This window comes from Zonotrichia leucophrys, unplaced genomic scaffold (assembly GCF_028769735.1).
Source record: "Zonotrichia leucophrys gambelii isolate GWCS_2022_RI unplaced genomic scaffold, RI_Zleu_2.0 Scaffold_133_125366, whole genome shotgun sequence".
NCBI classification, from domain to species: Eukaryota; Metazoa; Chordata; class Aves; order Passeriformes; family Passerellidae; genus Zonotrichia; species Zonotrichia leucophrys.
The window spans coordinates 54755-124079 of record NW_026992338.1 but is presented as its reverse complement, the minus strand read 5'-3'; the positions used below and the strand labels follow the sequence as shown (position 1 = coordinate 124079).

At 52.4% G+C, this 69325-nt stretch overlaps 2 protein-coding genes across 3 annotated transcripts; both read left to right on the top strand.

The window, feature by feature from the left end:
• Positions 1-9279: 9279 nt before the first annotated feature.
• Positions 9280-50994, top strand: LOC135460946 (hydrocephalus-inducing protein-like). 2 transcript variants are annotated; one of them, XM_064737921.1, is made up of 14 exons: positions 9280-9510; positions 11045-11161; positions 12248-12367; positions 14344-14463; positions 16249-16383; positions 17821-18020; positions 38754-38821; positions 40978-41210; positions 45583-45683; positions 46980-47115; positions 47563-47727; positions 48583-48674; positions 49192-49294; positions 50635-50982. In XM_064737921.1, exons 2-14 carry the CDS (start codon positions 11090-11092, stop codon positions 50863-50865), a joined length of 1776 nt encoding a protein of 591 aa, XP_064593991.1. In that variant the 5' UTR covers positions 9280-9510; positions 11045-11089; the 3' UTR covers positions 50866-50982. The 2 variants fall into 2 exon arrangements, with proteins under 2 accessions (XP_064593991.1, XP_064593992.1); XM_064737922.1 differs by lacking the exons at positions 46980-47115; positions 47563-47727; positions 49192-49294 and having other exon boundaries at positions 50635-50994.
• A 7986-nt stretch (positions 50995-58980) lies between these two features.
• LOC135460945 (olfactory receptor 14J1-like) lies at positions 58981-59913 on the top strand. The gene has a single exon (XM_064737920.1). The coding sequence runs from the start codon at positions 58981-58983 to the stop codon at positions 59911-59913; it is 933 nt and encodes a 310-aa protein (XP_064593990.1).
• Positions 59914-69325: the final 9412 nt, after the last annotated feature.

The following is a 69325-nucleotide window of genomic DNA, read 5'->3' as shown; positions in this document are numbered from 1 at the left end:
TATCAAACTCCGAGCATCCATTGGTTTGACCACAGCCTCCCAGAATTCCCACTTCTTCCTGGTCAAACCACCACAGGGGGCCTTCTCACATGGGGGTTTGATGTCTCGGTCTCTTGATGAAGAGGCTTCTTACATCTTAGTCTGTGTGTCACGGTGGTTGCAAACGAGTGAGAGGGGTCTTCTGCAGGGTTCCACCACTCAGGAGAAGTCCAGCCAGACCGAGAGGTGGGGCAGTTTCCAAGGCTGTTGTTGCAAAAAGGGCACGGTGCCCCCTTCTTCTCACTGGGCTCAGTGTAGCATACAGCAAGCAACACACCTGTGGAAACAGTAGCTTAGCAATGCTCTCAGGTCTCAGGGCCTTGTGCTATATGACTTTCTCCTACAGAGGAGACGGGGGGGATCTTCTCTTCAGTGGTCCTCAAATGACGATTGTGAGGCAGATGAGGGAAAATTTGGACAGACTCTTACACCTGCTCAAGGGGAGGTCTCTGTCCCTGACACTCCCTTGATCTCCCCCCTTTTTCTCTTTCTTTCCATCTCTCTCTACCTCACATTTACTGTTCAATAAAATCCACTTTGGATTTGGTCTTGTTAGCACCTTAATTGGGGCTGAGGCATCTCTCTAACAATTTTCTGAACCAGATTGTGACATGATTTTGGCACAGTGAGTTCAGGGCACTGTTGTCTGTCCCCAAGTGCCTTTGACAACAGCATGGTTCCCGTCCTCTGAGGAGGTTTGTGGCTCTCGCTGGAGGAACTCTTGGAAACTTGGACACAGCTTCCTCTGAGCAACTTACGGGAGAGCTGATGAGGAAAATGGCTGTTGTGGGTGGCCAGTGAAAAGAAAATATTTTGTTGTCCTTCCTTGAAAAGTGTGTTAAAATCATTGGAGGAAAGGGAGCAAATGTTACCAGCGAGACTGACAAGGTTCATTCACCCCACGGTGAGGAACATAAGGCTGCTGAAAGTCCTACAAGAAGCCCAGCTCAAGTACCTAAATTCCTGAATATCTCCTGAATTCCCGGGCTTGGGTTCTTTGCAAATGTGAGAATCATTTTTCTCTTGATCCCTGTCACCTTTGTGATAGCTACACAGAGCTTCCCCTTCCTTTTAATAATCTGTATTGGGCCAAATTTTCTCTTTTCTTCTATCAGAACCTGCCAGCAGCTGAGCTGGAGCTGTGCAAGAACCAATGAAACTTGGAATTGCCACATCACTGCTTGGATTGTCGGTTTATTCATATTTGGGATTTGATTGCATTTCCATCATAAGTTACTTGTGGGAAGAGCAAATATTCTTCAAAGTGATTTATGCAGAGTTAAGTTTGAGTTCTGCTGAGTTTATTTTGTCCAGTGCCCAGGAGATGCTCAAGGGGTCTCTGTGCCTGGGGGATGTTTGGGAGGGGCTTGGGGGGTTGTCCCTGTCACCCCAGGCCATTCCCCAGGGGACAATAAAACCTCGCTGAAAGTGTAGCAAATTTTGCAAAAGTGGCAGTTAATGGAACAGTCAGTGCTACCTTGAGAGCTCAGTAACAAATCAAGGCGGCCCAAGGTAATTATGGGGCTCTGTGGACACCTAAAGTAGAACGTACAGTAAATGGCAGGTATTGAAGGGAAGAACTTGATTTGTCTTCCCCAAGAGTCTTGGGGACATTGGCAGGAGAAATTATGTCATTGTCTTCTTTATGGACTCTCAAGCTGACATAAAACCTGACTTGGAGGAAAATGTCCAAAGGCTTCACCCACAGAGACTTTTTGCCCAAACTCCTGAGAAGAAAGGATTCTGTGCCCCAACAACCCCATAGCTCAGCCAGGGGCTCATCCACGGCACCCCTGGCAAAGGCTGATCCTAATGGATGCTCCAAACCAGGCTGAGGGTTTGCAGCAGTGGGGGAACTGGCTCAGATGTGACGCACATCTTAAACTGATCAAAAGGAAAACAATGAGGCTGTACTCTCCTGGGAGAACTTTAAGCACTTTATGGGAATTAAAAGGACTGTAAAAGGGCTGGAGGTGGACTTTGTACAAGGGCTTGGCATGGAAATGGTGTCACAATGACAGAGGGGAGAGATAGGTGGGATATTGGGAAGAAATTCTTCCCTGTGAGCACGGTGATGCCTTAACAGAGCCTGCCCCATTCCTGGAAGTGTCCAAGACCAGCTTAGATGGGATCTTGCAGCAACCAGGTCTAGTGGAAAATGTTCCTTTACCTTTCCCTGACAGGGGGTGAAACGAGATGATCTTTTAGGTCCCTTCCAGCCCATGCCATTCCAAGACTCCATTAATCTATGACTTCATGGGACCCACTGGCTCCCAGGAGTGGAGTGGGATGCGTTGCCTGGCAACAGGAGTTGTGTTGAGGAGGGGCCTCAGTCCTGCAAGGGATTCGGAAGGAGAAGGAGCCTGATGGCTGCTCGTCCTTTTTATCATTGCCTTGCTCATTGCTTCTATCAACCCTTTTGTTCGCCCTGTTTGTCATCCATTTTGCTCATCCCTGACAGACCCAACTGGGCAGAAGGCTTGTGACAAATCAGGGACAGAGTGTGTGCAGACCCAACTGGGCAGAAGGCTTGTGACAAATCAGGGACAGAGTGTGTGCAGACAGGGGGAGAGGAGTGTGCTCCTACATCCTGGGGTGTGCCCCAACCTTGCTGTGGTGTCATGGGTTCCTTTCTGTGCTGAAAGATGCTGTCCCAGTCTCTGGAGAAGCTGCAGAAGGAGAAAGCAGATCAGCAGGACATGATGGCTGCAATGGACATGGTACAGTCTAAGGGGCCTCTGTGCCAGCCCAGGGCTTCCCGGGCAGGGTGACAAATGCTCCTTGTTCCTTGGGGGCTGGGTGGCAGAAATTGTCCCCTTGGGAGGGGGAATTTCCTGAGCTCATGGGGTCCCTCACCCTTCACATGGTGGGACCAAGCTCACCAGGGTGATGGGGCAAATGGGGCCACAGCAGCCTGAAAGGGGCATGATGGCCTGCAGGAAGCACTCCTCCCTCTGCCCCTCACACGCTGGCCCTGCCTGACATTTCTCATCCCTTTCCCCGCCGCTCTCCTGCCGTTCCCCTCTGCTAGAAGGTGGACAAAGCTGCCTTGGACAGCAAAGTCGATTGCAGCCAGTTTGAAGAGAACATGTAGGAGCTGGATGAGAGAATGCAGGAGTTGCAGAGCCAGATTTCAGGCCAGGAGCAGCACTGGAACAATATGCAGCAGCAGTTCAGCAATGCAATTGAAGACAAGGTGAGGGGTATTTCGTCCCCACCATGAGGAACTGGCACCTTTGGGACTTGACAGCCTGCGGCAGCATCCCTCTGAGGATCCCTATTGGAATATGGTTCCCAATATAACCAGTTAGATTGTGCCTGGGTCAGTGTGACCCTCACTGCTGAGCCAAAGGCGGCTTCTGTGGTGCTTTACCCCAGAGATACCTTGGCTGCTGGAGATTGCAGCAGGGCACTGGTGCAAGTCCAGGCTGGTCAGGAACTCCGTTTACCTCAGGAGAGAGAGTTTCTGGCGATGGTGAAGAGATAAAGGAGTGGATTCTGCTGGAGGGTTATATCCAGATGTTTATTCCATGGTTACAGAGGTCTGAACCGGGGCAACTCCTCCAACCAGAATGGAGGCCGCATGGTCTGATTAACCTTATAAGCTCGGGGACAGGGGAAGGGGAGGGGACAGGTGAGCTACCAACCAGGTGAAAGGGGCAGGGTCTCAAGGGACTAGGGACACCTATACGGGCCAATATCCCCCAGGCCTGAGGAGCATCCTTTGAAATCGACCAACCATACGACGCCTTGCTGGAATGTTAAACCTGATTGACAGGGCTCACTCAGCAAGGGGGCAAGGGGGCAGGGAGAGAGGCATAGGCACACCTGGGAAGGGACCCGGAAGTTTAAAACAGGACATTGCAACACACCGCAACAGATCCCCCTCCAGGCTTTTCCCTGGAGAGCTCCATGTCACATCCTGGAGCAGCTGGCTGAGGCTGTGCACCTGTTCACAGCTGGATTGCCTGGAGCTGAAGACTTTCCGTAAACACCTGGAGGACTCCCGGAACAGGAACATGGAGGAACTCGAGGATAGGCTGTTGCGTGAAAACGCCGCTGGGATTAAGAAGTGAGTGTGATGGAGATTCTGATGGCTTTGGGAATGGAGATGGGAACTGCTCCTCTCAGGCAGGGCTGTCACACACTATGCCCCTGAGCTGGGCCGTGCCCTGCCCTCCTGGCTGTGCACACGGGGGGACTTTGGTGCCAGAGAGGGGCTGAAAGCGCTGCAGGGGCTGCTTGAGATGGTGGCATGGGTGCCTGTGCCCTTCACCTGGCATCAGCCAGCACCTTAGGGATGGGGAGAAACAGGCTCAACAGCCCACGGTTCAGCCGGCAATGGCCGTGACCCTGTGCAGTGACCTGCCCAGCAGCTGGCTGCTGCAGGGAGCTGCTGCCTGTGTGCTGCAGGCCTGTGGCCCCAGGAGCTCAGCTGGCCCTCTTCCCTCACCCTTCTTAGGCACCTGCCAGTCCCTTTCACGTGCCTGTCCTGTGACCGCATGCTCAGCGTGCAGGTTCCTGGCCAGTGAGTAGCACCAGTGCATAGGGGGCAGCGGGGCTGGCATGGGGGGAGATGGGTGCCAGCAGTGACCCGCTGTGCTGGGCACAGGGGTGACAGTGTCTGCTTGGGAGGGTCTGATGTGGGGAGCCCCCTCTGCAGCCCTGCCCATCAGCAGGGCCTGTGGGGGCTCATCCCAAGGGCTACAGGCAGCGGGATGCCAGGGGCTACAATCCCATGGCTTTGGGGGTGCTGCCTCCAACAGGAACAGGTTCATTGTCCCCTGCCACACACCTGTGACTCCTGCCCTCCCCAGGTACCCCGAAAAACTCCCATATTTGCAGCCAATGCCCCCTAGCAAGGAGCCACCGCCCAGCCAAAGGTAAGGGCCCTGAGGACACATTCTCCGCGCCTGGGGTGCAGGGTAGCCCCGACACAGCAAGGAGGGCTCTGCACCTGGGCTCGGGCAGAGGAGCCTGGGGGGATGGGGCAGTGTAGGGGAGCAGAAGGCAGCTGTGGAGGGCCAGTGCTTGCCCCAGGGCTGGGGGCTTTTGCATTCCATGCCTTGCACTGCCCTGTCTGGCCTGCCTCTCTGTCCCACGGTTGCTGAAAGCACATCTGATGAGCTGTGTCTGTTTTCAGTCTGAGCTCAGGCTTGGTGGGGAGTTGTGTGCCTCCTGTGAAAGGAGTTCCCAAAACCAGTCCCTGCAGCTGGGACAGCGCAGCTCCTGCCAGCTGGTGTCCTGTGCACAGGGACCTGCCATGGCCATGGCCAGCACACCTTGCTGTGGAGACAGAGCCAGCAGATCAAGCCTAGTGGGATGGGCTTGGGGCTCCTGCGGAGGGTGGACAGGAGCTGGCAGGGACATGCCCCTGCAAGCAGCACTGCCAGTGCCCTCCCTGGCAGGGTGATGCCCTGCGTGCCACAGGGCTGGGCACTGAGCCTCCTCTGCCCCATCCCACAGGAGGCCGCTGATCTGTGCCAGTGTCCCCCGTATGCCTCAGATCTCTGGGGACCATCAAAGCAGCAGTTTCACGATGCAGAACATCAAGGCTTCCCCACATACAAGTGCACAGCTGCAGCGTCTCCTGGTACACCACAAGGTAGGTGTGGTGAAGGTAGAGACACAATGGTGACTGAGGCTTTAAGCATTGCTGACTATCCAGGGGGAATCTGTGCCTTCAGTCCCCAGGGAGACCTGGGTTGGGAGGATTATTGGGGGTGCTGGATTGGGTCCTGCATTGCAGCCAGTTGCCCTCTCCTCCTCAGTCCAGTGTGACCCTGCTGCACGGTGATGGACACATCTTGAGGGGCCATAATGACCAGCATCGCACGGCAATCAGGACACAGGATGGGTCAGATATGGCCCTGTCAGGGCGAGGGGGTCAGTGACGACAGGGGGCTGATTATCTGCAGGGTGCTGGCTGGGGGATGAGTAAGGCTCTGTGTACAGAGCTGGGTAATGTGGCATGGGTATTTTGTGTCTGGGGTAAGAAGGAAGGGGCAGAATGGAGCAGGAGGACTGGCACAAGGGGCAACTGAGCTTGGAGCTGGAGTAACGTGGGAGAATGGCCATGCCCAGTGTGGGACAAGACCTTGAGTCCTGGTGCGCTGGGGCCAGCACCTGTGGCGGCTCACCCTTGTCCTTCACCGCCCAGGCCCTGCCGCCTCATGAGAGCACCGGCCAGGCACAGCTCCTCGACAGGTCTCATGGGCCCCAGGGCTCGAGCAGCCTCTCCAGCCCCGCCAGACATCAACAGCCCCCGGCCAGCTGGAAAGGACTCGGCGCCCAGTGCTCGACCTGGGACATCTTGTCTGAAGCGAGAACACTGAGACAACTGTCATCAGGAACTTGAATTTTTACTTGTATATAGTTACTAAGTTAGTTGTATATAGTTATTAGGTTAATAAAAACTGTTAAAATTACGGGCAGAACCTTGTCTCACAGCCTGTCTCTCCCCAGGCTCCCTGCTGCTCCTTCAGCTCCTTCTCCCCTGCTGTGGCTCTGCCCCCGGGCTGAGCAGATCGAGCCCCGCGCCAGGCCCTGAGGCCGCTGCTGCTCCCGCGGCGCCTGCGGGGCAGCCCTGAGGCTCCGGGCCGGCTATGGGAGCAGGAGCCGCGCTGCAGAGCCCGCGGCCCTCACGGGCTGCGAAGGCACGGGCAGATGGCCATGGGGCCCGGCTGGCACTGCCGGCGTTGCTGCTCTCGGCTGCCGCCTGCAATCCTTACAGGCAGCCCTCATGCCGGCTCAGGAGCCGCTCGGAGCCGTGCCCGACGGCTGGCCCCGACCCGCGGCCCCCAACAGCACTTGTCCCTTCATCTCTGCACTGCCACATTCCGAGCTCATTTGTCAGCTCCCTCCTCCCCTTCCTTTCTGCGGGGCAGCGTTAGGGGCCGGCCCAGGGGCTTTCCTCCCGCACAGCCGGCAGCCCCTTGCCCACAGCTCCCTGGCGGGAGCCAGAGCTGCTTTCCAGCCGGGCAGCTCGGCCGTGTCCCGCAGCCCGGGCCGGCTCCTGCCCGCTGCCGGCGAGGCCCGGCGGCTGGGCCCGGCCATCCCGGGCCAGAGCAGCTCCTTGGCCGGGGGAACACAGCCGGACATGGGGGGACACACAGCAACACAAAGGGGACACACGGCAGGCACCGTTTCCCGTGTCCCCATTGCCGCAGAGCAGCGCCGTATGCGGGGCTGGCACAGACCCGGGCACAAAGGAATGTCTGTGCTGTCACCGGAGAAAGGACACGGCAGGGGTGCTGCTCACGGATGAAGGTGGTCGGGGCTGGGGGGGCTCTCTGACCTTCTCACACCTGCGGAGGTCGGGGCAGTCTCTGTCCCTCTCAGCCCTGCTGTGACCCCACCCAAACATCATCGGGGTCAGAGGGACAGAGACACCCGCAAACCCCCAGAAGGGCTGAACCTGGGATTTGGTTTGGGGCTGAGGATTTAGGAAGGGGCTGGAATTGGGGCTGGGCTTGGAGTTGGGGCTGAGATTTGGATTAGAGCTGGGATTGGGGTTAAGGCTAGACATGGGATTGGTTTTGGGCTGGGGTTGGGTCTGGGGCTAGACACGTTTGGAATTGGGATGTGATTAAATACAGAACTGTGAGTGTGTCTAAACATGGAGTGAGATTGAGACCAGGATCAGGGTCAGGTTTGGGACTGAGCTCACCCAGAGCGGGACAGAGGGGATGTCACTGCAGGATGTCCCTGGCATCATCCCAGCCCTCCTCAGGCACCTGGGGAAGCTGGGTGCTCCAAGATCCAGGTGTTCGCACACTGCCCCTCCATACCAGGTGAGCATTCCCTGAGGGCAGCCCTGACTGTGACCCTTGGGGCTCTGGGATCAGCCCCTCATATCCCTGTGGGAGAAGCGGCAGACAGGATGAGAGATTTCCCCCCCCACTTCCCTGTGGAAAGATGAAGCCCAGCTGCCCTTTCCTTCTGGTGCCTCCTCCTCTCCTCAGCTGAGGATGTCAAACTCCCAGGAGCAGGAAAATCCCCATTCCCTCTTTCCTTGTGGCTGCAGCTTGGAACACCCACCCAGAGTTAAGGATTTTCTGACAGCCCTGCTGAATGACACTGAGAAGAGATTTGTGAGAAAGGGAGGAAATTGTATTTCAATAGTAAATAAAAGGAGCAAAATTATTTCTTTCTGTCACATTTGTTTTCAGTCAGTTGCACTTCTGGCCCCAGGCCAGAGAAAAGGGTGGGGCTGGGGGCTGGGAGAGGCATGGGGCTGGGAAAAGGTTGCGTTTGGTGCTCGATGAAGAGATGCAGGGGGGTCTGGGTTCTCAGGAATGGGGGTGCCAGGGGGGTCTCAGGGTCATGAAAATGGGGGGGGGGCAGGGACGTGGAGAGGCAGAAGGGAGTTCCAGGGGGTCCTTGAGCCCAGGAAAGGGGAGTCCAGGGTTTCCCAAAAAGGGGGGACCAGAGTGGGGACACCCGGGATGTTCGGAAAGGGGGAGTTCAGGGTGTCTCTGGTTTTGCAGAAAGGTGGGGCTGGGAAAGGCAGGAATGGGAGACCAAGGCGTTCCAGGTTGTCCCAGAGTCAAGCCTACGCCAAGTCTGGAGGCTGGGAGCCATGGGATGCCCGGGAAAAGGGGAGCAGAGGGTCCTGATGTCCAGAACAGGGGGATTCAGGGGTTCCCAGTGCTGGCAGTGGCGGATCAGGGTCCCGGTGCCGGGGGTGCCACTCCCCCCTGGCCCCCCAGGAGCGCCCTCAGCCCCAGCGCTGGAGCCATCGCGCTGCTCCTCCTCACTGCCAGTGTGATCCCAGGATGATCCCAGTAGAACTCAGTCACCCAGGAGCTGCTCCCAGGATGATCCCAGTACAGCCCAGTCACTCCCAGTCCTGGCATCCCCCCAGGCCTCTCTGCCTTCCGACCTGTCCCGGCTCCATCCCCGCCCCTCCCGGGGGCTGCGAGGGCTGCGGGAGCGGAGGAGGAGGAGGAGGAGGGAGGGAGGAAGAGGCGGAGCGGGGGAGGAGAGGGGGAGCCACGCGGCTGCGGCGCTGTCTGAACTTGCCGCAGCCTCTCGTCCCCTCCTGTCAGGGAGTTGTGCAGAGCCAGAAGGTCCCCCCTGAGCCTCCTTTTCAATTTAACTTTTCATTAGTTCCAGAAAGACTCTTGGGAAGCCCCAAACTGCAGTCAGTCGCTGCAGTGCCAATCTCCTTTGCAAATCCCTGCGGCCCGGCCCGGCCCGGCCCGGCCCCGCCCTCGGCGCCGCGGTTGCCCGGTAACCGCGCCCGGGCCCTCAGCGTCTGTGACAGCGGCGCGGCCTCAGTTGCCTGAGAGCGCGGCCCTGGCTGGGTGTGCGCAGCCTGGGCTCCTGCAGGCGGCTGCACCGGGCCATTGGCCAGGGCAATTGTCGGCGTAGAGAATTGCTGAAGGTGCAGAGCATTGGCCTCTGCGAAAAGCTCCGCAGCGTGCAGAACACTGGTGTCTGCTAGGGAGTCCTGAATTTCATTTGAAGGTAAAGACCGACTAAAGTTGAACTTTTTGGTTTTGTTTCATCTGTGCTCTGAAAGAGAATGCCAAAGGGAAATAGAGGATGTGATCATGCCAGTCTTCTGGCGCAGTAGTTCAGTGACATGTACACCTGAGTGGATGAACAATAAATGGACTACTGATTGTGCTTTTTTTACTGAAGAAATGCAACATTTTCTAAAGATAGTAGTCTATACATTTTTTTCCTATAGTAACTGCTTAAGCTGCTTAAAGGTGAGCGAGTTCTGTTCAAGTTGCAGTGGGTTTTTATCATCTGGGTTTTAAAATTTTTAGGGAGATGCCTCTATATTGAGGTGCAAACGAGACCATATGCCAAAGTCAATGGTCTGGATTTGATGGAACAGTAAATGTGAGGGAGAAAGAGAGAGAAAGAAAAGAAAAAGTGGGAGGGGGATGGAGGTTGGGAAGGGGGGGAGGAGAAAGAGAGTGACAGAGAGAGATTTAGTAGAAAATATCACCATTCCATGGATCCCATTGGCCTACCATTAAATCCTCTTCTGGTCTTTTCTGTGGTGAGGTCTGGCAAAATGTAAGATTCCAATGGATTAATGCAGATTTGGGCAAGGTGATATCTTGCCCAGGTACCTCCCAGGAGTGGGGCAAGTTGGACTCTGTCTCTTGCTACTTTCAAACAATATAAAATCTTTAGCACCCGTATGTCCTCTGAGTCTGCCATGAGTTGGGTTCTGGATTTTCAGATTTGTTGTGTTACTTTGCATGCCCTGCAGTCGTCTGGTGAGAGGCCTCAGGAATGGGTCTGGAGGCACTCTGGAGGTCTTTGCTGGGAGGTCTGTGTGCAAACCTGGCCTCGGCAGAAGAGTCTGTGGCTATGACTTCCCCAGCCTGAACGGAGACAGAGCTGATTTTCAGGACAGCTGCTGGGTTTGGCTTTGTTGTGGATAGGTTTTTCTCCTCAGCCTTGTTTACTTCTCCCCAGACCTGAGCTAATGGGACAATAGTGTCACCTTGATCTTGTCTCAAGTTCCCTTAGGCAGCTTAATTCACAGTGCCAAGTTCCAGTCAGGAGGCATTTTCAGGGAAGGGTGGGCTTGGGTAGTCGCAGCTTCTTTATACAGTTTTGTCACAATGGGCAGAAAGTCCTTTAAATGATATTTAAGCCATTAGCCATAACATTCCAGTCTCTCATGAGTCTCAGCTGTGAGGAGCAGCTGAGAGAGCAAGGGTGCTCTAGCCTAAAGAAGAGGAGGCCCACTCTAGCTAGTTTTGAGTAATATTTAAGCTACAGCTTTTTCTGTTCAAAGTGTTATTAATGTTCAGATTTTTAGCTCCAGGTTTCAGTATGATCTAACTTTGAATTGCACAAGGTAGCCCTATAGTTCAAATATAGTCCAACCAGAAGCCTAACTATACTAGCTACTTACACCAAACGAGCACTTAGCTACTTTCAAGTAATGTAACATTTTTAGCACCAGAATATGCCTTGAATCTGCCATGAATTGGGTTGTGGATTTTCAGAGTTCCATTGTTGCTCCTTCCAGTTTTGTTGAGGCATTGTCGCTCACCTGCGACACCGTCCCTTGGAAATGGCGTCTGGATTGCCAAAGAAGACACCAACACCTCGTCTTTTGTCCAGGGAAGGGCTGAAGCCTAATGCTGTGAGTACCTAACACTGGGGCTGTGTTAGGGCTGGCACTGCCCTGGTGTCCCTGCTCTCCCTGCCCCTGCTGTCCAGCAGTGCTGTGAAGCTGCAGAGCCCCTCCCCAGCCCTTTGTGCCGTGCTGCTGTTGCTGGGGCTGTCCTGGTGCAATAGGGAACACTGTGGGATGCTTCAGCTGTGTCTTGCCTGGCTGTGCCAGCAGAGCCGAGTGAAACCAATGTACAGCTGAAGGCCTGAGCATGTGTTCCGTCCCTTTCCCTTTGCCACAGGAATTCCTTCTGTCAGGCTGGGCACTCACCTGTGCTGCTCTGACCATCCTGCCCTTGGGCACCTGGGCATGTGGGCGGGGGAAGCTCAAACTCTGCCCAAAGCCTTGAGAGCCATGGCTGGTCCCAGCTGGAAGAGCTCCCAAAGCAGCTGTTCTCTCCCAGCTCCGGTGTGGGCACAGATGCAGCCCTGCAGGCAGCGCTGGAGCCAGGGCCACAAAGGTCCCTTGCTGTCTGCAGTTCACTTGGCTGAAGATGCCCCACTGCTGAGGCTCTGTCAAGGAGATGCCTCTGATTTCTTCTGTGGAGGGCTCTGTCAGCCCAGACAGAGAAAACAATTAACAGGGAGAACTAAAACCTGGACACATTCCTGTGCACCTCACTCTTGGTACAGTGTTCCTTTCTTGCATCTCTTGGACTCATCCAGCAGCGATATCTCCTTGCTGTGAGTTCTGAGCGTTGTGCAGGGATGGAGTTCAGGCACTTCTGAGAGCTCCTCCCCATTCTCTGGAAAGGTCACTGCCTCAATCCAATGAAATGTGAGAGGAAACAAATGCCCAAAGAGCAGAAATCCCCAACCATGTCCCATCCAATCATGGAGAAGCCAATGGGACAGAGCCATATGGCTGGAGTATGTGTGTTCCACTCTGTATTATCAATTCACTGATGCTAAGTATTTCAGCAGGAAACTCCCAGGGCTTCTAGGACTGTCCTAGTGGCTGTGATCACAAGTTATTCACCAGTGCCACTTTTTCAAGAAAAGCCTTTCTGAACAAGCACAACTCTGAGGATGTAGCTGGTTTACTTTTGCCTTTCAGCTGCTTCCCTCTAAGTTCCAGAGGGAGAAGTTTCTCAGCAGGAAGAAGGAGGCCAGCACTGGGGGGAGTATTCTGCCCAGAATTGGCCCATTTCTAGACAGGAGTGAGACTCGCCCAAAGGTAGCCTTTTCCTGTTCTTTTCCTTTCTGTTTCACATGAAGTTTGAAGAGGGTGTGTGTTTGTGACAGGCTTGCCTCCAGCAAAATACCTCAGTGTCCAGGTCGTGCTGTCATTGCAAGGTGCTGGGAGTGGTGGGCTGGGAGTCCTGATGTGCACTAAGCCAACACAAATACCCTTTGCTGAAGCTGCTGGGTGTGCTGGAGTGCAGCTGCCATTGCTAAAACAATGGGAGGAAGGCTGGGGACACAGAGGCCCAAAATTGCCCTTTGCCATTCTCCTGCTGAAGGAGCCACCTCTTGCTTTGGTGTGGTCAACATCAAATGCTCGGGGCCACAGGATTCCCTGCAGAGTGGCAGCGTTGGCCTTTGAAGGCCAAGGATCTGCAGGAATTCCTTCAGATTGAACAAAACAAATTGCATTACTGCTTTGGGCTGGAACAATGTGTTGGACCCTGAGGGGGTGCTGGATTTTGCAGGCTGCCAGATGTCCAGGGGACTGGCCCTGGGCAGAGGGGAATGGATGTGCTTTATCTGGATCAGTGCCTACTCAGAGGTGTGTTTAAAGCGGCTTTTCTGGCAGGAGTAGCTCGGTATAAAGCACAGTCCAAAGGGGTAGGTGACTGAGGTGGGCTGTTGAGCAGGAAATTGGAAGCAACAGACATGGAACACAATCCAGGTAAAGGATTGTCCTGGAGAGGAGCCTTGGGAACACCTCAGGGAAGGGCACAGCTAAGGGACAGTGTGCTGCAGCCACTCCCTTCAGCAGAATGTGTCTGCTGTGAAGTCACAGAGGAGACCTGCTTGCGTCTCTGCAGTGACAGCAGTGTGGCTGGAGAAGGCAGACAAAGCAGGGCAGAATTTTCTCCAAGCAATGTCTCTGCTCCAGAAGCATTTGCTGTCGTGTCATTCCAGACATGCCTCTACAATGGCATGAAATAAGATCGCTGTAATGACACTTTTACCCAAGTTGCTGAGAAAATAACTGAAACTTATCCTCATTCAGCATTCACCTCACTTGTCTTTTTATTTTCAGCTCATTTGTCTTTTTATTTTTGCCTTTTCCTCTCTTTGGAACACACTAACTTTTAAGTACAATGAAAAGGAACAAAATCATCAAAGCAAAAGTGTTTCTTAGTAAGGATTCAGCTGAGCTGGGGATGTCTCCCTCCCTGAGAGCCAAGCACACACACACACACCCCCTCTGAGAAAATGGCAATCTTTGTATCCCCTTTGTACCCGGCTGGGGCGGTCCCTGTGCCCTTTGCCGTTGGATGGGTACTCAGGAGCTTCCATTCTCTACTGAGCACCAACTTTTCTGTGCCCTCCCTTCTCATCCTCCTTCCTTTTGGTCAGGTCTTCAACCCTGTCCCTCTCACTGTGACACTCAACAAACCAGCCTGAACAAATCCAAACCACAAACAACACAGAGAACCAACAAATTCCATTCTTTTGCTTCATAACCTTTTGGCTTCAGCCAAATGTCACCTCATCTCTCACACCTCTTCAGGTCCTGTGCTCTTCTTCGTGATGTCTAAGTTCTAGAGCAAAAAAGATATTTGCAGTTGTGTGGGCCTCGGTTTCCCTGTCTCAGAGTAAAAGACATCCCAAATCCTTTCCCATGGAGTCTACTGTAAATCCATGGGTTTTACTTACTCCATGAGTACTCAGTCACTGCCCCAGAGCTCTGTGACCACATGGGCACAGGGCTGTGTTTTAGGAAAGTGCTGCCTGGCATTCTGGAGAAAGAAACCTGGAGAAATCCATGCCAAAAGAGCAGCTTGGCTTGAGCCTGCTCTGTGTGGCCCAGCAGCTGTGGATCAGCTCAGAGCAGAGGTGGGGGAGCCACTGTTTGCCCAGTGTGGGCTGGGCAGACGTGCTCCCCCAGAGTCTGTACTTCACTGGGGATCAGTGGAAGGTTCTCCTGCATGAACCTTCCTCCCAGCAGCTGAAGCTCTCCCTGCTCTCTCTCCTCTCCAGCTGCCATCAGCTGCCCCGAAACAGAGCTGGTTTGGGGTTTCCCCACCAGAGCTGGTATTTCAGAACTTCGTCGCTCGGGAGGTCTCTGAAATGGTGCTGTCTCTCATGAATAAGGACAAGGTAAGTGCTGGCACCCAGAGCTTTGACACTGTGCTGGAAGAGGAGAGTGCTGTCATTCCCTCAGTGTACAGCAAAGCAAGTTATCTGCTGCAGCACATGCAGAAGAAAATGTCTCAGCACCTTCTTCTGCAAGATGGTGGAAATCTTCCTGTGCTGGGAATTGTCCCCAGATTTTAGCCAGGCATTGATGGTGTCTATGCCAAAGGAGTTTCCTTCTCTTGAAAGCTCTGGATTGACAGGAATGTTGAGGGCTGTACAGTTCTTTCCTGCTCTCAGTCTTTGCCTTGGTTCTATAGCACACCCTGTGTGTCCTTGGTTAATCTTGGCTCCTGGTAGGAATCTCTGCCTCTCTCAGCCAGTTTGGCTCCCTTTGTGCAGCTCACAGGCAAAGCTCAGGGGCTGAGCCTTCTGCACTTTATGCTGGAATCACTTCTCATTAATGGCATTGGCCCTGCAGGAGCCGTGTTCTGCAAGAGCCCTGCAATCAGAGTGATGGAGCAGAAGCAGTGAGAGGCCTTTAGGTGCCACTTGAGGCTCCTGCTCAGCTTCATCCAGCTCTGCTCAGCTTTTCCAAAAGCAACACGTGCTCTGCTTTCCCTTTGCAGAAGCACAGCACATCCAAAGCCATGTGCTCCAGGAGGTTTCAACCTTCACATGAAGAAACTGGGATTGTTTTGCAGTTTCCCAAGAGAGCTGAGAGGGAAAAAGTTGAAAAATGTCAGTTGTGTTCCACTGTAAAGAGGAAAACTTGAGACCATTTGAATTTCAGTCAGGGAAACATTTTCTCAAGTGAGGCTTGTGCCAAGAGTAGGCTGGTGGAAGGAGACAGGAGGGAGTCCAAATCATCTGGTTTAGACTTTTGGAGAGCATTTTGGTGCTCAGGGGTTGATGATATCAGTGTGTTAGAAAATGCATGTGTCCTGTGCATGAGTACCGCAGAGGGCAGAACCTGGCCTGCTGGCTGCAGGCAGGAATGCCCAGCAGCCCAGCTTGCCTGCACGGGCAGCAGGAAGCCCTGGAGAGCCAAGATTGGCTTTGCATACTGGAACCACACTGTCAGTCAGTGCTGGTCGTGTTTCTCCAGGCAGAAAATGCCTCTGAAGCCCCATGGTCAATAGACACCGCCTGTCTGTGTTTCTGTTACTTTTGGCAAGCTGGTTGTTCTCATGGTCTTATGATTCTTCCTTGCTGCTTTACTGCCCATTTAAATTCTCTTTGCCATCTCCTTGTTTTAGGGATTGTCTTGCTGTGTTCATTCCTTCTTTTGCTTTTCAGGTTTGCTTTTATTAAGACCACAATGTTTGGTCTCCTGTCTTGCTGCTCTGTCTGCCTGACTGTATCCCCAGAAGGTCCCTACCCAAACCTGATCTGCTAGAAGGGAGTTTCTTCCTTCCCCCACAGTAACTGGCTGGTTTGCTTTTAGGTAGCACATTCCCCCTTCTGGAACATGACAACTTCATGGCTGTGTGCAGGCAGAAGCCAGCAGGTTTTTTGGCCTTGTTGAATATGCAGGTGACTTGGTTCAGGTGCTCTGTCTCCATCCTGCTGGTGCTGACCTGCTCGGCCCTTCCTTCCCAGCAGGCGCTGCCCTACTGCCCCTGGCCAAAATGCTGGAGCCAGAGAGAAGGGATTCAAGTTCAGCCTTGTGAATGATGTGCCTGTGCCTGCACAGCTGAAAGTGCTTTGGAAAAGGGGCAGGGGAGGGATGTTAGCAGGGCATGGACAGGTCTCCTCTCGTCCTGTTTCCACAAGTGGCAAAATCATAATTTCATGTCTTTGCTGCAGTTTCTTCACGTGGTGAAGGTCTCCATGGAGAGCTCACCTTACTTCCAGCTGGTGAGCTCCAGCGATGCGTACCGTGCCGTGCCGCCGGGCGCCTCTGCCCCCGTGCGCATCCGCTTCACCCCCAGCAAGAACAAGGTGAGGCTGGAGGGGCCAAAGCACACAATGATCTCCACAGCCATTGTTTGCCCTGCACTCTGGCTCCAGCCCATTGCATGCTGTGAGCTGGGCTCCAGGCGTGGGCAGGCAGCCTGCAGCCAGTCACACCTTGGCACTGCTGGCAGGCACTGCAGCCAGGCCTGACAGGCTCTGCTTCCCCTCCCTGCACATTCCTGAGCATTGCCAAGGGAAGATGCACAGGAAACAGGATGAAAATGACAGAGGGCTGTTGATAGATGTTGGGCCATCTCTAGGTCCAGTGGAAGGGGTTTCATTCTGATGGAAAACACCAGAGGAACAAAGAGGTCAGAGAGCTTTCCTCCTTCCTGGACTGCCAACAGCTTCCCTGCCTGCCCCTGGGCTGGAGCAAAGCCGGTGCTTTTTCACCCCCTGTGTTGTGCAGCCTTGCAGCTGTGCTGTCCCAGAGCACAAGTGAGCATGGCACAGCTGCAGGGCCAGGGCAGAGGATGTGCTGTGCCCGTGAGCCTGGCCTGGCACAGGCACACTGGGCTCTGGGTGCCCTTGGTCAGCAGGAGGTTGCTGAGCTGCAGGGCACTTGGACACCTGCCTGAAGGAGCTGGTGCAGGGCAGGTACAAGCTGCAGGCAGAGCTGTGAGCCCAGAGCCCATGGCAGTGACACTGCTGGGGCTCTGTCTTCATGCCTATCCCTGTGCTTGCTCTGTCAGCTGGCACCCATTCCGTGCCAAAGGTGCTTTTGTGGGGAGGTTTGCACAGCAGTGCTGAGGCCCTGGCAAGTCTGATCTCAGTGCTGGGATCTGGAGGGTTCATGTTCTGATCTGGAGGCTTGTTCATACAGAAGGGTTGAGGGCATGGCATGGAAGGGAGGAAGCCTTGCAGGGAAACAAAGAGAGGCCCTTTCCAACAGCATCCTGCTACCTCTTAGCACTGCTCTTCTCCTGACTTGGTTGGACAGGCAAAGTTAGAGGGGAGTTGTGAGCCAACTGATGTTTCTGCACCAGGCCAGAGGTGCAGGATGTCTTTGGGTGCAGCTGTTTTCTCCTCTTCCTTTTGCTGCTTAGAGTCAGTGGAACACTGTCCTATTTACAGACAGTGAGAATATAGAAGCCTAAAGAGGAATGTCCTGAGTTCCCCAGCTCCATGTTGCTTAGAAGAGGCTTAGGAATTCTTTAACATCATTAAAGTTTAGAGTAGAAATGATGGTGGCCTAGGGCTGTTATCTGTATGACCCAAGTGACACAAGAGCTGAATGCCACTGAGACAGATTTTGCAAAGTGCACTGGTGCCTTTAAAATGTGACATAGTAGTAGAACTTAGTGTTCATTTGAGGGTGCAATAGGTAAATTGATGCCCTTGAAGGGGTATAGGAAATGGTTTTTCTTCTGCCATGGGGATGGCACTAAATGTCCTGTGCTGAGCCAGTTTCTTTTCCTGCAGGATTATTGCCACGAGCTGGTGTGCCTCACTGCCAGGGAAAGGATCGTTGTGCCAATTCGGGCCATTGGTGCCCGAGCTGTGCTGGACTTCCCTGCCCAGCTGGACTTCTCCAAGTGTCCGGTCAAGGTCAGCACCCAGCAGACTCTGCTGGTGCGCAATGTCGGTGCCCGGGCAGCTCGGTACCAGCTGAGCACCCAGAGGTGAGGCAGCTCATCTGTCCCTGTGCAAACACCTTTGGGTGAGAGCGGAGTTGGGAAAGAGCTACAGAAGGAACCAAGCATCGGATCTGCTGCCCTGCAGCCTGGCTGGGAGTGAGCAGGATGGAAGGCATCTGCTCTTGCTTTCAGTGGCCTTGCAGCTTTCTCTGTCCCAGATTTCCTGGAGGCTGCTGGAACATGTTGGGAGCTGGCTTGCACCCTGCTGAGCACAAGCAGCTTCTGAAATGCTTCCTCAGCACTGTCAGCCAAGCAGAGCCATTCTCTGGGAGGCCACAGGCACGTGGCTTTGCAGTGGTCCTGGAGGGGACCTGTGGAAATCATCTGAGCAAACACACTGCTCAAAGCAAGAGCAGTGTCTGGGGATTGCAAGGTGCCATTGGGAGACATGGACCTGTCTTTAGATGCCATACAAGGAAATAAACATGTCAATGGACCTAGTTATAAAAGCAGAAGAAAACAACCTTTTAAAACCCCTCCATACCTTATCTTTTCTGCCTGTCAGGTGCAGTAGTGATTCATTGAGAGGATGGATCTAACAGGATGAGAAGTGTCTTAAGGAGCAGCTCACAATTAACAGAGAAAAGCCCAAAATTTAGCTTTCCAGGCCCATCTCTTGGCAGTGATTTTCCTTTGGTTATTACAGTGTCAGGGATGCCTCCTTCCCAGCTCTTCTAGCTGTGGACTCAGGGAACAGTTTAGTGGTGTTGGCTGAAATTCATAGGAGTTAAGTTTAGCTGTGGAGCTTGTGTCTTTGGGTCTTGGGGAGCCAGGTGTGTGTGAGAGATGAGTGCTGCAGCAGGAACAGAGGAGTCTGGTGGGTACAGCCCAGGGATGGAGGAGATGCGGGGGCTGATTTCCACTCAGTTTTTCAGTCCTGACAGCTGAGTCCTCACCTTGGCTAGATACTCTTCTCTTAGTAATTTGAAAAGAAGAGGACACCTTCTTTCTCAGGCAAGGCCTGAAGTCATCCGTGGAATGTTATTCCCATCCTGCCACCTGAAGGCAGGAGCATGTAACATGGGGCAGGAGTGGGAAGGGAATGGAATGGAAGGTAGTGCTGAAGCCTGGCCAGGGATTCCCCTAACTGGCAGCTTCTCTATTGCGGTGAAATTTCTGGCCAAAGCCTAAGAACAGAATGCTGTGCCTTGCCCCCAGCAGGCCCTGATCCCCCAGCCCCAGCAGAGCTGCAGCAGTGCTGGCATCAGCCCCGGGGCAGATGCAGGAGCACGAGCACTGATCTGGCTCTGGGGCTGCTGGGGCCTTGTCCCTCCTCCCCTCCCTCCAAAGTCTCACGTCCAGCACATGAACATTGCTGGCCCAAGGCTTCTCTATCAGCCAGTGTGGGATCTCAGGATTTGAGTCCTGGGATGCAGGCCCCCCGAGACCACCCTTGGGGGGCCCGGGAGTCCTGGAATGTTGCCAGAAGTGTCTGGTGGCAGGACTTTGACCCTACACGAGAGACGACACCTTTATGAAGATAAGAGGGCCTCACCGGGGTGAAGGGTGGAAAGATTAGTTAATTAGAGAGTGAGACACAGGGTTTAGGATTTCTGTACAGGGGGGTTTAGAGGAGTAAGATGGAGGAATTGGGGTGTGTCCTGTCCTCCTCCTTCTTCCTCCTCTCCTCCATCTTCTTTGGCCACGGTGGCACCTTTCTATTGGTTATTACTAAGAGTACACCGAGTTATAACAATAGATGGTATTGGGGAAAAATGATAAATATTGTATACGTAGCAAAGGGTATAAAGATACGTGGCTGCCCGGAGGGCAGGGACAGTGTGCCCATGGCTGACTGCTGTGCGGATCTTTGTTCGGCTGAAAGAACATCTTTTAGATAAACAATTAATAAACATAAAACCAGAAAGAAGAACTGAAGCCTCTTCTCGTCCTTCAATACGCGGGCTGCCCCAAGGCCACCTCCGGGCCACCTCCGGGCCGTCCAGGCCCCTCAAACAGCCGAGATAAACCGGACATTTGGCTTCCACTGGGTGAGCTCTGACCACCACAACCTTTCGGAGGGGGGCACCACCACCACCTTCAAAGCCCTGAAGAAAAAGAGAGAAGAAGAAAAAAAAGCCAACACAGACTGCAAAAAACCAGCAGTCACTGAGAATTCCACCTCTCAGTTTCTGCCGAAGAGAATTCGTAGCAGAACAGCCCGGACTGGAACCAGAAGGCGCCCTGGAACCACTTCTCCTGATCTGCTGGACAGTGATCGAGACGTCCAGACTGCTCTGAACGACAGATTCGGTAAGAAAGCCTGAAAAATAACAACATGGGAGGCACACTTTCCCAGGAACAACGGGAAATTTTGTCCACCCTACAGGGTGTGACTGAAACGTATACAGAGGGAATTCCAAAGAAAGAATTAAAACAATTATTACTATGGGCAAGGCTAAACTACCCACTGGCAGAAACGTGCCTGCTATTTGAAGTGGGGTTTTAGCAGGAAATAAATAGACACTTATATTTCTTAGCTACTAAAAAAGATGAGACAGCGTTGAAGCTGCTGTCTCCTGCAAGAATAATGCTGGAAGGGATCTCTATGCAAATGAAATTCCAGGACCCCCGGACGCAGCAGATGTCCAGGGGGGAGGCCTCTCTGAAAGGGGCGGGGGGCAAAGCCCCGGGAAAGAAAAAATTAGCTCTGGCCTTAAAAGGCCATGAAGAAAATGCTCTTGGAGAAAAAGAGCAAGAAATATTATTAAAATACCCGGTCCCAAAACCCAGAAACCCCGGGAAACCCCCAAAACGTCCAAAAACCCCGGAGAGCATGGGGGAGTCGGAAACAGAAGGGGGAAGGGAGCAGGGGGGAGAGAGGGGACCGGGGGGCGCGCTTTCTCGCGATGCAGCGGCAACGGAGCAGGGAAGCCAGGCAGCGGCGGAGCAGGCGGGGAGCGCGGGTGAAGAAAAAACAGAGAAGGCGTGTTTTCGCGCGGCTTTGCTTGACTCGGGGCCGGGGGCAGCGGCAGCCCCGACCGCCGGGGATGCGGGGGCGTGTGCGGCAGGCGGAGTTCGCGAGGGCTCGGAAAAGCCACGGACCGGGGCCGGGACGTCTGACCCAGGCAGCGAAAAAGGGGAATTTATGCCGCCCCAAAAGGCTGCTATGCGGGGACGTAGAAGGCGTGCGGTTGTGATATCAGAGCCCATGCGCAGGTCCGCCAGGATTGCGGAATGCACGCGGCCGCCGGCGGGAGGGAGGCTGCTTGTGCCGGCAAAAGGGGAAATAGACACGGGAACGGAGGAGGAGGACACAGAGTCAGAGGCAGACCAAAGGGGAGATATCTCAGGGGTGGAACAAGATGGAGACAGTGAAAGTAGTTCGGGAGACACAGGGAGCGGCTCGGAGAGCCCGCAGACGCAGAGAGCGCAGTCCGGGCGGGAGCGGGATGCACCCCCTGTAACATCCCGGGCGGGGAGGGGCCGCGCCAGGGAGTTCATATCCCGGGGCCCCCCGCCTTCTCCAGACTTGGTGCCCTTGATCAAAACCCTTGGAGTCCAAGACTCACCCCCTCAGGAGAGACGTTCTGGTGTTCAAACCCCAATTTCACTTGAATTAAAAGCCGAAAACACGCGGGCCGAGATAGGGAGGCGACCAATATGGCCACCGGCAGGAAGTGAAGCAACAGAGTACGCTACGTCACCAGAGCCAGGGAAGCCGGTGACAGCGCCATCTGGTGGCTGGAAGACAGAAGTGCACGCCATCCCGGATTGGATCGGCGGAGCCACAGCGCCATCTCGTGGCGAGACTGCAACAATGCAACAATTTTTCCCAACATTATATAAAAAGAAAAGCATTTTAAAGAAAACAATGCCAACACAACAAAGGGATTATCCATCGACTTCAAGGCTTCATGAAGATGATGAAAGCTCAGATGAAGAACAGCTACAAGAAGAAAATATTATAAGGATCACAGCATCAGAAGGGGTTCCTATATGGATGCTGTCAGCAGCAGAAGCAACAAAGAGCTTCTTGCATTCAGTGGACACCACAAAAAAGAAATATCGACAGGATCCTCAAGCTTCCTTTTCGGATTTGGGAGCGAGGCCAAAAACCTCAAGGCGAAGAATGAGACGTGATGAACCAACCACATCCACAGCACCATTATTTATACAAATTCCAACGGAACCTGAAGAAGAAGAAGAATTCCAGGGGCCAGTGAAGACGATGGATTGGAAGCGAATCAGAAAAGCGTTGGCAAAAGAAAAGCATTTATTCCCGGGATCAGGGGATCTGACAATGCCAGTGACATATGATGCCCAGGGACAGAACCCGAGGTGGGAAAGGATGGGTCATGAAATACTCAAGGATTTAGGGAAGGCGGCTCAAACTTTTGGGCTGAATTCACAATACTTCAAACAGCTATTAAGAGGGACATTCGCTACATATGATCTCACACCATATGACATTCGAAGCATTGTGGCAATGATTCTCACTGACACCCAAAGCCTTGTCTGGGAAAAAAGGTGGAGAAAATATCTCGCTGAATTACGGAACAGATACCAAGGCGGGCCAAATGCAAACCTCACAGAGGGGCAGTTAGCAGGAGATCCTCCAGATGACAACCCAGGGGAACAAGCAGCTAGGCTGCCACAAAGAGTATTAAGTGACATCAAAGAGGCAGCGAGGATGGCAATTATGCAAATCGCACCTACAGGAGCTCCAGAAGTCCCATTCTCTTGCATCAAGCAAGGTCCCACAGAGCCATTCATGTCGTTCATCGATCGACTCACGCAAGCCGTGGATCGACAGGTGACGATAGAAGAAGCGAAGAGGCCTCTCTTGGAAAGCTTAGCCTTCGGCAATGCCAACCCGGATTGTCAACGGGTGATTAGCGCCATGCCAGGACGGCCATCCTTGGCAGAGATGGTGGAGGCATGCAGCAAGGTGGGAACACCTCAGCATGTCGCAGCGATTGTGAAGAATGAATTGAGAGAGGAATGGGAGAATCAATTAAAGGGACATTCAGAAAAGCAAGCAGAGGACAAGACCCTGGAGAAGATGCTGGAAAAAATACTGCATCAACAGAACGAGAACATCAACAAAGTTCTTGCAACGATGCAGAAAAAGAACAATCCCCCAAGAGGACAGTGCTATAGATGTGGACAGCTTGGGCACATGAAAAGGAACTGTGCACAAACACATACGCCAGCGCCGGTACAGAAGGCGGAAAGGCCAGTTTGCGCACGGTGCGGGAGAGGAAGACATCCTGCGAAAGAATGTTACTCCCGAACAGACGTGGATGGAAATCCGTTACCGTTTCCGGGAAACGCAAGGCGGAGCGCGGACCAGCGCGCTCAGACACAAGTACTGGCGGTGTCGCAAGAGCAGACGGGGCAATCATCAGTGAGCAACAAGCAGACGCCCTCAGCAAAACCCTCAGCCGATTCCACAGTGACCCAGACCTCCTCCCACCAGGGGCACAGTGCACATTGGCAGCTTCAAAATTAGTTTGCTTTCTAGACGAAAGTCATGCGGAAATACCAACAGGTGTCCACGGGGACTCATATAAGAAGCAAGATTTCCTGATAATCGGACAAGATAAATGCAGTATTCTTGGACTCATTGTCTATCCGACAGTTATCTCAGCGGACAAAAATACAGAATTGACAGTGTTGGCAAGAGCACTTCGTCCACCATTGACTGTACCAGAAAACACTGTGGTTGCGAGAGCCTTTGCACTGCCGCCGCACGCAGTTGGAGAGGTCATGTCAATCTTCGACGAAGAAGGTTTCCCTATGAAGGAACATGTTGAAGTACATACAACATGGGTGAAACACATAGGTCGAGACCGACCCACGCTCACATGCCAATTGACATGCGGGAACGGAACAATAGCGATTACAGGCATGCTCGATACAGGGGCAGATGTAACAGTGATATCATACATTTTCTGGCCACGCAGCTGGAGCTTGGTCGCGCCACTGGGTTCTCTCTCAGGCATAGGGGGAGCATCTCTGTGTCTGCAAAGTGAGAATTCTGTCGTTGTCACGGGACCAGGAGACAAGACGGCGGTCATTCGTCCTTTTATTGTCCAGAAGCCGATCACAGTCTGGGGTCGAGACCTTTTGGCACAATGGGTGCGAAAATCGAAGTGGATTTTTAGTAGGGGTCACTGCAGCACTCCCCACACTGAAACTGACATGGAAAACCAATAAACCAGTTTGGGTGGATCAGTGGCCCCTTGAACGGAAAAAGTTGAGTGCTTTGAGAAACCTGGTCCGAGAACAATTGCAGGCGGGACACATCAAGCCAACAGACAGCCCTTGGAATTCTCCAGTGTTTGTCATCAAGAAAAAACTATCGGGCAAATGGAGATTGCTACACGATCTCAGGAAGATCAACGACGTCATAGAAGACATGGGACCGCTTCAATTGGGACTTCCATCTGTCTCAATGATTCCCAGAGATTGGCAGCTTGTGGTCATTGACCTCAAGGATTGTTTTTTCAGTATCCCACTTCATCCAGATGACGCTCCGAGATTCGCCTTTTCAGTTCCGAGTATCAACAAGGAAACGACTCTGCAGCGGTACCATTGGGTCGTTCTCCCACAGGGCCTGAAAAATTCTCCGACGATCTGCCAATGGTACGTGGCACGAGCTTTGGCACCAGCACGGAAGAAATTTCCAAAGGTAAAGATCATTCATTACATGGATGATTTGCTCATTGCAGCATCAACACAACAGGAGCTGCAAGAAGCTCGTGACTGTGTGATCGCAGAGGTGCAGAAGGCAGGTCTAGAGATCAGCATTTCAAAGATTCAAGAGGTTGCACCTTGGAAATATCTAGGGTGGAAAATTTCAGAAAGAACAATAAAGCCTCAAAAGGTGGAGATCAGCACCAAGATCACCAATCTGCACGATTTGCAACAGCTTCTGGGAGAAATCAACTGGATGAGGCCGGTTTTGGGAATCACAAACAGCGACATCCCAGCATTGCTCGATCTTTTGAGAGGAGACACAGACATTCGGTCTCCCAGGACACTCACGCAAGAAGCAAAGAAGGAATTGGAGAAAGTTGCAGACGCGATACAGAAAAGGCAGGCACATCGATTTGTTCCAACGTTGCCTTTTCAGTTGGCAGTGCTGGGAAAGAAAACACAGTTCCATGGTTTGATCTTCCAATGGGACGAGTCGCAAAAGGACTCTTTGATAATCATAGAGTGGATTTTCCTACCACACAGGCCCGCAAAAACAATTCTTACAGACTTGGAGATGGCAGCACAGATCATCATAAAAGCGAGAACAAGGTTGCTGACGATGGCAGGAAGAGAATTTTCAACCATCAGGTTACCCTTGAAACAAGACTATTTCGAGTGGGCGATGCAACAATCGAAAGACCTGTTAATCGCATTGCTGGCGTTCCCGGGAACTTGCACAATCCACTTTCCGCAACACAAGATACTGCAATCGCAAATATGTTATAAAACAAAACCAAGAATAAGTGAAGAACCTTTGGACGGGATCACAGTGTTCACGGATGGCTCAGGGAAGACACACAAGTCAGTGATCACGTGGAGAGACTCAATGACAGGGGATTGGGAATCTGATGTGAGGAAGGTTCAGGGCTCTCCACAAATTGTGGAGTTGGCAGCTGTTGTCCGAGCATTTCAGTTGTTCAAACAACCTCTCAATCTGGTGACAGACTCCGCATATGTTGCGGGTGTGGTCAAGAGATTGGAAGGTTCGCTCTTGAAAGAAGTCAGTAATGGGGTTTTATACTCCTATCTGACGAGCTTGAAGGCATTGCTAGAGGGCAGGGAAAGAGAGTATTTTATCACACACATTAGAGCGCACACGACACTTCCGGGATTTCTAGCGGAGGGAAATGCTCGAGCGGACAGGTTGACAATGCCCATTTCGCAAACACTGCCGGACATTTTTGAGCAAGCGAGGTTAAGTCATGCGTTTTTTCATCAGAATGCACAAGCGCTGATGGAGTCCTTTCGTCTCACAAAGACTCAGGCGAGGGAGATCATTAGTGCTTGTCCAGACTGTCAGTTTGTGCAGCCACCTTCTTCCACCGGAGCTATCAATCCGCGGGGGCTGCAAAGTCTTCAGTTGTGGCAAGCTGATGTCACGAAATATCCATCTTTTGGGAGGCTCAAAAATGTTCATGTTTCTGTAGATACATTCTCAGGTGCAGTCTTTGCTTCAGCACATGCAGGGGAAACAGCAGACCATGCTTGCCGACATTTTCTGCAAGCATTTGCAGCATTAGGTGTGCCTCAGGAGATAAAAACAGATAACGGTCCAACGTATACAGGCAGGGTGCTTGACAAGTTCCTGAAAAAATGGGGTGTCAGACACACGTTCGGTATTCCACATTCACCCACAGGTCAAGCGATCATTGAAAGAACACATCACACCCTGAAATCCCTTCTGGACAGACAGAGAAGGGGTGAGCCAGAGGCAACACCTCACATGAAATTAAATAAGGCACTGTATGTGTTGAATTTCCTAAATAGCTCATCCTCGGAACCTAATCCACCAATCGTGAGACACTTTCTAAATAGCACACAGGCAAAGCTAAGGGAAAACCCTTTGGTTTTGATCAGGAACCCAGAAACAGGACAAATAGAGGGTCCTTTCAGACTAATCACTTGGGGCAAGGGTTTTGCTTGTATCTCCACAGATCGAGGTCTAAAGTGGGTGTCGGCGCGGCACGTGAAGCCATTCCGGACGCGAGAACCCGAGAACGCTGATCCGAGAAACAAAGAGACGAGTACTCAGACAGAAGTCGAGACTCAGGCCGGAAAGAGCGATCCCGAAGAAAAATAAAAAGAAACTAAGTACTTTGGGGATTTCTGTATAAAAGCGTAATAATGAGTATCATGATGCTTATGTGCATCATTCTTTCATTCATTGCAGCAAGTAAGGGAGAAGATTTACCTGTAAATCAGCCAAGGCAAAATCTATGGGAGACTTTGGCTCAAGCAGCAAATCTAGATAGTATTTGCCTGACACATTCGAGGCCAGGAAAACCATTTTCTGCATGCATGGTTGGATTGCCAGTGGACGAATGGCCAGTTCCAGGGCATTCCGCAGTTAACATCTCCCAGGTCATTGAAAATCCTGTGAAAGAGTGGTATGCTTGGACACATCTACTTCCTGTGGCTTCTACAGAACCTCAGGAATTGGAGATTTTTGGGTCCATGACAATGGGGTTCTGCATGCAGTTTGAGATTCCGGAGGCCACGAAGGCAAAAACTATCGATTTGACTCCCAATCATGAGTTTATAAAGAATGCATCGGCTTGGTGCAAATATACAAAGAGAACTGCCAAAGGATCAATCCAAGTCCCAGTGCAATTGCCACGGGGTTTGTTTTTAATTTGTGGGGACAGAATTTGGCACGGCATTCCTGCTAATGCCACGGGAGGTCCATGCGGCATTGGGGAAATTTCAATGCTGTCGCCTGATTTGAACATGTTAAGAGAGAAAAGGCGCAGAGGAAAAAGATCAATCCAAAATTATGCGACAGATTGCAATGACGAAGTTTTTCTTGGGATAAGAAAACAAGCATTGCTACGGCAATTTTCTCACCTCAAACAGCATCAGGGGTGGCTTTAACTCAGATCGACCACATGGGCTGCTGGTTGAGCAAACATGCACGATCTGTGTCTGTCGCATTGGATGACATGCTAAGAGACGTTAGTGGTATAAGACAGGCGACTCTTCAAAACAGAGCTGCAATCGATTATCTATTGCTCGCCCATGGACATGGGTGTGAAGAGTTTGAAGGGATGTGCTGCATGAATCTCTCAGATCACTCAAAATCGATTCATGAAAGTATTAGAAACATAAAAGACAGCGTAAATAAGCTTGGCGAGATCACGGGATCATGGATTGATCAGCTGGCAGATTTCTTTGACATTTCTCCTATTTGGAGAAGAATCTTAAGGATAGGGTTTTATGTTTTAATAGTCCTACTAGTCCTCATGATTGTCGTCCCGTGCATTTTTGTATGTCTGAAGCGCGCCATGAATCGGGTGATAAAAGAGGTCTTCTTGGTGCAAACAGAAGGGGGAGATGTGGGATCTCAGGATTTGAGTCCTGGGATGCAGGCCCCCCGAGACCACCCTTGGGGGGCCCGGGAGTCCTGGAATGTTGCCAGAAGTGTCTGGTGGCAGGACTTTGACCCTACACGGGAGACGACACCTTTATGAAGATAAGAGGGCCTCACCGGGGTGAAGGGTGGAAAGATTAGTTAATTAGAGAGTGAGAAACAGGGTTTAGGATTTATGTACAGGGGGGTTTAGAGGAGTAAGATGGAGGAATTGGGGTGTGTCCTGTCCTCCTCCTTCTTCCTCCTCTCCTCCATCTTCTTTGGCCACGGTGGCACCTTTCTATTGGTTATTACTAAGAGTACACCGAGTTATAACAATAGATGGTATTGGGGAAAAATGATAAATATTGTATACGTAGCAAAGGGTATAAAGATACGTGGCTGCCTGGAGGGCAGGGACAGTGTGCCCATGGCTGACTGCTGTGCGGATCTTTGTTCGGCTGAAAGAACATCTTTTAGATAAACAATTAATAAACATAAAACCAGAAAGAAGAACTGAAGCCTCTTCTCGTCCTTCAATACGCGGGCTGCCCCAAGGCCACCTCCGGGCCACCTCCGGGCCGTCCAGGCCCCTCAAACAGCCGAGATAAACCGGACAAGCCAGCAGTGATGTTCTCACCAGTGGCAATGGGAACAGGTCAGCCCATAATTACAGCAAGAGGTCCTGAATGAGCAGAACCTGAAGTAAGTTCATCAGCTGTTACTACTGACATGAACAAAGTTCAGCTTGCCAGATGTTCTCTTTGTTTTTGTGTGTGATGCATTCATCAGCAAAGTCCCCAGAACACATTTGAAGTGACAGATTGACCGGCAACAAAGCACCAAGACCAGGAACTTTTGTTTCCTCACTGGGGCTGTAGAAGGGCACAAAGCCCAGCAGCTGCTGGGCAGAAGCACATTTCCCCTGAGCTGTCCCTGAGCATCAAAGCACAGAGTCTTGTGTTTGTCAGGCAAGAGCTGTTTACCTGGTGACTAAATCCTGATTGCTCCTGTTAAATCCAAAGTGCAGCAACGCATTTGCATCAATATTTCCAACACATTGCACAGAGTTTCTCTGCTGGGCCAAGCAAACAGTTACCAGCCTGCATGACAGCCCAGAGTCCCAGACTGCAGTGCTGGTAAACACACAGAAACCTCCGGTTCTGCTTCCTTGATGTGCTCCTGCTCATGGTGCTTCATTTAGCTGGGATTGGACCCTTCAGACTGTAAATGGCATCGTCCTTTTGGGTTTCCATGTCACTGTATTGCTCTAATCTGTATTTGCACTCTTTCAGAGTTTTGATTGCTCCTTTTCTTTGAGTAGCTTTCATTGAAATGCTTAGAAAAGTTGCCCTTTTTAGGCTAAATCACGATGTTTCCAAGGTAAAATAAACCAAAGAAGCACACTGCCAATTCAACAGGAACTATTCCTTGGTCTTCAGGGAAAAGTTCCTTCTCCCTGTCTGATTCCTAGGCTGTAATCTCCCGGGACAGGGAGTGCCCTAACCTTTGCATCTCTTGAGATGAGGTTTATAGGCAGCAGGAAAAGAGAAATTCCTGAGGCAATCAGTGTCAAGTTGTGCATGCAAATAGCTCTGAAGCCTCTCTGTGCTTTTCACAAAGCATTCTCTGATGGGATTGCTGGCAGTGGGAGCCTTGGGCCTCATTGCAGAGAGCTGGATGCAGAGTATGGGGAGCTGAGGTCATTTTAGCCCCAGGATCTTGTGAAGGCTGGATCTTGTCAGCAGTGGCTCAGTGGCTGTTTGTGATCCTGTCTGTTCTGTCTCTTGTGCTGCCTGTGCTTGGATTGCTCCCTGCTTGCCCAAGGGAGCTGCAGGGAGCTGCAGTGCAGCAGGAATCCCATGGCCAGGTGTCCCCAGGCCTGACCCCTCTCTCTGTGTTGCAGTCCTTTCTCCGTGGTGCCGGCCACAGGAGCTCTGGGCGCTGGTGACACCGTGCAGGTGACAGTGGCATTTCACCCGCTGGCCAGCGGTGCCCATTGCGGCTCCCTGGTCGTGTGCTGCAGCTCAGGTGAGTGCTGGGCCCTGCAGGGCACAGGACAGTTCTGCACATGGCTCCCTCTGTCCCATCCTTGCATTCCCTCCAGAGGTGCCTCCCCTGTTCAGCCTTACCCCAAAGCAAACTGAGAACTCCTTGGTGTTTAGGGCTTGAGAAAGGCAAAGATTTTTGACTGCTGTTTTGCTGGGACTTGCTGAGTGGAGGAAGGAGGAACTCTGATTCTCCACTACCGTGTGGCTATGCCTGGGTGAAGTTTTATTTGATTCCTGGGCAGTGCTGTAGGTGAGGTCTCCATCAGACTCTCTGCAATGCAATGGATTTCTTGCACACCTCTGTCCCATATGCTGCTTCTCCACTGGCTTGCCACAGACCCTTTTTCTATGTGGCTCTTACACATAGATGTAGTTTCTGTCTAACAACATTTTCAGGCCCTCAAGTTCCTTTTTTGTGACAAATCAAAACAAATTTTTTCCTGTCCCCATTTCCCATTCTGTTCAAGTTTTTGCAAACCTTTCACATCTATCTCCCATTTGATTTCTAGACTGAGGGATCCCATCCAGTCTTAAAGTAGAAACTGCTCTGTACTCACTAATCTTTCCTTTGTCCCTTTCTTATTTGATTTGCAATGCTCCAGCTTGGTTTTTGAGATCCGAACAGTATAAAATATTTAAAGACTGATGTGGCTGTGGGTTTGGACAGGGAGATGATTTTCACGGTGCTCATTCTGTAGTGGTTTGTCACATTGCAGAGCCAGGCTGGTTGTGTTTCCTCACCTGTGTCCCCTCCTGCTGTGGGCTGTCACTTCACTTGTTCCTCTGGGCCTCCTTTTGCTGCCCACCTGCCCCCAGGCATATTTGCTGGTCAGCAAGAAGGGATCCAAGGGATCAGGAGAGACAGGAGTCTCCTGGGATGCCCGGGGAGAGCCTGGGCAAGGCAGGACTGAGCAGGGCTCCTCAGCCCTGTCACCTGAAGGACTTGGATGCAGAAATCCCGGTGATCTGAGTGGGTCACTGGAGCACATGGACCAATCTCCCTGTCCATCCTGTCACCTTGGGGCCAAATCTCTACAAACATCCTCAGAAATAAGGTGTTTTAGGAGGTGCCCAGGACATCTTCACGCTGTACACACAGAGCTGAAGGATGTGATCAATGGAGTGGTCCACAGAACTGCTCCTTCAGCGCAAAACTGGGACACTTTCTTCTGTGCCCTGTGCTTTGCTCTGTTCCTTGTGCTTCCATCAGCCAGTGAGCTGAGCAAAGACTCCCCTTTGCTTTGTTCCAGGTGAAGAAAGAATCCACACAAAGCTCCAGGGAGAAGCTGTAGATGTCAACGTTGGGCTGAGCACAAATTCCGTGGAGCTTGACAAGACTTTCACCACCATGTCAAGCCAGACAACCCTGTTCATTGAAAACAGGAGTAACATCACAGCCCACTTCCAGTGGAAGGCTTTTGCTACTGAGGAAGAAGAGAATGAAGAGAAGAGGAGGTTGGTTTGAAAGATGCATTTCAGTGAGATACAGGCCCAAGACTGAGCTAACATGTGGCCTCAGGGGATGTTGGTGCTTTTGAATGGTTTAGGCCAAGTAAACCATGCCTGGCACTGGGGTGTGTGTCCCTGGGCTTCAGGAGCTCAGCACTCAGCATTCCAGGTCATTTATACTCAAACCAGGGATGGCATTTTGGGAAGGAAAGGTTGATTGTGATGACTGGATTTCCTCAGGTTCTAATTGGGCTCTTGTCTCTCTAATCTTCTTTCTACATGACCTGGCAACATCCTTAAGCATTTCCTGAGTTGCCAGTCCCTCTTTCCAAAGGTGATACACCCTCTTTTTTCCCCTTAGTTCCTTCAAAAGCTCCTTGCCCATGCGGGCTGGTTGTGTGTCCCTGTGCTGCTATCAGAGAGGTTTTGTGCTGTCAGAGCAGAGAGGATTTTTTGTGAGAGAAGATAGTGCAGGATCCTTTCCCTCTCAGGACATTCTACTGCCATGCACTGGGATGAGATCCAAAAAGCTCTGGCTCATGAAAAGGTCTCTCCAGGAGTTTGCTGTCTGCCTCCTGCACAACAAAGTTCCTTCCCCTCTCAGAGCCTCTGTTTTCATGAATATTGCATACAAAAACTTGAATGTTCCTGAAGGGATTCGGTGCCTGAATTCATCAATTTCCTGTGGAAGTGCTTTGGGATGCTCTTGTGAAAGGCAGTGGAGGGAACGAGGGAGGTCCAAAATGGAAGGAACAAAGAGTGATGCTGCTAACACGTAGCTGCAAGCCAGCTTTGTCTCCCCTTGCCAGGGAAGTGCTGCAGTGGGTGCTCTGTGATCTTTCTGTGCCCCCCCGAGCAGCTCAGTGGGAGGAAAAGCCACTTGAAATGGCTGGTTGATTCTCCCTCAGCTGTGGCAGAGGCTTTGAGGCAGGAGGTTCTCTGGAGGGATGCTGGCTTTGGAAACCTCTGCTGAGCTTGCAAGTGTGGAGTGAAACTCCCTGCTGGGCAAGGGAATAGCAAGTTGTCCTCTGATCCTTGTGGGACCCTCGTGGCTTGGGCTCAGCCTTTGCTGGGGAGCTGCTGCTGCTCCTCCCCAAGTGCTTTGCTCTCCTGCGCTCACACTTCTCTCTGCAAACCTGTGGCTCATGAAACCATCTGCTGGCCTTGTCTCTCCCTGGGGCTGCAGGCAGTGTTTGCTGTGGCTGCCCAAAGAGCTGTCCCAGGAAAACTTCCCAGAGGAGAAAGAAACAGAGAAGGTGAAGGGAGATCACAGTGCCCTCCTGAGCAGCATGGTCCAGGAGAAGATGGCAAAGGTGCAAGAAGACCCCATGCTGTTCTCTGATGACATTTTTTTCATTGAGCCAATGGTAAGTGATAGCTGAGAACATTCTCTTCCTCCTTCTCTTCCTCCTCCGCCTTCTCCTCCCACCCACCCTACTCCCTACACCCACCCCTTCCCCAGCTGCAGTCACTGGGCAGATGCTCAGCTGGCTCCATGTGCTGGCAGGGAGGACATGGAGTTTCTGGTGAGGCTGCAGGGCTCGCTGCTGAAAGCATTTGTGCCCTGCAGGCTCCAGGCAGGGCTGGGAGCCTGACAAAGCCCAGCTCTGCTGCCAGGCTCGAGCTCAGGGCACTGCCTGCGTGTCCTGTCAGTGTCCCAGGGAGCAGTTCTTGTAGGCAGGGGCTCCCCCCACACGTGGGGCTCAGCAGAGGCTGTTGGAGCACTGCCAGCTCACACACTGACCTGAAGCTTGCAATTGTTCCCTGGCAAAAGGAGGCCAAATTCAGCCCAAGGTTAATGACAGAAATGCCAATCCCTTCCTGTAACCATGCCTTGCACTATTTCTGAGTGTCCCTTCCAGCATCATCTGTGAGCCTGGACACAAGGGTGGAAGGTTGAAATGGACCTTTGGAGTTGTCCTGCACACAGGGACAGAAAACCTTTTCTTTTTCTGGTGATGCAAGCAAACTGCTATGTGCTCCCATCAACCAGAGCCTTGATTCTGAGTACTGGCATTGTGAGAGATGATGAATGCCTGGTGTGTGCACAGTGCAACATCCCTTCTCATCTTGGAGTAAACCCTAGAATAATGCCAGCCTCTGCTTTCTTTCAGTACAGGTTAAACTAATATTTTTATTTCCAAGGAAGAGGGTCTTGTTCTCTTCTTGGTTACTCCTATGGCCCATCTAAGGCCAAGAGCCAGCAGGGCACAGCGGCAGTTGCATCCCACTGTAGCTGACAGCAGCATGATGTGCCCAAGAGCTTGTGTCAGAGCAGCAGGAATATTGTGGAGAGTGGGAGCTGATCAGCTGAGCATTGAGAGCTGTGTTGGGCTGGGTTTGGAGTGTTTCCTTGGCTCCTTGTGTTGTTCGCTCATCACTGATGCTCTAAACAAAGGCTTACAGGAGGGTGTTGAAAACAAGCAATGTGAAGTTTGCAGAGCAATGTTTTGCTGTCTCTTTCTGCTGTAGGAGGGAGAAATTGGGCCGAATTGTTTGGCTGAAATCAAGGTGACCTTCAAACCTCTGGAAGCACTGGAGTATGGAAGTGTGGCTTACTGCAGCATCTCAGGTGCAGCTCCTTTGCCCTGCCTCCTCCCCCTCAGTGAAGCCATGGTGCCAGGCTGAGCCCACTGGGCTCCCATGGAAGTGCTGGGAAGGGTCCCTGGTCAGCAGGGCAGTGCTGGCACATCCCCCTGGCCCTGCAGCTGCCAGGGAGTCTCCCGTGCCAGGCCAGGGCTCAGAATGCTGTGTGTGCCTGACTGGTCCCAGAACAGCCCAGGCAGTGCAGGGAGAGGTTTTCATGCCATGGCTTTGCCAGCATTCCCTCAAAGGCCAGAGAGCTCCAGAGCAGAGCAGCTTTGGTGAACAAGCACTCAGCCCCTGCAGGCCCCTGGCCTCCAGGATGGCTCCATTTGCCATGGATCCACCATCAGGTGGTAGGAGATGAGTTAGAAATGGGTTCCCTGAGCCTGGATCACCTCCCAGTGCCCAGACAGCCGCAGAGCAGAGGGGGCTGAGCCCCACTGAGCCCGGGCTGTTGGTAGAGGGAGCAGCCTTGGCCAGCAGCTGCTGCTCTCCCTGTGTGCCAGTTGTCACCTTGCAGCTCTCAGTCTGTGGAAATAGAACACAGCGCTGAGTGTCACAAGGGGAGCACTTGGGCAACAAAGTCCTGTGCTCCTGGGCCAGGGAGTTTGGGAATTACCAAACTCTGTAGGAGCTTTGTGCCTGCACTGAATGGATTTCAAAGCTGCTCTAGGTGCATGGGAAGGAAACCACAGAATCACAGTATGGTAAGGATGAAATGGACCTTAAAGATCATCTAGTCCCAAGACCCCTGCTATGGGCAGGGACACCTCCCCCTAGAGCAGGGAGCTCCAAGCCCCATCCAGCCTGGCTTGGAACACTTGCAGGGCTGGAAGCTCCACAACTTCCCTGGGGAACCTGCTCCAGTGCCTCACCACCCTCACAGGAAAAATTTCTTCCCTAATATCTCACCTAAATCTCCTTTCTTTCAATTTCTACTCATTACTCCTTGACCTGTCACTACAGGCACCAGAAATGTTTTAAACTCAGCAAACTGGTGGCTCAAATTGGAAAGCAGCCCAGGGAATGGGTTAGAAATTGCAAGTCAGCCTCAGGGGATATGTCCTGAGGGAAGAGAAGGGTCCATATCTTCTCCTGCAGCATCAGGAGCTGGTTGCATCCAGCTCAGAGTCAGGGACTAGCACTGAGGCAGCCTGGAAAATGCAGTGGAGCAGAGGGAATGATTGTACTGCAATGGACATCTCTCCCCAGGCCGTGAGAGCAGGCTGCCCCTGCAGCTCAGAGGGGAAGGCCAAGGACCCTTGGTTGAACTCAGCTCTCCTACTCTGAACCTTGGGAATGTTTTTGTCAACACCCCCCATGTCTATGAGGTGAGCAGCAGGGCTTGGGGTGGATCCTGATGGCTCCTGAGGCAGCAGCAAGCCTGGTGCAGCTGTGGACTTGCTGCCAACCTGGGCAGCTGTGAGCAGGGAATATTTGATGGACTGCTGAAATCTGGGGGGTCACAAAGGTGTGTCTGTTGTTCCTGAAGCCCCAGTCCCTGCTTTTGGGCAGCCTTCCTTAGGGATCAGCTGGGAGGCTTCCTGCAAAAACACCCCTTGGCACATGAAACCAAGCCTGGCTCCAAAAGCTGCATGTTCAGAGGCTTTTGTGGTAGTGCAGACACAAGGCACCTTTGTACTGGGCTCTGCAGAAGCAGCTGCAATAAACTGGCTGCCTTTGAGCTTCAGCCCACTGCCAACAGCTCCCAGCCAAGTGTCTTCTGCTTATTGCTGCAATCACAGGAAATCCTTGGGAGTTCTCTCCCTTGCTGACCAGTCCCTCACCACACTTCAGCCTTGCTGCATCTCTGGCTCTAGAAAGAGAGAAGTGTTCCTGGGAATAAAGCAAAGGGTTTTTTTACCTATTTGCCTCCCCCCCAGTAGAGTCAAGCTTGCAAAAACTTCATGAGGCACTGCATCCTGGCAGACACTTTCAAAATCTTGGGCTGTGGATGGGAAAGACATGCTTAGTTTTCTCACCAAAAGATGGTGCTGTCTGTACGTTTTGATGCTGATGCCTCATTCTCAATGTATTGTTTTCATGGTCTGGGAAAAGGTGAATGAGCAGGTGGTGCTGTTGGAGCTGTGCTCACTGGGGCAGCAGCAGCTCTGGGGTGATTCCCTAGGCAGCTGCAATCAGCCCACGTTGCTCTCAGCGCCAGCTCTCAATGCGCTTGGTGCTGCTGAGCAGAGGGGCACTGCTCTGTGTCCATGGGATAAGCCAGGGTGACTGCAGTTCTGTGGAGTTACCACTGCTCTGCATGAAAACCCAAAGGCAGAACTTGTCCTGTTGTATCTTTGGACTTCTGCCATTCAGCAGCACAAAGCATCTTCTGCCTTTTCTGGGTGTTCATTGCATCATTAGACAATAACTCACAAGAAGGGAAGATTCCACACGTATTTCCATTTTGCTTTCTTGCTGCTGCAGGTGAAACTGATGAACCAAGGAGCTATTGATGCTCCCTTCACCTGTCTCCCTTCAGCCACCAACCTGGGCTTATGTTTCAAGTTTGCCCCCGAGGAGGGCATCATTGCAGCAGGTGGGAGCCAGGCTGTGCAGATCTCCTTCAGTGCCACCGTGCTGGGGAGCTTTGAGGAGGAGTTCCAGTTCAGTGTGGCTGGATCTCCTGTGCCTGCCATCCTGACCATCAAGTGAGGACCCTGGGAGCTGGGTGGGCACATCTGTGGCTGTCTCTGGGACATCCCCCACCTACCTCCTTTTGGGGTGGAGCAGAGAAAAAAGGTGTTTCCTGAGGTGTGAATCTCTGCTCTGCTGATGGCATTGCTTTAGTGTGAGGCTGCCTCCTGCCCTGTGTGGTAGCTGGGAGCTGGAATGACTCCTCCCTGCAGGGATCTCCCTGTGCCTTGGGCCATGGCAGGCAGTGGGATGGATCAGCTTTGGGCAGCAGCTGCTCTGGGATGTCCCACCTGAACACCCAGCAAGGCCCCCAGGGCTTTGCAGATGGGCCAGCCTGGCTGATTCTGCAGCAGCAGCAGTGTTTGTAAAGCCTTGTGTGAATAATCCATGCCAGATGGGCAGCAGCAGCCTCAGCTCACCTCTCATGGCCATGCTGTGGGGCACAAGCTGTGCCCCCAGCTCCTGTGCACAGAGGGCTCTGGTGCCTCCTTTGCACAGCCAGCAAAGGGCTGATGTGGGAGTCAGGAACTGTGCAGCAGGAGCTGTGCCAAGGACTGGGGCACCATCCCGTGGGCTGGTGCCATGGCAAGAGACAATCCTGGCCCAGCCAAAGGGAGAAGGGCTGATCATAGGGGAGGCAGAGCTCAGTGCTCAGCACCACAGCAGTGTGAGGCCTTGTCCCTGCCAGCCTGAGCCATGTGCTGCCAGGATAATGCAGTGGAAGCAGGAGAGCTGATGCTGCCTGCTCTGCAGCTTTGGAGCTGGGCTGCTGCTCTTGGGAGGCACTGGCTCAAGGCAGTGAAGAAATGAAAGCAATCTGCACTGGATGATGCCAATGAGATAAGGGAGATGGGTAAAGAAGAACAAGGAAGTTATTTCTTAGCAAGAGAAAAGTGGTGAGCAGGTGCGCCCATAGTGGAGAAACAATGACGCTGCCTTTGTTTTTGGAGGAAAAGTGCTGCTTTTTTCATTTGGAAATCAAGAGGGAACCTTTCACCATCAAATAATTGATTCTCCTCTGTCCCTCCCCCAAAGTGGCCATGGGCTGTTTCTGCATCAGCAGCTTTCTCCTTGAGCAAGGGCAGGTGTCTCTTGTTGAGATGTGCAGAGCAGAGCCAGGGGCAGTCCTGTGAATACAATAGAGGACACAGGTCACTGGTTCTTGATTTTGAACCAAAAGGCAGAGTGGGCACTGATTGGCATCAACCATGAAATCAACTGGTGAGTGTTGTGCAGCTTCAAGTGCTGATTTCAGTGGATTTTGGTGGCTTTTGGAGTGTGTCTGCTGAGTTGAAGGACAGGTGAGGTGCTGTGCTAGATTCAGGACAGCCAAGTTTGGTTGTTGAAACTCTTGCTCTTGGCTGTGCCAGCTGGTGCACTGCTGACCAGCTGGTCCTTTCCTTTAGGATTCATCTGTGCCCTGAGTAGAACTGTTGCTGCTCTTTTCAGAGGATGTTTGGGAATGCCCTGCATTCGTGTCTCAGAAAAGTGTCTGTAATGATTGTGTGGGTCAAACTGTCTTGAGAAAGCTCCTCCATGGGAACAGCAGTTGCTGCTCAGAAGGAGCAAAGCAGGGAAGCTGTGGCTGGAAGGGCTGCTTACAGAAGTTTGTGGGGACACCTTATGTCCATGCCATTGCAGATGGGGAAACTGAGGCACGGAGCCATGTCTGGGTGTGTGTTCAGGGTCCTTCATGGGATCCCCAGCAACCCGGTGGCTTCTCCTGCCTGCCCTGTGCCCAGAGCCCATCAGGGGCTGTTGGCTGCTGCCCCTTGGCTTGAGCTGCCTCCTGTGCCCAGGGCCCTGTGCTGAGCACACGGGGCTGTGTTGGTTGTAAGCCCAGGGTGCCCTGAGCCCAGGTTTTGTGCCCCCGAGCCACGACAGCCGGACCTTTGCAATGCCTTTAACCGAGCCATTGCCTGCTCTGTCCTCGGCCTGCAGGGGCAGCGTCACTGCACCGAGTTTACACTTCGACCTCGCTGAGCTCGACTTCGGGGACATCTCCTTTGGTGAGTGTTCCCTGGGCTGGGACACAGCCTCAGGGATCTGTGCCTTCCAACACAAAAGCATCCCTCGCTCCTGCTCTGCCCCAGCAGCCTCTTCAGGCTGTGAACTGCAGGGCTGCTGCTGCTGCTGCCTCAGGGGGCATTTTGCCATTGTGAGATCCCATGGAAGCAAGGAATAGAAAGGCAGTATTTTCTGGTGTCTCTGTGCTGTTTTAAAAGACAGATGTCTGCCAAGGAAGGTGGGAATCTTCCTGCAATGGAAAGATGAGCCCCTCCCTCCAAATGCTTATCCCTTTGAAATGACAGGGGTCCCAGGCAAAACTGTGGGAAAAGAAATAACAGTTCTTTGCTAGACTATCTCAGGAGAGCACACACAAGAAGGCAAGAACAGACATTTCCCAGATGCCAAGTCCTGTTTTTCCCCTTTGGTGGAGTTCTGGTCACAGCAGGAGGAGCTGTGGGCTCTGGCAGGGCAGTGATCCCCCCCAGCCGGTGCGGGAAGGGAAGGGAAGGAGGAAATGCTCCTTTTGCAGAGCCCCAGAGGGCAGGGGGATGTGGGCAGTGCCCAGCAGCAGCAGCAGCGGGGCAGGCAGGCAGGGTCGGTGCCAGCGCTGAGCTGCAGCCAGGGCAGCCCCGGCCGAGCACAAACCTCCCGCGGCAGCAGCGGCCGAGCTGCGATCCCCGAGCGGGAGGAAGGGAAGCTCCGCTCCCTGCCCAGCCTCAGCTCCCACTGCACAGCCGCCCACGGCATCATGCCACAACTCCCAAAAACCCCCAAGGGAAAAGCCCAGCCCAGGGCCAAAACCCCCCAGAACCCCCCAGAACCCCTGTCCCCCTTCCCAGACCAAGGGCAACATTCACTGCCAAGCCTAAACCCAGAACAATGAAGTTCATGAACTTCTGAAGGAAAGTCATTGCCTTTTTTGAGCTGCTTCTTCCCCAGCCTGCATCACCACGGAGGCGCTTGTCAAGTTGCCTTTGGAAGGAATGAAACACGAAAGGCAACAGATGGAAATATGGTTCTGAAGCAGGAGATTGATCCTGCTGAATCCAATTTCATTCCTAAGGGCTCTTAGGCTGAAGGCAGCTGTTGTATCTTTGCTTCTTTGTACCTGTTGACTGTTGTCTGCATGTGCTGGCCTCAGTCTCGTTGGAGGTTTTGACATCTGGGTTTGTCCTTTTTGTGCCTCTCTTGCCTCCCTGCTGGAGTCCCTGCTGGAGCTGGCAGTGGTCACTTGGATGGGCACAGAGAAGCTCTGGGCTGCAGCTGCAGTTGTTTTTTCTCCCCATCTGTGTCCCAGTGACTCTTGGTGAGCAGGCCTGGGGAGAAGTCTCCTCCCCACAGAGCTGGCCAGCCCAGCCAGATGTGCAGTGCAGAGCAGGCTGTGGCTGCTCTGTGCGCTCTGCAGGACATCCCCACCATGAGTGGCTGTATCTCTGGCTTTGCAGGATGGAAAGCAAATCTCAGAGCCAAAGTGGGGTAAACCCTTGCAGGCAGCACTCTCAGTGAGCAGCATGGCTGTGATGTCCCTGTTTGTTGGGTGAGGTGGGACCTGGTTCCTAATTGCTAATCTCAAAGCAAGGCTTGAGTGTGCCCCCAGTTGAGGGGGCTCTGAGCTGTCACGTGCTCAGCTGTTTGGCCCAAAGCAAGAGATGCCTTAAGGATCCTGCAGAGAGAAGCTGCATTAGGGTGCTTTGCATCACGTTCTAGTTCCTGATTCCATCCTCACTTTCTTTTGCTGTAGCTTCTTCTCACTGACAGCTCACTCTTTATATGTCTTGAAAAAGGTGGGAGTGTTGGCAGGCTGAGCAGGGAATTGGACAGCTTGAATTCTCAGAGTAAATGCTGGGTCTGGGTGCACACTCATCACTCAGAGAGAACTGATGCTGGTTTGGGGCAGGTGAGGGAGCTCGTCCCCATCACAAAGAGAGAAGCTTGCAGTGTTCAGCAGGGCTAGGAGTGGGCATTTTCAAGGCTGCAGTCTGGAATCTGTGTCAAAGGGAACTAAGTGACGATTAATTCCTCATGCAGCTTCTGGGTGAGCTGTAGTTCAGATAATAAAGAGCTCAACTCCAATCCCACTTTGATCCTGCCAGGATCTTGCCCCCAGGATCATGCCCTGCTGGGTGCCTGAATGGATATTTGTGTCCTTGCCCAGGCTTTCCCTACACGCAGCGCTGCCGCCTCACCAACAGCTCCGCGGTGCCCCTGACGTTCCAGCTCCGCATGTCGGATGATGGCACGCAGCCGGCTGTGGACAGCGTGGATCAGATCCGCAGGGACACCGACCCGGCCTGGAGCAAGGGAATCCATTTCTATGTGGAGCCCAGGGAGTTCAGCATCAATCCCAGCCAAGGCACCATCCTCCCCCAGGGACACCAGGACATCGAGGTACGGCAAGAGCCCGGCCACAGCCGCTGCAGCACCAGGGCTGGAGCTGCACTGCAGGGTGGGAGGGCTTTAGCTCTGGTGCCAGCTTGGAGCATCCTGGCACTGAGAGATCTGCACTGCTGGGAGGCCCCTGCTAGCTGGCTTACTCGGGATGTTCCTCAAGGAGCACTGTTTGCTTTCCAAAATCATATGCTGAGCTCACAGACCTTATGGTCAAGGCCTGAAGCCATTCTTGTGTTTTTGAGAGTGATTGATTTGATTGCAATGGGGCAGAGCAAGGATGAGGGCAGAAGGTGGCTGTTAGAGAGATGTCATTGTATCAAGCAGTGAGCTTTTCTTCTTGGTCTCCTTTCCCCCCTCCTGGGGAGCAGAATGATTTGTGTTCACTGCAGGAAGCTTCAGTGGAGACAAAACATCTGCAGCCATGTGTAGCGGTTCAAATTTATTGTATTGATTCCTTTTTAAGTGGTTTGTTCTGTGGTACCCCGTGTTCTCCCTGAGTTGGTTTACCCTTGGGTTTTACCCTCCCTCAAAGCTGTCCCTCATGCCATTCCCTGCCCCTTGTTCCAGCTCTTTCCCTGCTGTCAAACCCAGCCCCTTTTGTTCCCCAACCTTTTTTGCCAATTTAACCTGGAGCCAATCCCTGTCTGCAACACCCCTTTGGAATTCCCCTATTCCTGGAGGCCCCATTAACCCATGTGAGCCATCCTCCCCACCTTCTGTCATGGTTTGAGCCTGGCACAGAGCCAGTGCTCTCATGAAAATGCTTCACTCTGGTGTCTGCTGTGAGATGTGACTAGGAATAAGCAAAACAGGCTCTAACTTAAACATAAATAACACTTTATTACTTAAAACTACAGGGAAAAAAAAAATAGGAAAGACTATAAGGAAAAGAAAAAAAATTGAAAACTTTACAAAAACTACTTTTCTTCCTCTCCACTCCCTGACTTTCTCAATCCAATACATTCTCTCAAAAATACTAACTGCCCAGTCCGGCACGACACTTTAGTATACTCAAACATCAGTTCATGAAGAGGGAAAGGAGTCTTTCTTGTTCCATAGGCTTCTCGTGGAGACACACTGAGACCCTCGTGTGCTTCCCTGTCACTCTGGCACCGCCCGGAAAGTCCATTTGCTGCTTGTGACACGTTTTTTTCATGCTCAGTGCTCTCACTACTGAGACATGGCTAGAGCTGCTTTTAGGGTGGTCTTTCAAGGATGCCTTGTCTCACTCTAAAAAGGCACAGTCTCTGCTTTTGGGACAACTGTCCTCTTCATATATTTCTAACTTCCTGGGGCCGGGGGGTCTTCACAAATGAACTCTCTTGGTTTTGAGGCACTGCCTCCCCCTAAATGCAGTCTGTGTCACAGGAACAACTGAGTCTATGGCTACAAGAACAAGTCTAGCCAAAAGGCTACTCTAAATCATCTCTCCCCATTTAATCATCTCTACAATCTCCGGGTCAAAGTCCTTATCTCTCATCTCTCTTCTTATTCAGCTTCGAGGAGGATTAGCATTTTTGTAAGGCCCCAATCATGCAAGAAAGGGTTAAAAGTTTTCAGTCTCTGTCTGTCGGACGGCTCTCACGCACGCTGCTTACACGCTGCCGCTGCGGCCGGGCAGTCTTCTCTCCTTTCTCGCTGGCTGCTCTCTTGCTCTCCTGGGGGGGGGAAGAGGGGGGGGGGGGTGGCTGGCTGCTCGATGTCTCTTGGGGCTCTCTCACTTTTCTATTTTTGAAGCCCTCTCAACACCATCTCTGTCCAGACTCCCAGGCCTCACCGCATGGCTGGCCCCTCCCCCGCCCAGCAGCAGCGGGCCGGGCGAGGGAGAGAGGTCTGAACTCTTCGGCCGCGATGTCTAAAAAGAGGAAATGCCAGGGCAGTGCCCTGCTTTTAACTCCTGTGTATTCTCGGAGGTGTGTCCAAACTCCACTGGCTACACCAGGTGTCAGTATGAAACTCAAAACTTTCATTGGTTTGACCACAGCTTCTCAGAATTCCCACTCCTTCTGGGTCAAACCATGACACTCCACCCTTCACTTCTGAGAATACACTTTCTAAAATTATTAACAGAACTACAAAACACTTCTACACAACAATACTTTAGATTCACTATGACTATTCATCTACCTTAACTTAGTACATGCTTTCTTTATTCTTCTTGGTCTCATCTCACAGCTTTACTTCATCATTCTCTCGTGATTCGATTCCCGGTCAGGGAACCAAAAAATGTCATGGTTTGAGCCTGGCACAGAGCCAGTGCTCTCATGAAAATGCTTCACTCTGGTGTCTGCTGTGAGATGTGACCAGGAATAAGCAAAACAGGCTCTAACTTAAACATAAATAACACTTTATTACTTAAAACTACAGGAAAAAAAAAAATAGGAAAGACTATAAGGAAAAGAAAAAAAATTGAAAACTTTACAAAAACCACTTTTCCTCCTCTCCACTCTCTAACTTTCCCAATCCAATACATTCTCTCAAAAATACTAACTGCCCAGTCCGGCACGACACTTTAGTATACTCAAACATCAGTTCATGAAGAGGGAAAGGAGTCTTTCTTGTTTCATAGGCTTCTCGTAGAGACACACTGAGACTCTCGTGTGCTTCCCTGTCACTCTGGCACCGCCCGGAAAGTCTATTTGCTGCTTGTGACACGTTTTTTTCATGCTCAGTGCTCTCACTACTGAGACATAGCTAGAGCTGCTTTTAGAGTGGTCTTTCAAAAATGCCTTGTCTCACTCTAAAAAGGCACAGTCTCTGCTTTTGAGACAACTGTCCTCTTCATATATTTCTAACTTCCTGAGGCCGGGGGGTCTTCACAAATGAACTCTCTTAGTTTTGAGGCACTGCCTCCCCTAAATGCAGTCTGTGTTACAGAACAACTGAGTCCATAGCTACAAGAACAAGTCTAGCCAAAAGGCTACTCCAAATCATCTCTCCCCATCTAATCATCTCTACAATCTCCGAGTCAAAGTCTTTATCTCTCATCTCTCTTCTTATTCAGCTTCGAGGAGGATTAGCATTTTTGTAAGGCTCCAATCATGCAAGAAAGAGTTAAAAGTTTTCAGTCTCTGTCTGTCAGACGGCTCTTACGCACACTGCCTACACGCTGCCGCTGCGGCTGGGCAGTCCTCTTCTCCTTTCTCGCTGGCTGCTCTCCTGCTCTCCTAGGAGGGGAAAAGAAGAGGGGGGGGGAGTGGCTGGCTGCCCGATGTCTCTTAGAGCTCTCTCACTCTTCTATCTTCGAAGCCCCTTCAACACTATCTCTGTCCAGACCCCCAGGCTTCACCGCATGGCTAGCCCCTCCCCCGCCCAGCAGCAGCGGGCCGGGCGAGAAAGAGAAGTCTGAACTCCTCGGCCGCGATGTCTAAAAAGAAGAAATGCCAGGGCAGTGCCCTGCTTTTAACTCCTGTGTATTCTCAGAGGTGTGTCCAAACTCCACTGGCTACACCAGGTGTCAGTATGAAACTCAAAACTTTCATTGGTTTGACCACAGCTTCCCAGAATTCTCACTCCTTCTTGGTCAAACCATGACACCTTCTTACCCAAAGTGTCTCCAGACACTTGATGTAATCCTCAGTGCTCCCCTGAGATTCCCTTTTGGTTTGCTGTTTGTATCCACCCCCTGCTTTGTGTCTGTACAAAATTCCTTACACAGGAGTGTGCAGGGCTCTTTTGGCTCTGATCCTTTTGCTTGGAATAAACCCTTTCTTGTGGAACTTCAAGACACAGATCCTTCTCCTTTCTCCTCTGCCTGGTCCCTGTGGTGGCTTGTCTCTTGCGGTGTAGAGCAAGAGGCTCTGAGGGTTCTGCCTGTGGTCAATGCCCACCCTGGGGCAGTGCTGAGGGTTCTGCCTGTGGTCATTGCCCACCCTGGGGCAGTTCTGGCTCTGAGGGTTCTGCCTGTGGTCAATGCCCACCCTGGGGCAGTTCCCCACTCCTGATGTGGGGCTGGAGTTCTCAGGGCCAGCCCGGGCTCAGGCTCCCAGGGCAGCCATGAACTGCCCAGCACCTGCTGGGCCACACTTTGCCCTCAGCCTCCTGCTGTAAAGCTGAACTCATTGTGGTCAAGTCAGATTTCCTCTGCATGGATGTCTTTGTAGTCAGATGAGAAATTGGCCCCTTAATTTGAATGCAGTGGTGCATGGAGCTGTAGTCTAATGTTTTATTGTAGCTGACCTGTGCCCTGAAAGCAAGGTGTGTTTAACAAATCTGGTATTGCCAGAAGGCTTTTGTTACTCTGAGACTGTGCTCTACACATGGAGCAGCAGAAGAATTAAGGGCAAATCCTCCCTCAGGAACTGGAGGGTATCACCCGTGGGTAATGAGCTTTTGGAAGGGAGAATTGACTGTTCTTCTCTTCCACCAGGTGACCCTGTGCTCCAACACGGTGATGGAGTTCTACCGGAGATTGCTGGTGGACCTGGAGGGTATTGGCAAGGGAGTGGCAGCCCTGATCATCACAGCCAGGTAGCAGCCCTTGCCTGGCCTCCCCCAGGCACTGCCTTGCCCAGGCTGTGCTGGCTGCAGCTGCCAAGAAGTGCTGCTGAATGCCCTCATGTTGTGCCAGCTGGACACGAGAACAGCAGTGCTTGGGCAGCAGCCCGTGGTGAAAAGCACGTTTGCTCACAGCCCAGCACGGTCCTGGGCCCTCTTCTAAAGGCACCAGGAAAGATATCATTGATTGGCCTTGTTTTTGGTGCTTGAGGTGGAACAAATTTCCCGAGGGCCTCCTCTCCTTCTGGCTGCAAGAGGTGGAGTTGTGCTGGTTGTGAGCACCGTGCACTGGTTTGGGCCACGCCAAGCAGCTGCTGAGAGTCAGGCTCTGGCTCTGTCCATGAGGGCACATGGCAGGGGGGAAGTGGCTCCCAGCAAGAGTTCTGATAAGGGGAAAGCAGCCCTTGATGTGGCAGGTCAGCTCCAGTTTTTGTCCTTCCCTGTGCATCCCATTTTGAGCTTTAATGTTGTCAGAGTTGAGAGCAAAAGTGGTTGTTGCTGCAGCAGAATTCCATGGTGCTGTGCTGCTGTGGGTGTCAGTGTGATGCCCAGAGGGATGCAGCTCCCTGGTGCTGTTCCCTGTGCCAGGCAGAGCCATCCAGGCAGTGCCTGGGCTGCCATTGTGTACAGCAGGTGGAGCTGGGGCCAGGCAGTGCCTGGAGCTGTGCAGTGAAGGAGCCAGGGAGCTGCAGGGCCTGGCAGGGGCTGATCAGCCCCTCTGTGGGGCAGCTGCTGTCTCGTGCCCTCCAGGGCTGGGGCAAAGAGCTGAGTTCTCAGGCAGGGCAACAGCACCATGGCAGAGAAGGGAGTCATTTTTACTGAGACCCTGGAGCTGTGTGTTCCTTGAGCCTTAGGGAGCACTGATCCTTGTTGAGTCATTTTTACTGAGACACTGGAGCTGTGTGTTCCTTGAGCCGTAGCAAGCACTGATCCTTGTTGGGAAGGCTCCCCCAGAGCTCGTGGGTCACTGGGACTGTTCCAGGAGTCCTTGCAAGCCTTCTTGGGCAAAGGAGGGGCTGAGGCAGCTGTGGGGCAAAGTGCTCTGCCTGGGGCCCTTGGCAGCCTCTGGGTGCTGCCTCTCAGGGTTTGCCCCTCCTTGACAAGACATGTTGGAGTGGGAAGAGGTAGAAGGCAATTTATCCCTGTAGGGCTCTTCAATGTGCATTTGGCAGTGACCAATGTGTTCTGCTCCATTTCACAATCTGTGGGGGTAGGCATTCTCCATTCTCTCAGTATCTCTGATTGTCCTGGGGTCATCTCTTTGCCCAGATGTCTCGTTCCTGAGCTCCAAGTGTCCTCCCCAGTGCTGCTGTGTGATGAGTGCCACCTGAAGGTGCCCTATGAGAGGAAGATCCTCATTAGGAATCCCAGCCACCTTCCTGGCTGCTACGGGCTTATTCCCCAGGTTTGGCATCACATCCACCTCCTCCTGTCAAATATTCCTGAGGAGATTATTAGGGGAAAAAAGGGTTTGGATAAGACCTTGCTGGTTTCTATTTAGTCTTAAAGATCTGCTGAGAACAGGATCCTACCCAGCTGTAAACTTTAGGAGGCAGTTTAAGCTCCTGAGGAAACAGTTGATGTTCTAGTCCTCAGGGTGTTTTCCTGTGGGAGATCTTAGAGGGTTGTGAAAAGCTGCTGCACCCACAGACAGCAGTGCCTGTGCTGGCAGCCTCCTTGCAGGATCCCCTGGGAGTGCTAAACCTACAATTCTTGCATCTTGTTTGTGCCTTTGACCTTTGTCCTGGGGAGTTTTAAAGGTGTGTGTAAGTTGCTGTTGTGGTGGATGTTAAGGAGCCTAAAGTTTCTTGAGAGGTCCCTCTGAAGCTGCATTTCATTGTGTCCCTTCCAGAAACGCAAGGAGGACTCTGCTGTGCTCTACTCCAGCCCCAAGCCCTGTGGGATTGTGCAGCCCCAGAGCACAGCAGAGATCCCAGTTGTGGTGGCAGTGCAGGCCCTGGGCACTCATCGCACCGACGTTCTCATCGGCGTGTTCGGGGATGAGAGAAACCCCCTGGTGAGGGCAAGGGGAGATGTGAGCCTGTGTGCAGCTGCTCCTGGCAGGGTGCACAGGGACAGGGATTCTGCCGGGGACAACAGGCACAGGCTGCTGGGGAGAAGGACAGGAGGGATGGGGGGCACAAACAGCTCCTGCCTCAGAGGTGGGAATCTCAGTGTCTGACACAGAATGGAGCTGGGCTAAGCTGGAATCCAGGGGCATTTGAGTTCATTATTCTTTCAAATGCTGTTAACTTTGGAAACATCTGTTTGAAAATGTCATCTCTCTGAGCACAAAAGAGGATGTCAGAAGTCTTCTAGGAACCTTGAGCTTTCTGTAAAAGAAAGGAAAGCTGGCATTTGAAGAGTGTTTGCAAGGACTGAAACTTCGATTAAAACATATGGAAATGGCAATGCCAAATTCCTTGGATGGCACCAAACATCTGAACCCGGGCCATCGTGGCACTGCCTGTAAATCAGTGAACAGGAAGGAAAGGCAATGCAGGCTGTGCCAAACAGTTGCTTTTAACTATCAGGCTGCTTCCCTTAAAGAGGAGGGTTTAGAGTTTCTCCCCACCAGAAGAACCAGTTGTTTAACTGTCAGGCTGGTCTTACCTAGAGATTTCTTGCAAAAATAAAAGCTTTGGGCCAATAATTTTTAGTTTGAAAGGTTCTCTTACCTTAATCCTTTTCGATTTGGAGGTGAACATGTAATTTTCTTTTTCCCCAAAAGCCCAGCATTTCAGCTGGAGAGTGGTAGCTGTCCCTAAAGAAATAACTTGAGCAGGGTTGAGCTGTTGAAGGTTTTTTAGGTTTGTCTGTTGTGGTTTGTTTTGGGGATTTTAAAATCTTTCTTGCTTGCTTCCTGGAACAGAGAGCACAATTACGGAGCTCAGGACGGCTGGCAGAAATCTCCCCAAGCCCAAGGCTGGCAGAGCTTGGCAGGATCCCAGCACCACAGCCTGTGTATGTATGGATGGAAGGATGGATGGATGGGGAATGCGACCTGAGTCACCTGGGAGTGTTGGAAAATGTCAACCAAGCCCCCAGCGGTGTCAGGGGAACATTCCTGATAAATCCCAGGTGGAGCTGCAGAGTTTCTGGCCTTGGGCACTGGGTGGGCTGTGCTGGCTGGGCACTGGCTGGGTCTGCCCCTCAGTGTCTCAAATGTCACCTTTTTGCTGCCTTCTCTGTCTTTTCCTCTCCCACTGTGCTTTTTGCATCCCCACTGGGTGTTAATGCCTGTCCTCTGTAGTTGCTCAGTGCAAGCAGTTGCAGCTGCTGCAGCACCTCAGTGTCATCCCTGGGCTGCCTTTAGAACAGACCTGCCCCAGCCTGGATTGGGAAGGGCTGGATCAAACCATTTCTCAGTTACACGTGCCAGCACTCAGCCAGGGGCTGCATCCTGGCCAGGAGCTGCTTGTGCAGGTGTCCTTCCCTCCCTGCCACTGCAGGTCCCTGTTTATAGTTATTTATTTTCCAGAGATGAGCTCCACCCACCTAAATTCAAACCCCAGCCACCAAAGGAGAGGAGAACCAGTCTGGATTGCCCGGGAACTCGATGGAGGCACTTCAGGACTGGAAAGGTGGAGGCAGCAAGAGCCCTGAAAGAAGTGCAGGATTTTACCCACTCTTCAGGAGCAGAGATAGATTTTCTTGTACACCTACTGCTTGCTTTGCCTCCCCAGCCTGAAAGCACCAAGTCCTGCTCATGCTGAGCTCCCTTTTTGCTGCCCTGCTGTGCTGTGCCCTGACAGTGGGCTGGGCAGCAGGGCCAGTGGCTGGACATGGCCTGAGGGGGAGGGAGAAATAGGAGAGTTTTCCTGGGAGAAGCTGACTCAGATCCTACAGGCCTGTGCTGAGTGTGGGATTTTTTGCCTTGTTTCCTTCCCCATGTAAGATGAGGCTTTTCTCTGCATCATAATGGTAACACCTCCAGCTTCCCTCCCAGAGCAAGCTGGGATGATCCTGATCTCCATGGAGCCTCTTCCCAAGGCAGCCAGACTCCCTGTTTGCAGGGCTCTGCTTTCACCCAGAGCTGCTATTGCACTGCTGGCCCTGGAGCTGTCTGACAAAGGGAGACTTTGCAGAGGGCTGTCTCTTCCTCCCAGCATAGAAAATGGCTTGTTTTTTGGGTGCCAGCACCAACTCCTGAGCACCCTCACCTCCCTCGAGGCTTGGAGGGATTCAGGTGCTCCCTGGACGTGGCTCACACTCCCCTGGGAGCGGAGAAGGAGAGAGGGAATCTGTCTCCCTTGCCCATTGTCAGTGTGGCAAGCAGGGCTGGAGCTGCCAGTGCCACTGGGGGCCCTCAGCATTGGCCACAGAGGGGCCTCCCATCCCTGCAGGCCCATCACAAAGTGCTGCTGGAGCAGCTGCTTGTTGGAGAGGCCGTGCAGGACACGTTGTGGGGCTGCCCAAGGACGCTGTGCAGCACCTGTGGAGGGCACTGCTCCCCCTGGAACTCCTCAGGTGCTCCACAGGAAATTTTTGCAGGAGCTTTTGCTGTAGCACCTTGAGAAAGAAGCATTTAAATCAGAGGGAGGGGAAGAGCCTCAGGAGTCAGATGAGCTGGGCTGGACTCCTTCCCTCAGCTCCAAGAGCTCTCACTCTGAGTCTCCTCCTTTTCTAAAAGCAGGAAGTTTTGAAACTTTTTAAAGGCAAGTTGGGCATCAGAGAGAATTTCTACTGCCAGGAGCCATCCCAGTTCACTTTCATGTCATGTACTAATTAATGCATTGACCCGTGAGTATGGGAGAAGATTTTCCCCATGGTCCCTGCACTGGTCAGTGGCATGGATGCAGGATGAGGTGAGGGTGATTCTGGCAGTGTTTGGGGAATAGGCCCCTGGTACAGTGCACTTGCTCAAGATGCTCTTCTGCCTCATTTCCATCTCAACACTCAATCTCTCCTGTCTTCCATCCAGGCTTTCAGTATCCTGCCACTGCCAGGTGTGCTGCAGCCAGGAGAGAGCCAGCAGGTCTCCTCCACCTTCTCTGGCCAGCTCACCACCACCTGCAATGTCCCGGAGCTGTGCCACATGGAGGGAGGCTCCACCTCCGAGGTGCTGGTGCCCAGGGTGGCCTCACGTGTCAGCTCCTCCCAGAGCCCCCAGGAGATCAACTGTGGCTCTCAGGCCCCTCTCAGGGACAGGTGAGTCAGCCTTCCGTGGGTTCCTGCTCTGCCATGGGTTATTGTCCCTGCAGGGCTTCCCTGCTCCAAGGCCTCTGAGCTCAGAGGAGCTGCAGAGCAAAGGCCAGCAGCAACACAGGGATGGCCACTCTGAGCTCCCTGGCTGCCAAGAGAGGAAGGACCTTCTTCTGTTGAGACAGAACCTCTTCTTCTCTATTTGAGTGCTGAGCCCTGCTGGCTTAGCTGCTGCCTGCAGGGAGCTGGGCTCTGGGCTTGCCTTGGCACCACCTCTAGAGGTGTCTGAATGTCCATGGTGTTGAGTGGCATCTTCTTCATCATCTGCCTTCTTCACCAGAACAGTGGGATTGTGGTATGGGCAGGCATGGGGCACAGAGCAAACCTTGCTTTGGGTCCTGCTCCTGCCACAGATGAAGTCCTTGCAATGCTGATCTGCCAGGGTTCTCCTTATGGTGGGACAGCAGCCAGAAAAGCTCCTGTGCTTTAGGCTCCCCTGCAGCTGCAGCCGTAGGCAAGCACAGGAGAAGCTCAGCTCCAGCAAGGCAGCCCAGCTCAGGACACACAGGCCAAGTGTGGAGCTGGGAGTGGAGGCTGCTTAAAGCCAGCCTGTGCAGCAGGACTTCTTCAGGCCAGGCTGAAGTTGGTTTCATGGGGAGGAGATGGATGAGGCTGCTTCCAATGGTTTCCATGGCAGCCAGCACTAGTTTGCTTGGGTTCCAGCACGAAATCTGCCTGCTGGGTTCCAGCAGGAAATCTGGCTGGCAAGAGCCTGTCTTGCAGGAGAGGAGTTCCTGCAGCCTTTGCTTTCTGACTGATAGGATTGTTCTCATGAAGGAGCAGGCTAGGAGTCGTTAAAACTGAAGATCACGGACAGAGACTCTCTAACTAATCAAAGTTAGATTGTGGGATGTTTATTAACACCAGCGGGCGGCACCAGAGCCGTCCCTAAAAGGCGTGACCGCGCTGTCCAAGGTTCTTTGCCCTCTCTATTTGCTAAGATCTTACATACAATACATCTGCACAACCCCAGCACCTCCCATCCCTGCTCTGTATTCAAATGAGGCCATTGGTCCTTCACTCCTGTGCAATTCTTCCCTTGAACTGGGTCAATGGTCTCGAAGTGGGTCAGTGGTCTTTATCAGGTCTCTGTGACCCTCTGGCACCATCCAAGGTCCCCAACTTAGTGATTGATTGACATCAAGCCCAGGTGCTAACCATTGTTCTACTGGTTTCAAGATGTTCTTATACCAGTTCACTTCCTCCACTTCCCTCTAGAAAGATGCTCCTAATGGTAAACAATAGAACAATCAGCTCCAGCTTAAGCATCTCATAATCATTAACCTATGGTCTGCCTATCTAACCTACATCCTGATCAATGGGAATTGCTTCTAACCCTCAGCTGAAATCTGAACTCTTTAAAATCATGCCTCAGCTATGCCCAGGGAGAAGGGGGCTGAATGAGCTGAGTAAGAACTGTAGGAGAGCTAAGCAGATGTCAGCAGTCTGTGCTCTGCTTTTAACTGGGAAGCCAAGAGACAAAGGGCGTTTCCAGGCACCAGCACAGAGAGCTGCTGGATCAGCCTTTGGCAGGGGCTGGAGGGGTCTGGCTGTGCCTTCAGAGGGAGCTTGCACAGTCAACACCTTATGATGGCAAAGCTCAGGTTTGGCTGGTCCTGGAGGTCCCCTTCCACCCATGCCCTCACTTGGGATGTTCCCAGCCTCTGTGGGTTGAGGAGAATTCACGGAAATGGCCTCAGGGTCAAGGAATGAAGTGCAGGGCCAGCCAGGACTAGGGAGCCCAAGGTTCTGCTGGGACTCTCAGCCATGTTTCCTATTTTGTCTGCAGAAGGGAGCTGAAGGAGTCAACTCAAAAGGTCGAGGAGGAGGCAAAAGCCTTAGAGGAGGAAGAGAGGCAGAAGAAGGAAAAGAAGGGTGTCTCTGCAGGGAAGCAAGCTCCAATACCAGCAAAGGGGAAAACCAAGACCCAAGAGAAGAAAGAAACCAAAATCCCAGAGAAGAAGGAAACCAAAGCATCAGAGAGGAAGGAAACCAAACTCCCAGAGAAGAAGAAAACCAAAATCCCAGAGAAGAAGGAAACCAAAATCCCAGAGAAGAAAGAAATCAAGGCTCCAGAGAAGAAGGAAACCAAAGCACCAGAGAGGAAGGAACCCAAAGCCCCAAAGAAGAGGGAACTCAAAGCCTCAAAGAAGGGGGGAACTGAAATCCCAGAAGACCCAGATGAGATGGAGAACTCTTCATTTTTTATTCACACAACTCATTTTACAAAGTTTGAAAGACTTCGTGTGCAACTTTAGTTAGTTCATAGATTACTTGCCAGTTATTCTATTATTGGTTAATAAAATAGATTTTACTTGAGCATCAAATCTCTCTATTGTATTGTTTACCTCTTCACTGATTCTCATGGGACAAATCCCTTGTTGTTGCAGGTGCATTTGTTTTTCACCCTCAGAATAGATTGTTCACAAAGTCTCATTCTCAAAATAGCTTCACACGGGAACTTGTAACTGCTTAGTTGCACTCAGAAGAGATGACAGGCCAGCTATTAATATGGCAGAACAAGGCCTGATTTCAAAAGACCTTTCTTTTATCATTATTCTACGGGTCTATGACATCTCCCCCTTTTCGTTCATTTAAAAAAGGCTCCTATGTTCTGATGTTGAAACAGCTCACTCTTGTGAGGGTATTATCTCATCACAGTTGTCACTGGTTATCTGTTAGATATGGGATAAGATAGATAAAAGACCAATTACAGTCAACAAAACTTACCAAATTCTATCAAGTCATTGACACAGGGTTTTGCAGCATGAGAAAACAAAAGAATAATGTCCAATGTCTCTTAGGGAAATGAAAAGAAATGACCATTGTTTCCAATTAGTTGAGAAGGATGAGAAAGTCTATGAGCTGGAAATGCTGATCTTTGACATCACTGAATGTCCTCCTGGGCGCTGGAACTGGGAATAACTGCAGAAGGTTCATAGGAGCACTGTACCGTGAGGATGCCATGAGGCTTTTGTTGGCAAATTGCCTCCGTCAGTTTCCAGCCACAGCCATGTCTTGGCAGTCCTCCTCCTGCTCCTGCTCTGGCCACAAAGGCTGCAAGGTGATGAGGTTATTTCTCCTTTCACTGGGCCTCATTTTTTCAGAACTGATCAGTATCTGATGGAATGAACAGGTGACTGCTTTGAACTGCTGATGATAAAACACAGGCACATCTTCTCCTGATGTTAATGAATTAATTGGGCTTCACTCTGGTACAGCCTATTGGGATTTAGATGTGATGATCTGTTTTCCAAATTTCTCATGTAAATATTGCATTATTCAAAATGATTAGTTGTCCAAATTTCTCATGTACATATTGCATTACTTGAATGTTCATAAGGCGTTAATTCCTCTTCTTTTTTATTTTTTAAGAATGAGATGCATGTCTTTTTTTATAAGTATGATGAAACATCATAGCAAAATAATACATGCAGTGAACAAGAAACTTACAGCAATTAGGAATAATTTGGATCCAACAATCAGGAATATTTCAAATAGCAGAAAAAGCTAACAACATAGGTTTCTTTCACCCACCAGAACCAAAAGAAAGTTTTCTTGGCAGTTCTCTGCTTTTAACCCCCTGTGTTCTCAGAGGCGTATCCATGTCCTCAGTGGCCACACCACGTGCCAATATTCAAATCTGGGCACCTATTGGTTTAACCACAGCATCCCAGAAAACTCACTTCCTTTTCAAACCAGGACAGAGGGTCTCTTTCCCTTCTGGCCGGCAAAGAGGTAACAAGGCCGACCCGGCCCCGTCTCAGCCAGGCCGGGCCGGGCGGCTCCTGCCGTGGGGCCGGGCCCCTTCCCAGAGACCCCGCCAGGCCCCATCGGCTGCCGGGCAGGGCAGGGGAGGCCGCGGGGCCGAGGCCGGGCCGGGCCATGGCTGCAGTTGTGACCATCTGGGCACTGCTGAGCCCTGCCCTGCCGCCAGCCCGGGCCCAGCCAGGATCCGCCGGGCCCCAGGAGCAGCCCCGGGCCGGGCCGGCTCGGCCAAGATTCTGCCACCGCTGGGGTTCAGCCGCAAGCCCCGGGCAGGGGGAGGAGAAGCCATCGGCCCCCGGCCGTGCTGCTGCTGCTGTGCTCTGGCCTGGCTGCTGAGATCCTGGCCCTGCCCCAGCGCGGCCCATCCTGACACAGCCCCAGCGCAGCCGCTGCAGAAACCTCCATCGTAAAACAGCTCTGGCCACAAGCACCGAGCCTGGCCGGGGTCACGGAACCATCTGCAGGCCCCGGGTGAGATATGAACTCTTTCAGTGCTTCCATCCTCCCTCGAGGGAGAGAAAAGGACAAAGTGCAGATACATACATGAGCAGCACAAAGACATGGAGGTCAGTGAAGTGGAAGCTGAGCCCCAGATAGGAGGGATGAGGAGATGTCTTGATCTTGGGGCTGAAATCCTCTTGTAAAGCAATGGAGAAGGATGTAATTGATACATCAGACTCTCTTTTTCCCTGTAAGGCATTGAAAAGCATGGGAAGATGACTTATTCAGCAAAAACCTCCATGCTAAAGTTAGCAAACCTTGAAGTACTATGATCCCAATAGAAGTTTGAACAGAGAAAGAGAGACAAGTGATGAGACCCTGTGCCTCATGAAGAGAAGACCTCTGTTTGTAGAGACGAAGATTATTTCAGACATAGATGAAGAGAACCTTTGCTCCTAAACAGCTCATCTTTAAACTAATACCCCGTAAACTAACATGGCCCATAAACACAGATGTGGAAAAAGATGTGAAAAAATGGGAGGGACCTCACAATTGCAGATTTTCTGGGTGGCTGCTATTCATGGGAATTGAGAGCCATGAGAAACATGTTTTCTTGTAAAGCTTCCATAGCATGAAAGAGAGACTCCTTTCCCTACGTGAACTGAAGAAAAACTATTCTAGAGGTGGCAAAGTGAATGAAAATTTTAGGTTTTGTCTCTTTGCATTGTCAGTAAGAAAGAAAAGCTTGCAGGGAGAGGAGAAGTGTTCCAAAAGTTTTTTTCGCATTCATATTACTCTTTCTTCTAGTTACTGGTATCTTTATACCCTTTTAAAATTTTGAGCCTACTTTGCCTTTCTCCTAATCCTACCTCACAGCAGGAAATAAGTATAATCTAGTGAGTGTACTGGTATATAGCCAACACTGGACCCACCACAATCATTGCTGCATTCTCCAAGAAATCTCAAATTAGCGAACAAAAACCACTACAGACAGCTTCCTGATGAGCTCCATGAGAGCAGAGGGAAATCAAGGCAGAGCCATGGTTTGTCAGGATTTGCTTGATCCTCATGCGCCTCACTCTGCATTTGGAGCTGAGCCCTGGAACCTCAGGGCCTGAGAGGAGATTGCACAAACCTTTCCAGGAGTCACAGTCAGAAGAAAACCCCAAAGTGTCTCAAGGCATTCATGGCTCCCACTGAGGTCCATTCCAACAGAGGCTCCTCATGGACTCCTTGGAGGACAGAACTGGAGGCCAGAATGGCACAAAAAACTCTCAGAGACTCAGTGTGGAAAAGAAAATCCAAAGTACCTTAAAAACCTTGAGTATCTCAAAGTATTAATGAGCCCCACTGATTGTCAGTACAAAGCTCTCAAGACACTTGTTAAAGCAGCTAACTGGGGCCATGATTGCACAAACCTCTCACAGAGTCTGTATCAAAAGGGAAACACCAAGTACCTTAAAAAAACTGAAGTACCCCGAAGCATTAATGAGCCCCAATGAGTGTTGTTACTGACAAAGCCTCTCCAGGGACTAATTACAGCAGATAATTGGAGGCCATGATTGCACAAACCTCTCAGAGACTCCAAGGCAAAAGCAAAACCCAAAGTCCTTTCAAAAATCTGCAGTCCCTGCAGGGAGCATTAAGGAGCCCCCAGGGCCATTCCTGAGCAAGGCTCCCCAGGGACTCCTTCCAGCAGATCCTTGAGGCCACTGGGATGTGGGCTAGGGCAGGGTGCTGAGGGCAGGACAAGGGGCTGACAGTGCCCAGCCTGGCTGGGGCTGTGCCAGGAGGCCCCAGTGCCTCAGGACAAGGTGTCTCCTCACAGCCCTTGGTGGCACAGACCCTGCTGTGGCCCAGGGCACCAAGACTTGGCTTCTCTTTGTCCCCTCCTGTCATCTCTGCCTCCAGTTCTCTGCTCTGCCTGGGGACACTTTCTCAGTTGTGTCCCTCAGTGGGACCCATTAAAACTTCAAGAAACTTTGGAGCTGGATTCTGACTTGGAGTTCTGGAGAGGTTTCTTCAGCTGCCTCTCAGGGACTGATGTTCAGGGCCTGAGCACAAAGCCCCAGAGGCTCATTAAAGTCCTTGTGCTGTGTCTGTGCTGCTGAGCTGGGCTGGGCTCCTGGCACAGAGGCAGCTCCTGGTAACCAAGAAGAGCTTCAAAAGCACATTTCTCTTGATGAGCAGCTCTTCTGCCAGCCCAGCAGGGCTGGGGCACTGCCTGCAGCCACCCTGGGCACAGCACAGAGGCACAGAGAGCTTCAATCAGTCAGGGCTGGGAAGGTGCTGAGAAGTGCCTGGGGCAGAATCACTGCCAGCCCTTGGCACAGGAACCTCTGGCTGCAGGACAATGCAGCTGCAGCTCCTGGAGCCATCTCCTGAAGCTGGACCATCCCAATGCCTACAGACTCTGTGAGTACAACTCTGGGTATTTCTGGTGCAAGGGAGGTGAAATGCTCATGAAGTTCTAAAGTACTGAGGGGTTCTGATCAGTCACAGAATATTTCCAAGACAAGGATTTTGATAAAAATGAGGAAATTTCCTAAGAGTGTATTCAGTTTCCTACTATTGGAGAATGGTGGGGAGGGGTTATAAATATTAAAGGATGATTATGAATTTTGAGAAGTACCTGAGACATCTGAACTGTTACTTTTAGTGATCAATAGGTTCACAGGAGGTCCCTAATGTGCTTTCAGCCACTCCTCTGCCCGTGGACAGCAACGACATTACTTTTGCTGGAGCCATCAGGCTCAGTCTGATCTGTCCTTTGTCCCATCTGCAAACAGAACCTGCCCCAGCCAGTGCCCTGCAAACAGGCAGGGTTCTGTAGGGCCAAGGAGAGTGCACAGAGATTTGGGGTCTGTGAGTGCTGGCAGGGAGAGATCAGGCACAGGGAAACACCTGCAGGAGGGAAATCTCCAGGAAGCAGAGAGAAGATCAGGCAATGAGAGAAAACAAACCCCAGCAATGCTGTGGCAGGGAGAGTTTAGAGATGCCCACAGGATCCCCTCCAGTGCAGCCCCTCCCTCTGAACAAGCCCCCCCCTTCCTGTGCCCCCAGCCCAAGCCTCTGCCCTCAGGGCCGGGGCTCCAAGGCGTGCAGCCCCTCCTGTGCAGGCAGAGCTGCAGCAGAGCCGTGGGGCAGCTCTGCAGCCCCGGGCCCAGTTCCCTCTGCAGAGCACAGGGCTGGGAGCAGCTGCCCGGCCCTGGGGGCTCTGGCAGGGGGCACAGCTGGCTCAGGGTGACGCTGTCCCCAGTGCCCGGCTCTGGGCAATGCTGTCAGTGCAGCCAGGGAAGGAGCTGCATCTCCCTCAATCCAATGCCATCATAAGGACACTTTGAAATCTCCTTGAGATTTCAGTCCAGGCTAGGAGCTCCAATCCAGGGTGCAAACCTGTCCTAGAGCATCTCTGAGTTATAGGATTGCTGAGGGAAGGCAGAGGTGTTCTGACACTGAAAATGCTGCTGGGTTGGTGAAATGAGCAACGTGAGACCTTGGCTATAAATGTGGAGCTGGGCTCTCCATTTGATAAAATTGAAAGCCCAAAGAAACTCCAAACACAATCAAGTGAGACCTTCTCCCTCCAGTCTCCACTCATTATCTTGCCACAGGGAACTCACTCTGTTATACCAAGGGCAGCAGAAATGCCGAGGGTTTCTGATATCCTGGAAGAGCAGGAGAAACATGGGGAGAGCTTAAAAAGAAAACGTCAGAACTCTTAAACAGACAAGTGTGTCCATGTGTTTTAAGAAGAGGGTGTATGGGAAATGGCTTTGATTTTGGTTATAGACATCTCCTCAAACTCTTCACTGTCCTTTCCTCATGAACAGGTTCCCATGTGCAGCCCCAGCAAATGTCCAACAGCAGCTCCATCAGGCACTTCCTCCTGCTGGCATTGGCAGACACGCGGCAGCTGCAGCTCCTGCACTTCTGCCTCTTGCTGGGCATCTCCCTGGCTGCCCTCCTGGGCAACGGCCTCATCATCAGCGCCGTAGCCTGCGGCCACCACCTGCACACGCCCATGTTCTTCTTCCTGCTCAACCTGGCCCTCAGCGACCTGGGCTCCATCTGCACCACTGTCCCCAAAGCCATGCACAATTCCCTCTGGGACACCAGGAACATCTCCTACACAGGATGTGCTGCTCAGCTCTTCTTCTTTCTGTTCTTCATTGCAGCTGCGTTCTATCTTCTAACCATCATGTGCTACGACCGCTACGTGTCCATCTGCAAACCCCTGCACTACGGGACCCTCCTGGGCAGCAGAGCTTGTGCCCACATGGCAGCAGCTGCCTGGGCCAGTGCCTTTCTCAATGCTCTCCTTCAAACGGCCAATACATTTTCCCTGCCCCTGTGCTATGGCAATGCCCTGGGCCAGTTCTTCTGTGAAATCCCCCAGATCCTCAAGCTCTCCTGCACACACTCAAACCTCAGGGAATTGGGGCTTCTTGCTGTTAGTGCCTGTTTAGCATTTGGTTGTTTTGTGTTCATGATTTTCTCCTATGTGCAGATCTTCAGGGCTGTGCTGAGGATTCCCTCTGAGCAGGGACGGCACAAAGCCTTTTCCACCTGCCTCCCTCACCTAGCAATGGTCTCCCTGTTCATTAGCACCTCATTTTTTACCTACCTGAAGCCCCCCTCCATCTCCACCCCATCCCTGGATCTGGCCCTGTCAGTTCTGTACTCAGTGGTGCCTCCAGCCTTGAACCCCCTCATCTACAGCCTGAGGAACCAGGAGCTCAAGGCTGCAGTGAAGAGACTGATGACTGGATGGTTTCAGGACCATTAAACTGATGGTCAATTTCTGCAAATCACTTGTAATAAAAGTCATCTTTGATTCTTCTTTTTGGTTTCATATTGGTGGTCCTTTTTCTTAGTTTAACTTCTTAATGTTGTCCACAAAGTAATGTTATTGTTTGTGACATAGGTCATTTTGTTTCTCTCCACCTTCCCTGTGACCACAGACTCTGTCAATGAAGGGCTGTTCTCTTGGTGGCTTTAAAGGAACTAAAGGATCTCCCAGCAGAGTGTTCTGCAGAGATGCCCTTTCGTTGCCTTCTCTGGAGCTGCAGCAGCAATGTCTGTGTGCAGAGCTGGGGGCAGATCAGTGCTGGCCCAGCAGCTGTGCCCAGCAGCAGCAGCAGCACTTGGTGTTGCCAGTGCTGCTGCCGTGGCCCTGCCCCGCTGCCCTGGTGGCCCTGGTGTTGCTGCAGGGCCTGAGTGCTCTCGGGGCCGGGCACAGCCCTGGGGGTGGCGGTGCCGGGGCTGCAGCAGGGACAGGCCATGGGCACTGCTGGGGCAGCGCTGACGCCTCAGCCCAGGGCCTGGGGCTCCAGGCTCCTTGCCCAGGCTCTCTCAAGAACACACCCAGGCCAATGCTCAGCACAGAAAACCCTGTGAGCAGCCCCAGGCTGGCCTGGGCAGGCTGGGGGCAACCAGCATGGCTGGGGCTCTGCAAGGGCCCTGGGGCAGATGGGAAGGAGCAGCAGAGCAGGGGCTGATCCATCCCCAGAGTGCTGGACAGCCCAGGGCAGCGTCCCAGAGCGTCCTCATGGAGCTGCCAACAACATCCCCCCTCTGCAGCCCTGGCCTCTCCCCCAGCTCACACAGGTGCCCCATCCTTGCAGGCACAGACACGGCAGCACTGGCTCAGCAGCCCCTGTTTGCATTGCACAGAGCAGGGGGAGCACCCCCATGCTGTTGGTGTGGGGACATGAGCCTGAGGGAGCACAAATGCCATCAGCCCCTGGGGCCAGCAAGGGCTGGGGGACACCAGGGAAACCACTCAGCTTTGTCCTGGCCTCTGCAGTCAGCCAGAAAGTTTGTTCCCATCAGCTGGGAGTTTCCTGTCCCACTGCAGACGCTGTTGCTCAGAGGCAGGGCTGCCTGGCAGCCACCCCCAAACTGCCCTCAGCATTTCCTTGGATTCACCTTTGCTTTCTTTCCTCTTTCCTGATCCAGATTTCTTCCTATTGCCCACCCCTGTTCCCTACCCTGCAAAAAGCCCATCCCTGTTTGCCCTTTCCTCTCTGGCCCCACTCCCCATTGCAGTTCTTGACTTGGCACCATGGGAACGTCCCGTGGGCAGCAGGATCATCCTACAAGTGCTGCAGGAATCGTCTGCAGGCTCCTGCAGTGCCTGGTGCTGCTCCCTTGCCAGAGGCACCCCAGGCCAGGGGGGCACATCTGGGCTGCTGTGTCTGCCTCTGGGGCTCCCTGTTCTGGGCAGTGAGGAGGAGCTGCAGAGGCTCTGCAGGACTGACAGGATGGGCTTTGGGGCTGGCAGGAGAAGCTGAGGGACCTGGGCTGCTGGAGCTCCTGAAGAGGAGGCCCAGGGCTCATCCTGCAACTGCTCCAAGGGTGGTTTCAGAGAATTCCAGAATCAGCAAGAGTGGAAAAACCATTGAGATCATCAAGTCCAACCATTCCCCTGACACTGCCTTGTCTCCCCTGAGCCTCCTCTTCTCCAGGATAAACAACCCCAGCTCCCTCAGCCACTCCTCACAGGACTTGTGCTCCAGACCCCTCCCCAGCCTTGTTGCCCTTCTCTGGACACGCTCCAGCCCCTCCATGTCCTTCCTAAATTGGGGGCCCAGAACTGGACACAGCACTCAAGGTCCTGAGCAGAGGGGACTAATCCCTGCCCTGCTCCTGCTGGCCACGCCATTCCTGATCCATAGGAGTGCCAGTGGTTGGATGAGGGAAATGGTGGGGAGGGGGTGGGTTCAGAGTGTGATTGATTGTCAGCCATGAAGTGTCTTGATTTTCATACCTATTCAGGCTGTAGTAGGAGGTTTTCTGGGTCAATATCAATTGGACATTGCTGATATCAATCTATATACAAGAATAGAAAACAGGAAAAAACTGTTCACTTTGCATTGTTCCCAATACAATATATTAACTTTGAATTAACTTCTGAAGTCTGTCTAATTAACCACAGAAGATTTGAAAACCTAATTTTTTCTCAAGGGCTTGTCTCGTTCAGGTGTTTTGAACAAATGTTTTGTGATTTTCTCACTAAATTCCTGAAATAAAGAGCTCAAGATAGAAGAGGCCTCTGGAAGAGTAAAATTCATCAGCAACCTCCAAGTGGCTGAGGATCCATCCCCATCAGAGCAGCAATGAACAGAAATGGGCACAGCTTTGTTGCTGCCCCAGCTTTGGCATGGGCCCTGGGCCTGGAGCAGGAGCAGCTCTTGAGGGCCCCAAGGCCAGGGCTCTTGTGCTGCCCTGGGCAGATGGGATGGCAGCAGGGGCTGCAGAGCTCTCAGCACCTCAGGCAGAGGGGAGCAGGGCAGCCAGGGAGCCTCCTTTGGCTTTGGCCAAGCCCCTTCCCCCATGGCTGGGGCTGAGTCCTGTGGCAGCTGCAGCTGCTGCTGTGCCCTTGCCAGGGGCTGAGGCCATGGGGCAGTGCCCAGAGCAGCCTGGCCTGAGCAGAGCTGTGGGGCCAGAGCCGGCTGGGCTGGGCTGGGGAGAGGCCCTTGGTGCTGCCCAGAGCTCAGGGCAGCTGGCAGAGCTTGCAGGGAGCTGGGCTGGGCTCAGAGAGCCTGGCCCAGAAACCATCAGTGTCCATCTCAGCCTGGCTGAGCGTGCAGGGGCAGGACTCAGGCCAGGCCTTGTGGGGCAGGGCCAGCGCCTGTGCAAGGCATTGCAAACAGGCAAGTGCCCTAGAGAGGAGCCTGCTCTGTGCCCACCCAACTGATTGGTTTCATGCTGTGAGCTGCAGGAAGTTGCCCAATCATTCTGAAGTTAAAATAAATATATCATTAGTCATAATTTTAATTGTGTTTATATCTATGACAGAATTATCTTATCGTATGTCTTTGTCTAAAACTGTTCCTGTACAGAAATCCCTGGGGGATAGTGGACATGTCAGATGCTGCTGGGACATCACAGTGAGCTGAGGGAAGAGCTGTGATCATTATTAAACTGTTCAAATGTTCAACTTGTGTTTGTTGGCAAGAAACCTTTCTGTGCCTCTGAGTGTCACCAGTCCCTGAGCCCAAAGGACACAAACCTGATGAGTTGTGGTTCCCACTGCAGGGGCTGCACTTGGACCTTGGTTCTGCACAGCTCTTCATTCCCTTTCTCTCTTTTCCTCCCACTGGGCATGGAGGGAGCTCCTGACTTCAGTGTGTGACTTGTGTGTGCAAAGAGCAAATCTAGGCAGAATCAGGGCAGGGAGAGTTTGGGGGACCTTGAGATCTGTGCTGGGCACAGAAGATGTTTTCCATTTCTCTGAGACTGTCTGCTGTGGAAAGTGGATTTATTATCCAGCAGAGGAATGACTTTTGCATTTGATGGAGCTGTGCCTTCCCTTGGCTTTGTTGGCTGACAAGAAATGAACATCCCTCTGGGTCTCGGGCAGCTCCTTCTCCAAGGAAAGCAGGTGGGAGTTGGAGCCAAGGAGCTGAAAGCTGCAGGTGCAGCCTGGGCTGGAGGGAGCTCAGATCTGCACAAGGCTGCTCTGAGTGCCAGGCCTTGGATGGGGGAAATGGTGGGGTGGGGGTAAGGACAGAGTCTGATTGATTGTCAGCCATGAAGGGTCTTGATTTTCATATCTATTCAGACTGCATAAGGAGATACTTGGATTCAGTGACAATAGGAGACTGCATATATCAATTTATGAACAGGAAAACAAAACTAAACAAGACCTAAAAAATCTATTCTCGCTGTCTTTTTAAATATCATGTATTCACTTTGAATACACTACTGAGATCTACTTAACCACAAAAGATTTGGAAATTAAATCAAATTATTCCCAGAGGCTTGGCTTGTTCAGGTGTTCACAATGTTAATGAGCCCTGGGACACTGAATTCCTGCACTGAAGAGCTGAAGGCCTAACAAGCCCCTGGAGCAGGAAAATTCAGCAGCAGCCTCCAAGGTGCTGAGGATGTCAGCAGCCCCCACTGAGGCCATCCCTGCCCAGAGACCGTGGGGGAATGGGCAGACAAGGAGAGCGTCCCTGGGGCTGGGGCAGCACAACTCAGAGGCACCAGTGGCTCCAGCTGGGCAATGGAGTGTGGAATGTGGCTGGGAAAGCCCTGCCTGGGCTGGGCCAAGCAGGACAGACAAGCCTGACCCCCATTCCCCAAACAAGTCTCTCAAGGAGACATTTAAAAGGAATTCAAGTTCTTTGTGTCCTCTGAGCTGGACTCCCTGGAGAAATACTAACAAGAGATTCTCAGGAGCTCAAAACAGCAAACTAGACTTTACTGGGAAATTTGGAAAATCAGAGAAGCTTTCGCAAAAGGTTTAATAGGACATTCAATCAAAAAAACAAAACAAAAAAACCCCCCACTTCTCAAAGAATGAATTTGGCCCATTCAACTTCACAAACTCTAAGCCTTTTAAATTTTAGGTTAATCAAAATTTGCAAGAAGAGGGAATTAGAAAGAGAGAAAGACAAAAGGGATACAGAGAAGCACACACACAGCTACCAACTCCTGGATTCCAGCACTGCTCACATAGAAATTCCAAGAGGAGGTAGGGCCAAGATGTGTGCTTGCCTTGTGGTCAGCCTTCAATACCCCTTGGTCTTCCTGGGCCCTTCCCCCAGGTGGGACTTGGGCTCATTTGGTCCCTCAGGAGCTGGGCTGGGGGCTGCAGAGGTGGCTGTGGAGCATTGCCTGTGCTGTGCCAGGGACTGGCAGCCACTGCTGGGCTGGGATAGAGGCTCTGCGGGGATTGGGGTCACAGGGCAGGGCAGGGCTGGACCTGCCCCTTCCTCCCCTGTGCACAAAATGTATTGAGCCAACAATCTCCTCCAGTCTGTCACAACAGGCAATGTTGGAGGTGGAACCCTAATTCTGGCCATGTGCACCTTGATGAGAAGGACAGGTCTTTCCCATAGCACAGAGCCCCAGTGTTTGGAAGGCAGGTGAGAGCTTCACAAGGCGAAGGCCAGCCAGACTTGTCAGCAATGGCAGATTTTGTCTGGGAGCTGTCTTTGGATTTAGGCAATTTTGAGGTGGAACCCAATCTCGGCCATGGGTGCCTGGAGCAACTGGCAGTGACTGAGTCTACACTGGGGGCATCTGGGATTGACTGGGACCATGCTGGGGGAGACTGGGATCAGAGTGGACTCATACTGGGATCATACTTGGAGTGACTGGGTCTATGCTAGGGGCCACTGAGAGCAACTGGGGTCAGACTGGGAGCAGCTAGGACCATGCTGGGAGTAACTGGGATCAGACTGGCTTCAGCCTAGGACCATACTGGGAGTGACCATACTGGGATCATACTGGGAGGAAATGGCACCACTCTGATGCTGACTGTGGTCATTCTGGAATGACACTGGAAGTGAACAGGAGAGGGCTGAGGGCAACTGGGACCATGCTGGGGCAACTGGGATATACAGGAAGTGATTGGAATCATGGTGGAGGTGACTGGGATTGGTTATGAGCAACCGGAATCATGCTGGAAGCTACTGGGAGCGACTGGGAGTGAATGAAAACACACTGGGGGCAACTGGGATATACTGGGAGAGACCAGAAGTGACTGGGATCACAGAGGAACCATAAAGTAAGTTAGTGGAAGAATACTGGGAGTATCTGGAAGTGACTGGAATCATACTGGGAGTGACTGGAATCGTACTGGGTAACTTAGAATGACTGGGACCATACCGGGGGCAAATGGCACCATACTGAAAGTGATTGGGTTCATACTGGAATCATACTGGGAGGGACTGGAAACATACTGGGAGTGCCTGGAACTATAGTAGGGGTGAATGGGAACACCTGGGACCATGCTGGGATCATACTGGGAGTGACTGGGATGATACTGGGATCATACTGAGTGTAACTGGAAGTGACTGGGAGCATCCTGGGGGTGACTGGGAGCCACAGGGCCCATGCTGAGAGTGACCTGGGGGGAACTGGGGGAACTGGCCCAGCTGGGGCTTAGGGTTGTTCTCCGCCAGGGCTGCCCTGGATCCTGCTGCTGTGCCTGGCCCCACAGAGCCGAGGGACAGGGGACAGCTGAGGGACAGGGGCAGGGCATAGCCGAGGGGGGGGGGGGGGGGCTCAGTGCTGGGTAAAGGGGTAAAAGGGCATCTCAGCTCTCAGGAAGGGGGGTGCAGGGGGGCCTCAGGGTCCCAGAAATGGGGGGCAGGGACGTGGAGAGGTAGAAGGAAGTCCCAGGGTGTCCTTGAGCCCAGGAAAGGGGAGTCCAGGGTTTCCCAAAAAGAAGGTACCAGGGTGGGGACACCCGGGATGTTTGGAAAGGGGGAGTTCAGGGGGTGTCTGGTTTTGCACAAAGGTGGGGCTGGGGGCTGGGAAAGGCAGGAATGAGGTCCAAGGCATTCCAGGGAGTCCCAGAGTCAAGCCCACAGCAAGTCTGGAGGCTGGGAGCCATGGGATGGCCAGGAAAAGGGGAGCAGCGGGTCCTGATGTCCAGAACAGGGGGATTCAGGGGGTCCCTGTGCAGGATAAGGGGAGCAGGGGAGGTCCCGGTGCCAGAGGTCCCACTCCCCCCTGACTCCCCAGGAGTGCCCCCAGCCCCAGCGCTGGAGCCATCGCGCTGCTCCTCCTCATTCCCAGGATGATCCGAGGATGATCCCAGTCTCTCCCAGCAGGGCCCCAGTCACTCACACTTGCCTCCAGTTGCCCGCCGTGTGGTCCCAGTTCCCCCCAGCACATTCCCAGTGTGGTCCCAGTCATGACCTGCATGGTCTCAGGCACTCCCAGTATATCCCAGTTGCCCTGAACATTCTTGTAGTCATTGCCAGGCACTCCCAGTTACCTCAGAGTGGTTCAGGTGCCCCCAGTTTTATGCCAGTCACTGCCAGGACATCCCAGTTGTCACCAGCATGCATCCTGTCATTCCCAGTTGCTCCCAGTTCCTCCCAGTGTGTGCGCAGGCAGCTCCCAGCATGGGCCTGGTAGCTCCCAGTAACCCCAGTCAGGGTCCATTGACGCTCCCTATAATCCCAGTATGATCCCAGTCACTCCCAGAATGATGCCAGTGGCCCCCAGTGTGATCCCAGTTGTTCCCTGTCAATGCCAGCAGGACCCCAGTAGCCTCCAGTGTGATCCTCATGACTTCCAGTCTCTCCCAGTATGCCCCAATCATCCCCAGCATGCTCCCAGTCACTCCCACTTCCTCCCAGTTGCTTTCAACCTGATTCCAGTTGCCCACAGCCACTACCAGTAAATCCCAGTATGATTCCAGTTGCCCCCATTGTGATCCCAGTCTCACCCAGCATGGACCCAGCTGCTCCCATGTGATCCCAGTATGATCCCAGTTCCTGCCAGAATAGTTCCAGTTGTTCCCAGTTCCTCCCAGTATGATCCCAGTTGTCCCTAGAATAGTCTTAGTCCCTCTCAGCATTGTCCCATTTACTCCCACTTGCCCCTAGCATGGTCCCAGCTGTTCCCAGTGTGGCTCCAGTCCCCCCAGTATGGTCACAGACACTCCCAGCATATCCCAGATGGCCAAGTGAGGTTTTGGTTAGCTCAGAATGGTCCCAGTCTTTCCCAGTTCCTCCCAGTTGCCTCCAGCATGATCCCAGTTTCTGGCAGTTGCCCAAAGTGTGGTCCCAGTTGCTCCCAGTATGAACCCAGTTGCCCCAGTTGTGTCCTTAGTCCCCTTAGCATGATTCCAGTACCTTCCAGTTGATCCCACTTTTGAAAATATGTCCACATTTTCCTCTTAACATGGGCCCAGTAGCTCCCATTACCCTCCAGTCAGGATCCCAGTGGCTCCCAGGATGATCCCAGTTGCACCCACTCCCCCCCAGTATGACACAAGTCACTCTCAGATCCTCCCAGTATGATTCCAGTCCTGCCCAGTGACCCTCTGTCACTCCCAGTGTGGGCCCAGTTGCTCCCAGTCACCTCCGCCATGGTTCCAGTCACAGCCAGCACCTTTCCAGTCACTCCCAGTCAGATTCCAGTAGGATCCCAGTCATTCTCAGATACTCCTAATACTTTTCAAGTCACTCCCAGTATGATGCCTGTCAGTTCCAGTATGACCCCAGCATAGGCACAGCTGCTCCCATCATCATCCAATGTGGTTTCAGTTGCTCCCATTTACCCCCACTGTGGTTTCAATCACTCCCAGCATATTCCAGTTACTCCCAGCAGGTTCCCAGTCACTCCCAGTTCCTTCAAGCCTGATCCCATTTGCTCACAACCACTGCCAGTCAGCCTCACTGGAGCTGCACTCACACTGTCAGTACGATCCCAGTCACCTCCAGCATGATCCCAGTTCATCCCAGTGTAAGTCCAGTTACTTCCAATCACCCCCAACATGCACTCAGTCACTACCAGTTCCTCCCAGTTGCTCCTTGCATGATCCCAGTTGCTCAGAGCTGCTCCTGATCACCCTCAGAATGATCCCACTTGCTCCCAGTATATCGCATTTGCCCCCAGCATGGTCTCAATTGCCCCTCGCAGGCTCCTACTCCATCCCAGTATGATCCCAGTATGATCACAGTCTCCCTCAGTGTGATCGCAGTCTACACCAGCATGGGCCCAGCTGCTCCCAGTATGATCCCCGTAGTATCCCAGTACAATCCCAGTCACTGAAGGTGCTGATCTTTGACATCCCTGAAGGTCCCTTTTGGTCCTGAAACAGACTTGCAGAATCCTGAAACAAAGAACTGCTGAAGAAAAATCACTAATAACTATTAAAAGAAATCCATTGATATTTATCAAACAATATTGAGAAAATTTCTGGAATGCCTTGGCCACTGTCCTTAATTGAATCACTTGGGCTGAGTCTGACTCGTGGCTTTCCAGTACTCTGAGCTGGTAGCTCTGTCCACCTTCCAAAGAATGGTGCCCCGGGCCCAGGTAGGGGGATCACAGCCCCCAAACCCGGCTGTGGGCAGGGCAAACAGCCCAGACCTGGCCTGCAGGGCGGGGTCTTTGTTCCCACAGTCCACCCCCACCGTGCTGCCAGTGCCTTGGCAGCAGGAGTGACCGAACGCTTTGTCCCTCTCCCCCCAGAACCACCACTGCACGCCGGCGGCGGGAAGGAGAAGCTTTCCCAGGGATCTCCATCCCGGATCTGCGAGTCTTCTTTCCCCAGAAAAAGGGAGCGATGCTCGCTGTCCACCTTCCCCCCGCCAACCCCGCGATTCAAATTCCAATGTTCCTGTTTTCTGCTCCTCAACATCACCCCCATCCCCTCCAAGCTTGTGGCCAGAGGCAGCACCTCTGGGAGCCCAATCCCCCACACCACTGGTGCACGTGAG

Excerpts from the sequence above, each read along its gene's own strand:
- LOC135460945 (XM_064737920.1), top strand. The coding sequence starts at position 58,981 with ATGTCCAACAGCAGCTCCATCAGGCACTTCCTCCTGCTGGCATTGGCA.
- LOC135460946 (XM_064737921.1), top strand. The coding sequence starts at position 11,090 with ATGGCGTCTGGATTGCCAAAGAAGACACCAACACCTCGTCTTTTGTCC. Across the intron at positions 38,822-40,977 it reads CTTCGGGGACATCTCCTTTG|GCTTTCCCTACACGCAGCGC; the intron begins GTGAGTGTTCCC and ends GTCCTTGCCCAG. Across the intron at positions 49,295-50,634 it reads GGCACTTCAGGACTGGAAAG|GCTTTCAGTATCCTGCCACT; the intron begins GTGGAGGCAGCA and ends TCTTCCATCCAG.